At 49.8% G+C, this 72,089-nt stretch overlaps 1 pseudogene; it reads right to left on the reverse strand.

Moving 5' to 3' along the window:
• Positions 1-20,783: 20,783 nt before the first annotated feature.
• On the reverse strand, positions 20,784-40,609 carry LOC113621448 (cytochrome c-like; annotated as a pseudogene).
• Positions 40,610-72,089: the final 31,480 nt, after the last annotated feature.

The raw sequence follows: 72,089 nt of genomic DNA on the forward strand, positions 1-72,089 counted from the left end.
AGTTAAAAACAGAATAGGTATATCCTAAATATTGTATGGATCATACTAAAAAAATATTCATTGTTTAACTGACATTCAAATGTAATGAAGAGTCCGTCTTACAGTTTTATTTGCTAAATCCAGCAACCCAACCATTGAGCCACCTCAGAGGAAGCAGGCCGCAAAACTCTTTGGTCTCCAGAATAGATTTCAAACTCCTTAGCCTGGCATTACACGTCTGGCCTTGGGCAAAGTCTGTAGACTCATCCCCCGCCCCTACTTTTCCATCCCCCGCCCCCACTTTTCCATCCCCCGCCCCCACCATCACCATCCACCTCGAGCTCCTTCTTGCTTCCTTCCACACTTCTGTGCCTTTGCCTACACTATTTCCCCTGCCCAGGCCGCTTCCACACACAACTGCCCACGCTCAGCTTTGCCTCTTGGCCAGTGCTGCAGAGTCACCTCCTACAAGGTATCCGGCTGCAAACACGCACGTGCAGGCAGGTAAACGGAATCTAGGAAACAACAGATCAGACCTCCTGATGTAGGTTCATTGCGGACTGTGGCTGACGATGCAGCGCGTCAGCTCTGCCGGTGGAGCATGAACACAGCCTTAGGCAGTACAGGAGAGGATGAGTGGGGCCGTGTTCCAATAAAACTTTATTTGCAAAAACAGACTGTGGGTCAGATGTGGCCTAGATCCCTGGCCTAGACCGTTGGGCACCCTCAGGGCCAGCTGAAGGAAACTGTGTTCTTTCCCCTGCCATCCATAAAATCTCTTTCTGCCACTGACTTATAGAGGGATCGAGAAACAGGCTGCCTTTCCTTCCCCAGGTCTCAGGGGGCCCACGTCTAAGATGAGGTCGTTGGACCCTCAGGATCTTCCCCAAATCGGAGTTGATGACCCGGTCCTGCCAGAGAACACCTATCTCCGAAGTGGTAGATGCCTTTCTCCCTGTCTCCTTTCCTGGAACTCCCCACTGCCTGGCCAACAGGTTGCAAGATAAGACACCCATTTCTTATTCTGTCCACTTCCACGCTTAAGGACTATGGTTTCTGCCTTCCAGGGACTCCAGAACCTCTGGCAACCCTCCACCTCTGCCGCCTCCTCAGTCACTTAGCTGAGTGGAATACCCCAGAACAGGAGCACTGATTCAACCTCCCACCAACTCCCCTCCTGCAAATAAATAGGTGCTAACTCACTGCAAGTTGCCAATGGCCCTCATCACAGGGAGCTTGCACATAACTGGAAATATCTTTAACACCCTATTGATGGTTCCCCATCCAACCCCCCCATTGCTCTGTGACAAAGTTGAAACAGTGAAAGGCATCGATTTTCCAGGTCTGAGCTGTGAGCCCAAGATCAAAGCGGGGAAGAGGTGGGAGGGACACGGTACAAGAGGGCGTGTTTTACAATGAAATTATGGTTATCATTGACCTGGGGGCAATCATTTCTTCTGTGCCACCACGGCAGACAGCTCTCTGAGTAACAGCGGGTTTGTGTTTCATAGGATACTTTAGTCAAAAGATCAATGATACTCTCAGAACGGCTCTGTCAGTCCACAGGGGCGGATGAGCCTGGTGAGAAGCCTGCAAAGATCCAGCTAAAATTAGGCAACTGCTGACAGACACTGGATTTGCAATCATAGTGAATCGATTTCCAAAGTGACGCTGAATCCAAGTGAATTTCATCAGCCTCCGTGTTGTGTCTTTGTGGAAGGGAGCCTTTCATAATGAAGTGGGTCCCTCTCTGGGGAAATGGAGTTGTTAAAGGCAGGCTTGGGTTTGGCAGAGTGAGGGGGTAGGAGAAGGTGGTCAGCAGGTTGGGAGCTGTACATGCTCTTTTAACCCAAAGCTTGGTTGTCAGGCTCTGGGGCTCGTAAGGAAGGGCAAAGGGGTGCAAGTGGCAAGAGAGAGCTCAGCTTCTGACCAGCTGAGTGAACTCAGGCATCAACTTTTCCGGCCTCCATTTTCCTCATCTGTAAAATGGTACCTTATTCATTGGTACTATCCAATGGTACCTCATCAAGGGGTTGCTCTGAGAATTCAGTGATTGAATTGGTGCAGAGCGATTGGCAGGGCGCCTGGCACAAAGGAACAGCTCACTATCCAGAGGCTGTCATTGATGCCTCTTACTAAGTAAGCATCGCAGCCCCACACACGGCACCTTGTATTTTCTTCACCCACCTGGATGTGACCCCTCCAGACCCTCCCGGGTTCTTAGGCTCTTGGTGGCCTGTGGCACTGTCTGCACCCCACCATTCATCCCAGTCTCTCCACTGCTCTGCCAATTTTCTGATCGTTTTGAGGAGCACCACGGTTCAGGGAGAAGAGGATTGGGCTTTGAGCCAGACAAACCTGGATTCCAGTCCCAGCCCAGTCACTTCCAAGCTCTGTGATCACCCTCAGCTCATTTACCTGCTGAATCTCAGACTCTTGGGATAATTATGTCCACAGACCCCTGGGATTGAATGGGAGGAAAATCAGCACAGTCACCCTGCCGAAGCTGTAAGCCCCCTGGGGTGGTGTGCAGGGTGGGAGGTGGTATGAAGGGGGAGGTGGGGGCAGAGTCACCACCCTTCACAACCCCCTGGTGCCTGGGGTAGTCATACCTTCTGCCAAATATTTTCGCATCTCCCCCTTCCAGGTGTGCGATGGTATTGAACTTCCTGTCCCCTGTGGCCCAGTGGGACCATGTGACTTGTTCTGGTCAATGAGTTGTGTGAATGAAGTAATGCATGTCATTCCCCTGCTGAGCATTTAATGGCTAGTGTAAACCCACCAGGACTCTCTCCATCTCTGGCTTGATGGCTACTTTGTCACCTGGGGTCCGTGAATGGCCCTGATGAGCAGAGCAACCTCACCCAACTCACAACGGGCAGGTAGGACTAGCAAGAAATAAACATGTGGGGTTTTATATGTGGAATCCAAAAAAATAAAACAACAAAATGTGTGTAACAAATGTACCTAACAAAACAGAAACAGATTCACAGATATAGAGAATAACTAGTGGTTACCAGTGGGGAGAGGGAAGCGGGGAGGGGAAAGATAGAGGTACGGGATTAAGAGACACTCTACTATATGTAAATTAAATAAGCAACAGGGATATATTGAACAGCACAGGGAAATATAACAATTATTTTGTAATAACTTTAAATGGAGTATAATCTATAAAAATACTGAATCACTATGTTGTAACCTGAAACTAATACAATATTGTAAATCAACTATACTTCAATTTCAAAATAAATTAATAAAGAAACAAATAAATAAAATATCAGTAACATATATATATATATATATTTTTTTAAGCCACTGGGGACTGTTTGTTACTAACTAAAGCCTCACCTATGCTGACTGATACAGTACTCCCACAGGCAAGGCCTCAAACTAGGTGTCCTCCATGATTGGCTATTGAATTACATGCACAAGCTGCCCCTCTGATGCTGCTCCAGTAGGGCCAGGGATGGGGGCAGCATTGGTCTAACCATTGAGAAGAAGGGACAGTGATGATCAAGTCCCTCCCCCCCACCCCACCCCCACTGTGGAGACTGTCAGAGTCCTGGTAAAGGTGGCCCTAAGTGACACAAAGCATCTGGGTTGGCAAGTCAAAACCAGAGCCCTTTAACCACAGAGGCCGTAATTCAGGGCAGAACAGCCACCCAGGCTGCAGCCAGCACAGGAGCTCAGCCCATCCATCCTCAAAACAGCCTGAAGGTGACATAGAGCTTTGGGTTCCTGGTTTCTGGCTACCAGAACCGAGGACAAGTTTGTTCTTGTTCCTCTGTTTTCCCCTTACAGAAGTCAGACTCAGAGAACTCCCCCTGCTCAGGAGTTCAGAACAAGGGCTCTGGAGTCAGTTGTTGACGCCAGGCGCTGCCTAGCTGTGTGACCTTGGACAAGTCCCTTTGCGTCTCTGAGTTACATTGCTCTCAGGTGGAAAACAGAGATAACTAAACTGGCCTCTTGGGGTTGGGGGGAGTTAGGAGGACTAGAGGAGATCTTTGTAGAGGGCTTAGTATAGGGCCAGCACAGGGAAGCATTCAGTACCTGGGAGTCACAGCTGAATAGATGCCATCCTCTGTGCTCAGAGAGGCCAGAAACAAGGAAGGATGTGACAGTCCAGCTTCTTAAATAGTTATTTTATTTATTTTTTTTACATGTTGGAATGGTTTAGTAGAAAAGTTCAGAGAATAATGAGTACCACAAAAGAGGCAGCCGGTGATACAGCACTGCTGTTAAAGCACAGACCTGGGACATGGGAATGACGTCAAACCTTGGTCATGGGAATGCTGTGAGGGTGACATGAGGGGTGACATGCACAGTGCGAGAAGAGGGGCTGGCTCACAGCAAGAGCTCACGGACATCAGTTTTGTAGAACTGCAGTTATTAAATCTTACCTATTTTTATCGATGACCTGGAGGGTGACTAGAGGCATAATGAGGACTGAGGATGGGAAGGGTTGCAGCACCCTGTCTTTAAACCTGAGAAGAGAGGCATCCGTGGGCGGAGCCAAGGCCACTTGCAGGTGTCTCTGGCTGTCCCGGAGAGACACACAAATACATCCTGTCCCATGGGGCTCAGGAGAAAAGCTAAAACAAAAGAGGGTAAGCTGGGACAAAGTAAGAGAGTGGCGTGGACATATATACACTACCAAATGTAAAATAGATAGCTAATGGGAAGCAGCCGCCTAGCACAGGGAGATCAGCTCGGTGCTTTGTGACGGCCTGGAGGGGTGGGATAGGGAGGGTGGGAGGGAGGGAGACGCAAGAGGGAAGAGATATGGGAACATATGTATATGTATAACTGATTCACTGTGTTATAAAGCAGAAACTAACACACAATTGTAAAGCAATTATACTCCAATAAAGATGTTAAAAATTTTTAATTTAATTTAATTTAATTTTAAAAATAAATAAATAATATAAAACAAAAGAGTGGGGCTGAAGGGGGCCAGGTTCAGCCTACCACATGGAAGAACTTTCTGAAATCCACAAGTTCTCTGACTGCTGAGCCCAAGCTTCCTGGCTTGGCATCCAAGGCCCCGCAGGATCAGGCCTCCTCTCCAGCATCCTCTCCCAGCCAGCCCTTTGCCTCCAGCCCCAGGGACCCACCTGCAGGTCCCTCCCCTCCCCTGCCTTTGCCCCTGCTGTTCACCCAACTGGAACCCCCTCTCTCTTCATGCCTGCCTGGTGAACAGCGCTCAGGGCTCTCCAGGACCCAGCTCAGAGAGCCCCTCCTCTCCAAGTCCACCTCCCCAGGCACTGGAGGGGCTCCATAAATGCTCCGTGTTATTATTTTTAATCTGTTAGCTCCAGGCTCTGCCACTTCCTGGCTGTGCATTCTCACGTAAGTGACTCAGCCCCCCTGAAATGCTACTGCACGGGGATGCTGCGGAGAGAGTCAAGTCCACATGTGAAGCTCTTGGGCCAGGGCTTGGAGACACTGGGGTCCACTGAAAGGAAACCTCTCTGCAGCCTCCCAGGGCCTGAGGGGCCTGCAGGGCACGAGGCATTTATTTGCAAGAGAGATGGTTGGTTATTCCAGAAAGGAAGTGGGGGAAGGAAAAAGAAATTACATCCCTCCCGCCCAACTTTGTAAGCATTATTGATTGGAGGCAGAAGGCACCAGCGTCGCAGGTGCATTGATTGACTGGGCTGGGCTGGGCTCTTCAGGGTGATGTGAGCTGCGTACACAGTCAGTTCTGTCCCTGCCCTCCTGACACATTGATTATGGATTAAAGGTGCTGCGCCCCGCCCCCTTTTCCAGGAGGGATGCAGGGGCAGAGGCCAGGGGATCCACAGAGGAGGGAGCAGCAGTAAAGAAAAGGAACTCCCTGCCCCCGTAGCTTCCATTCTGTCCATTACAGTGACGTTTTCATATTTCATGAGTGAATTTCCTCTCTCTAGATCTGTTCTTTCAGGCCAAGAAATGGATCCACTTCTTTGGGACACAGCCTTGTGCCTGGGTAGGTCCATATCTGTTTCATAAATAAAGCCTTTGAGCTCCCCTTTGCCTGGACCCTCACACTCCTGGAACATTCAGACTCTAAGTATCAGAGTTGATGAAGGAGATGCTGAGACCCAGAGAGAGGGAACAACTCTCCCAAAGCTGCACAACAAGCTCTCAGTGCATCCGGGACTGATTCTCAGCTCAGGGCCTCTTCCAGCTCCTGTTCACATCCACTGGGCGTGTCTGAGGCTGCAGAACGGTCGCTTTACGAGAGTGTAAAGAATTTATTTTCCCCGAAATATAAATGACTGAAGAAGATACCCAAATGCTTATAAATGTGCTGAAACCACCTTATCAGCACATAAACTGCAGAAGCGTACAGGGGAAGAAGGCCCCGCCCGCCAGGCAACAACAGGCCCGTTCAGTGTGCCCTGGATGGCAACAGCTCTATAGGCACCCACTAAAACCCAGCGGGAAATTCTGTGCACAAGGGCAGCCGGACCCCCAGAAGGTGAGTTTCAGATGCCTTCACTATTCCAACTTCACAGCAGCAAGAGCAGAAGACAAAATCTACGTTGTCATATAAAAGTACCAACCAACCTAGCATCTTTCACAGAAAATCACAAACTACTTTTACTTGTCTAAGGGGGAAAACTGGCTACTTCTCATGGAGAATTTGATGGGTTCTGACAAAGAAAAGAAAACGTGGTATAGAACAAGAAGGAGAAAAGGCACATCATTTATTGCAGTCCTACTGTGTGTGACACAGAAACGGGCACTTTTAACTCATTTTCTAAATTAACCCACGAACCCTGTGGAACGGGTATTATTATTCCCAAAGCCCAGCTCTGCACCTGCTCCACAAATATCTGCTGACGTCAAACACCCACTGTTGGACCTGTTCAATTCACCTGATGGCAGAACAGAGCCACTCTACCCAGTGGCACCCATCCGCCAAGCATGACAGTGTCTGTTTCAGCAGCTGCCTGCTTTCTCAGCTCTGTATCCCAGCATCTGGGGGCAGGCACTGAGGTTTCTCTCTCTCTCTCTCTCTCTCTCTCTCTCTCACTCAGTCTGGACATCTCTTCTCTGCCTCTCACCCTGGCCCTCCTTCACCTCTATGCCCTCCTTTCTTTCCCCCTTCCCTCCTTCCCTTCCTTGCCGACGTTTATTTTCAGAACCTCAAAATCCTTCCCAAGCCTCTGACATTTACTCTTTAGAATTAGAAAAGTTTCCAGTTCTCTTTCCCAGAGCAAAACTGGTGGATAAGGTTTCCCCCGGGATCTTGCCTGCCCTTCTGGAGGTGAAGCTCTGGAGGCAGAGCTGGCTTATGTCAGCCCAGCACCGATTGTGTCAACCAGCAGTTATTAGGCACCCACTGTGCAGCAAGCCCTTCTTGTGAACATTCAATCCATTCAATCCATTTAAGAAGCCTGTGGGGCTGGCTTCACCATCTGCACGTGCAGGATGAATGAACCGAGGCTTAGAGCAGTTAGATAACAAGTCTAAGGGGCAGGGAGAGGAGGGAGGAGGAAGAAGAAGGGGGGGAGGAGGAAGAAGAAGGGGGGGGGGGGGAGTAACAGATCACCAGAATGAGCAGGTGGTGAGGGCTTTACACACACTAACTCATCTATCCTCATAACAACGGCATGAGATACATATTATCATGATCTCCAGTTTATAAATGAAGAAACTGAGGTGTTAAGAAATTAAGTAACTCGTTCAGGGCCATGGCCACGCCAAGATTTTGACCAGGGAAGCCTGGCTTCAGAGTTGGGCTCTTAACCACTGCACTGCACAGCCTCCCTGCAGGACTGTTAATGGACTCAGTCAAGGTCAGCCTCACCTGCAAAGTTGAGCGGCTTCCTTTGGTAGGAGAGGAAGAATCCTGGAATGTCGCTAAGCAGGGAGGGGGCTGGCATGGTCAGGGCTGTGCCTGAGACACAGCGCATGGCAACTGGGTGACGGTAGGTCTGGGGCAGGGCAGGGGGGAGGACTGGGTGGTGTCCAGGCAGGGCCGGTGAAGACCTGATGCAGGCAGGGCAGTGAGGAATGGGGCGGGGCGGGGGAGGGCTCTGAGATGCCCATTCATTTGCCTTTGGCCATTTGCCTTTGTGCCTGCGAGCCTGGGGCGGGGCCTTGTTGATGGTATACAGCCTGGCTCTGAAAGTGTGCCTGCCTGGGTAGGCGTCCTTTCACAGTGCTCCTTGCCTCGCAAAGGAAGCAGCCAGTGCCAGACTCTGCAAACCCTCCCCGTTGTTGGGCCACAGGAACAGGCCTGGCTACACGGAGGGCGGCTCAGCCAGCTCTGCTCAGGATGGATGAAGGCACCTCAGCTGCAGCCCTGCCACAATGTTCCCCTTCCAAAGGGAAGACCAGGGATTCCCTGGGGATCCAGCGGGAGTCAGGGACACAGCCTGTCTCCATTGGGCTGTGTTCTGGGCATTTGGCAGAAAAGCTGGTTGACTCCAGGTAAGATGGATGGAACCATGCCTCACAGGGTAACTGACTTTGTCAGAGAAGGAAACAGGCAAGGAGACAAACCATCCATCACCTGCTTTTCCATTTGAGGGATGGAGGGAAGCAGAGAGCAGAGCCGGGCTCTGGAGAGGGCAGAGGTTACTCTTCTCTGCGGCCAGTGTGGAGGGTGGCAGTGCACTGGCCTTCCTCCTCATTGCCATCCACTGGGGAACACCAGGGAGCCTCTGATTTGCTAAGACCAATAAGGACCATCAGACCAGGGATATCCCTTTCCTCGGCTCCCAAATGGCTCACTTAGCTGTGCTGCTGGACCCAGCTGTCTTTCTTTTCAGGCCTTGCCGCAACTCTAAACCCATCATCAAAGGAATGAAAAATAAACCACCCGGCACTCGAGATCTCCATTCCCCGGTCCCAGGAATCCCGGCCAGTCCTCTGGGCTGCAGCCGAATAGAAGCACTTTGTTTGTTGATTTTTCCATTCATTCATGACCATTAATTGAGTATCTGCTATGTCCTGGGCTCCGGCTGTTGGTGTTAGGGGTGCAGAAGTGAACAAGACAGGCACAACTGCCCCTGCCTGTGGAGGATACAGATGTTATACAAGTAAAAACTGTCCCCCACTATAAACTTCCCGCCTCTGAGCATTTGCACTTGCTGTGCCCTTTGACTAGTTCATCCAGCTATTGATCCATCACCTACGTCTGTAATTCTGGACACAGGACTGCAATTGCAAAAACGGAGGCCAGGGCCAGAACAGAGACACTGTCCAAGTCCTGGATCCCCATATCTCAGCGATGACGCCACCATCCCCAGGCCTGAAACCTACACACCATCCTTTATCCCTCCCTTTCCCTCACCCTCCCTCGAAATCCATCACCAAGGCCTGTTGACTCTAAATCCTGAATTCCCCTAAAAGCCACTCCCATGTCCTCTGCCTCAGTTCTGCCCCTGCACTTTCTCCCAGTGCACTGGGCCAGCCTCCCTCCCGGTCTTGCCGCCTTCCATCTTTCCTTCTCCAATCCAGCCCACGCTGGGAGCCAGAGGGCCCTTTCAAATGCACGAGTGTGACCATGTGGTCACATGGTCCTTCTGCTCAAAAGCATTCAATAGCCACCCTGCAGGGACTCAGCATGCTTCCCAAAGTCCCCCACATGACACCAAGCCTACCCAGGACCCAGCTCCCATTCACCTCTCTGCCTTGGGGTCTCCTCTCTCCCCATCACAGGATATACCCTAACCACACAAACTACTGGAGGTCCCCAGGGCTCAGTTTCTCTCCCCTGGGCCTCTGCACGTGCTGTCTCCTCTGCCTGGTGCACTTTGCCCCTTCCCACTGGTCTCTTACTTTTTCAAGCCCGTGCACAGGCATCACCTCCTCTGGGTTAAATATGCCGCATGTTCTCAGAGCTCTGACACTGCCAGCCAGCAGGCGGCTTTCCTCCCTGCGGTGATTTAGGGCCCAGGCTCCTTCCACCTCATGGCTCCGCCTTCCTCCAAGGCCTCAAATTGCTCTGCTTCCAACTTGCAGAGGGGAAAGAGAGAGTGGAGAAGACACACCTGCTTCTTAATCACCTCAGCCAGAAGTGACAATCACATCACTTCTTCCAACCCACTGGTGAGAGCTGATCCTATGGCTCCACCTACACACAGGGGGTGCTGGGAAAGGTAGTCCCAGGCAGCCCCTTCCCAGCAATGTCTCTACACAGCCCCTCACATGCATCGCCACCTTGTCATCATCTCTGTATTAGTTTACTAGGGCTGCTGTAACAAGATACAACAAACTGGGTGGCTTAGAACAACAGAAATTTACTTCTCACAGTTCTGGAAGCCAGAACTCTGTATCAAGGTGTCAGCAGGGCCGTGCTGCCTCGGAAGGCTCTGGAGGAGGACCTGGTCCTGAGGCCTCCGCAGCCTCAGGCGTTCCTTGGCTCACGGCCATCTTCTCCCTGTGCCTCCTGACATGGTCTCCTGTGTCTGTCCCTGTGTCCAAATTTCTCCTTTTTATAAGGACACCAGTCATACTGGACAAGGACCCACCCTAACGATCTCATTTTAACTTGATTACCTCAGGCAAGATCCAGTTTCCAAGTAAGGTTACATTCTGAGGAATCGGGGGTAGGACTTGCATGTATCTTTTTGGAGAAACACAATTCAACTTACAGCAATCATCAGCTCCCTTCATCTGCAACACCTGGACCATTTTTACCACCATCATCATCTACATCTGGGGGCCTGCAGGAGGGTGGAGTAGGTTGTTAAGAGGCTTTGAGGCAGACAGAAGTGGATTCAAGCCCTTCTTTCCAAGGGAGCAACAATCAGGAGGAGACCAGCCCACTGAGGGGCGGGGAGGAGAAGCAGGAAGGTGCTGGGAGTGGACCGCTCCAAACGGCATCCCAGCTGGTCTTTAACGCTGCAGATTCTGAAATGTGATGCACAAAAAGAAAACAGACTCAACTGAAATGGAAATGCCTTATGATGGGTAAGAGGGGGAGAAAATGGAAACTGTACTTCCTTTCAGGAAATGTTTTATGTCACTCCTGAAAGGAGATCTCCTAATAAAAGCAGCCCTGATGCTAATTGAGACAATGGAGATGAGAGAGCATGGAGCCCCCGTGGAAAGATGCCAACAGTAACTGTGGTCACAGTAAAGCTTGTCTGCTCTGGACACAGCCCAGAGAAGAGGGTCTGGCGCTGACGATGGGGAGCCTGGAAGGAGCTGGGAGCCCCACTGGCACTGACTTGCTGAGTGACCCTGGGGAGGTCACATAAGGACTCCTCCCTCCCCACCCACCTCCAGCAGCCACAATGGCCTCCAACCTCCTCCCGGGGTCAGAAGGTCAAAGGCCATGGGCAGGCCAAGTACTGTGCAGAGGAAGAGGCTCTGGGTTTAGCTACGCCGCGGGAGCCCGGGAGGCATTCAGATACTCCATCTGCACAGGCATGAGTTACAGGTTCACCACTTTCCTGCAGGAGCCAGGCCAGAGGGGGGCTCCAGGGCCCAGTGCTCACCCCTGACCTTGCCACCTGGCAGGCAGCTTTCCTTCCTCCTGGGCAGAGGTTCAGGGCCCAGGGATGAGGGCAGCCCCCTCCTGCCTCTCAGGAGCTGACCATCCCTGTGCAGGACAGACGGTGGCAAGTCTGTGGGGTCGTTCAGAGGTGGATTGGGAGAAGGTGAGGACAGGAGACTCACAGCCCTGCAGGAATCACCCTGGGCTATTTCTTCATGTAGGGCAGCCCATCTAAGCCTCATAGCAAACCACAGTGGCCCCATTTTGCAGATGAGGAAACTGAGGTCGGAGGGATATGCCCAAGTCACGCAGCAGGAGAGTGGTAGAGCTGGGGCTTGAAGCCAGGCCTCCTGGCTCCAGAGCTGGTGGCTTGCTCAGCCTCGCACTGAAGCTCTTTACAAGTGGGCATCGCCCCTCTAGCCCCTGTGCCCCGTCATTCATCTCTACGTCCCTGTTGTGCTGATTCCCATACCCCAGACTAAGGAACCCCTTCATCAGCCTCCTCTGGGAAGCTCATTAAAGATGCAGGTTCCTGGACCCCATCCACAGCTGCTGCAGCATCTCTGATGCTAGGGGGCCTGAATCTGCAGTTTCTTAAAAACTTCCCTGGGGAGCTATGTCCAAGGAGTACTGCCCCAAGCCCTAAGTGCCACTCTCTCTGTGCCTTTGGGCCTGGGGGGCAGACACCGTGCTAAATGCTTTACATCTAGTGATTCAGCCAAACCTCACTGCAACCTATGAGGTCTCCACCATTATGTCCCCATTCTATGTCCCTAGAGAGTTTACCTCAGTGCCTGGCATATAGTTGTCACTCAAAACACACCTGTTGACGAACTCGCTTCATATATGTGAACTCATTTAAGGCCCAACAGAAGTATGAAGTGGATTTAGTTCCCATTTTACAGAAAGGGAGACTGAGGCTCAGAGAGGTTAAGTGATTGGAAGAGACAGGGTCAGGATTCAACAGGGCCAGAGCTGGCTGGTTTGCAGAGCACTGTCCAGGGCAAACTGGGCTCTCCCCCTCCCCCCGCGCACTGAGTGGCAGCAAGGGCTGTGTCAACGAAGGGAGAATTGATCCTATGGCCCAGTGGCTTTGCTGAGGCCTGAGGCCAGGAGCCACAGGGTGCCAGCTGGGCGAGGAGTCCAGTTGAACCCAGAGCGGCTATTTTCATGTCTCGTGTGTGCTCAGAAGCTGTAACTGTGCTGTCTGCCTCCATCACTGGTTTATCCCCCAGAACGCCCCCAACCCAAGCTAGAAGCACTGGAGGCAGGGTGGCCTGAGTCCCTGCCACAGGGTCTCCCTCCAGGCCTGACCTGGCTGTGCCTGACCTCTGGGGAGGGGCGCTGTCCGCTGCCCTGTGCTGAGCAGCTCACCTGATCAGAAGGTCCCTTCTCCTGAGCTGAACTCTGCCGCCTGGTGGTTCCTCTTGAAGATTCCAGTTCCACATCCAGGAACGACACAGAACAAGCGGAATCAGCCACACGACAGCCTTCACACAGCATCAACCACGGCAACAGCGCCGGCAACAAGAGCTATTTACTGAGTGCTCACCACCTACCAGGCGCCACACAAAGGGATTCACTCGGACCATCTCATGGAATCTCATGACAACCCGTGAGGTGGGGGCAGTTACTGTCCAGCTGTGCACATGGGGACTGAGGCTCATTGAGGCAGAAGATCCTGCAACATGAGTGCTCGAGAAATAGTTCACTCGCCCCCTTTCCCCTCCCTTGGATCCTGCTGAAACCTTGCTGGTGTCCCTTTCTGAACTCTCCTAAAATCCTAGAATAGCCCTCGGGCTGTCAATTCAACCAGATTTGTAACCTCATCCACCCATGGATTCTCTTCACGTGAGATAATGTATGTCATTATGATGCAAGCCACTTTGATTGGGGTTTTATTGATTTGGAGTCTGAGCAATATTCTAGACACAAGTTTCACGATAATGCAAAGGGCTGACATGACTGTTAGAAGAGATTATCAATGAAGCAGACACGAGCCAGGAGACAGAGACACCGGGGTAATTCTGACCTCTTGCGCCAATGCCCCCTGCTGTCTGCATTCCCTTTCACAGCTCTCCAAGCACATTTTGCTCTGGACAGCCCCACTCACCCTTTACAGGTGATGCTCAGAGAGGTGAGGTCACCTAAGGCGACTCAGCTAGTGAGGGGCAGAGCCTGGGAGTGGACCCACTTTGGTGACAAATAGGGAGCATTTCCCTGCACCATGGTCCTCAACTGGGCCAATATTGCTGGTCCAATTAGATAGGTTCAATCTAATTGTGTGGATTACAGAATGACAATGCCAATTGAATGCACTCAGCAGACAAGCCCCTGCTTCTCCCTTAAATAAGAGAAAGTGAGAGGTGGAAACTGAGGCAAATGCTTTTGGACAAGAGTGCGGCGGCTCCTACTTTAAGAGTCAGTAGGAAAATTGGAAGGGGGAGATGGTGATGCCCTCATTACCCCAACTGTTAATATTACATCATTCATGGTCACTGACCACAGGCCATGGTACAGGTGAGGTGGACTAAACTTCTACCCAAGCCCCTAGCCAGCTGTAAGCCCACCCCTTCCCTCTATTCGAGAGAGCATGGGAACACAAGGGAACAGGCAAGGGAGACAGAGTTAATGCTGCTCCCAAGATCACCCACTCAGGCCTTCCTGGAATGGGTTGAGCGGTTTCCCCAAATAGGAAGTGCTTTGGCTCTCTGTGTCCTGAAAGGATTGATCTTTCCCTGTTTATGCTGAGTCTCAAAGGGCCAAGTTTAATCCAGAGAAGCCTTTACACTTGGTTATTAGACAAGAGTGGGGTCAACAAGGGCTAATGGGGACTATTTCCATCCAGGCACATGGTCACTGCAGCCGCCAAGAAAAGGGCGTTCGCAGGCAAGGTCTGTCCGGGACTCAACGCCAGCGGCAGGAACCAGGGGCGTCACCGCAGCCAGTGTTCTGCTCTGGATTCTTTCTTTCCCCCACAGACTGCAGTGAATCTGGCTCTGACATAAGCGAATCCAGATGTGTGGGAACGCAGTTGGTTGAAGACAGCAAAAGGATCGCAGTGGCCTCAGCTCTCTCCGGAAGTGGAGGATGTTTTAGGAGACTGCCTGACTAGGACTCACACTTCCCTGTTCAAATGCCTCCAAAGCCTTCCTGCAGCCCTGACTGGAGAGACAGCCTGGGCCCGTGTTGCCCCAGCCCCACCTTACCCCGCTCCCCTCACTTTATCTGCTAACCTGCCCACCCCAGAGCCTTTGCACACGCTGTTCTTTTTGCCTAGAATGATTTTTTCTTCCCACTTACCTGAGAAACTCGCATTCATCACTTGCTCAAGACAGCCTTCCCTGACCCTTTACTAGAGCTGTAACTGTACATAGATGATTTACTTTTTATACTGTCTGCTCCCACTGTAGTCTAAGCTCCAGGAGGGCAGGAACCATATCTGATTCTTCTCTCTCTTGTATCCCCAACCCCTAGCACAGATCCTGTCACAGAGCAAGTAGCCAGTAAATACTGAGTGAGTGAGTGAGTGAGTGCGTGAATAAACAAGGAGTTTCAGCAGTGGTTACCATAGCTGTATAAGGCTCTGTCAATGGAAACGTTACCTAATTATCCAAATGTTCAGGGGGGTCTCCCTAGTTTGAGGGATCCCAGAGCTAAGCGATGATCCAGAAGGCGCCTTGAGAGATCCAAATTAAGGCAGCAAAAGAACCACGCGTCAGTGTCAAGTTTGAGAAACACGGAGTGGAAAGCAGGTCTTGGGGGAGGGAAAGAAGGTGGAGAGGACAGAATGGACCCAGCTCCTTCCTCTCCCACTACCAGCTCCACCCCAACTCCCAGAAACACCCCCCATCGACGTGCCTGAGTGGGACGGGTCTGCCAGTGCCCCCCAGCAGATTCTCCCATCTTCCTTTAGTAACTGAACCTCAGATTTCGGCTTTGTCTGTGTCTGCTCAGACCACATCTCCCAAGGCTAAGAACACCTTTGCCTCAGCCCGTTACTGCCGCCTTGACTCGGGCACAGTCAGCCCACAGAGCAAGGGAAAGGGAAGGAAAATTTATAGCACCACTGATGGGGACGATGGTTACGAATGGGCGGATGTCCAGCCACACACCCATCGCACCCGCCGATGGAAGCCTCGGGCAGGCGGGCTCAGGGGCCGAGTGTCGTCCTCACTGCAGGGCTCGCTCTGGCCCCCACCACCAGGCCTAGTGGAGTCATCAAATAAATTCAACATTAAGAAAAGGGGGGCAGGGGTGGGGGACTCAGCAGACACTTTCCTGAAATTCAATGGTAATAAAAGAGAAAAATGGACCCGCTCGCTCTAGACAACCAGTGTCAGAAAAGTAATTATCCCACTTTCTGGTCCTCTGCGAGGATGCCGGTGGCAGAGGCACCTGCCCAGGTAATTCATCAGCCTCAGGTTTATGGACTCCCCGGGAGCCTAATGTACAAAGACTCCTCTCCAGCTCACTTGAAACCATGCTGTTTACATTTTGTCAAGATTATTGCTCTTCTCTGCCATCCCTGAGTGGGGAGGCAGGCACCATAATGGGTGGCACAAGTGAATATCGATTTGCCAGCACCAACCCTGAAGAAAAATCACTACAAATGAGCCAGTTGTTGCCAACTGCCCAAGCCCTCCGCCGTGGAGGGCCGTGGTTTCCCCGTGAGTCACTAAGCTGCCGCTGTCACACCAGGCAGACAGAGAGCCCAGCTGCGTGATCATAGGGGAGTAAGGTGTTGTATAGAAAGTACCTCAGTTTCCTCATCTGTGGAATGGGAATCACAGCACGTGCTGATGAGGGCTCTCATCTTCTTTATTGCTTAAAAGGGTTTTTAAGGGCTTCCCTGGTGGCACAGTGGTTGGGAGTCCGCCTGCCGATGCAGGGGACACGGGTTCGTGCCCTGGTCTGGGAAGATCCCACATGCCGCAGAGCGGCTGGGCCCGTGAGCCATGGCCGCTGAGCCCGCGTGTCCGGAGACTGTGCTCCGCAACGGGAGAGCCCACAACAGTGAGAGGCCCGCGTACTGCAAAAAAAAAAAAAAAAAAAAAAAAGTTTTTAAGATGAGCATATATTCCTTTTGTATGGAGAAAACTAAGCACAACGAAACATAGATAAAATGAGGGTGTAGTACACACCCCACTGATGTGCAGTGAGAGCTGAATTAGATGATACTCACGGCGCCCACAGCACAGGGCTGGGCAGGTGCTGAGCGCACAATGCCTGGGGCTGCCAGGCCGCTCTGATGACTGTGGCGGATGCTGGATATGCCTGTCGCAAATCAAAGCTCTTGGCAGGGTGCTGCCTGTGACACTGGACAGGGAGGGTGACTTCTCTGATTCATCCATCAAATAAGAAAGACACTGGCTTCCAGCCTAGAGGCAGGGACATGGACTGCAGACCTTCTCATGCCATTTCCAGTCCCTGAAACCCCTGTTTGAGTCAACGAGGGGTTGGTGACCTTTGATGTCAACCCTTCAGGAGAACAAGACATGACCGCCGGGGTCTCTTCACTTTTCCATGGTCCAAAGCCTTCACTCACCTGATCACTCATTCATGCATTCAGGTGCCCAGAAGCACTTATCTAACACTTTATAAGCCATACCCTGGTCCTCCGGGAGCTCTAAGCCTGGTGGGTGAGGAATACAGGAGCAGGAGGGTCTGATGCGGTTGGAAGGGCTGGCTGCAGGGATGTGTGGGATCTAGGGGAGTTCCGAGCAGGGCTTGTGTGAATCTGCCTGGGGAGGTCGGGCAAGCTTCACAGAGTGACATTGAACTGAGGGGGGAGGGGGGGGAGTTTGTTGGGATGTCATGGTGGGAAGGGCACACCAGACAGAGGGAACAGCATGTGCAGAGGTTCAGAGGCTGGGAAGCATTTGGCCTGTTCAAGGAGGAGCACACGGTCTGGAATGGCTGGAGGATGGGCTGTAACTTTAAGGGGTGGAGCAGAGGTGAGAGATGAGGTTAGAGAGGCTGGTGCCTGGCAGACAGTTATGTCACCTCTCAGAGCCTCAGTTTCCTCATCTGTAAAATAAAGGCAATAACAGTTCCATCCTCATAGAGTTAAATGAGAAGCATAGCATTGTGTGAAGCACACAGTAGGCACTCACTAGTTGGTCCCCATCACTGGTCTGACAGGTATTGAGCTCCCCCTCAGCCCCTCTCAGGTCCTCCCTCTGGCTGCCCTGTCTCCCCATCCTGGGACCCACTCCTGCTTGTGCTCCAGGCCTGATGTCGCCCCAAGGTTCTGAGTAGCTCTAGCCCAGCTCCAGGCTAGCCCACAAGCTCAGCGCCTGGCGCAGGGTGGGCATTTGTGCACGTGGGTGAGCAGTCCCGTCAGGACAGCGTCCTCCTCCCACTGCCCAGAGCTGCCCATGCCTCAGCCACTGCCCTTTTCTGTGGCCAACCCCACCCCCTGCCCTCCCACACCACACCCCTCTCCCCGCCCAGGGCACCATCCCAGCCTGCAGCCCTGCTCATGGTTCCTGGGACCCACATATGGGATCTGCTGCATCCCAAAGGCCCCTGTGAAGGGCACACCCTCGAGATCCCCTCCCTGTGGCTCCCACCTTTCTAAACTCTCTTGTCTGACAGGACAGCCTTGTCATCTATCTGGGGCCTCCAAGGTTAACTGTACTCTGAGCTGCAATCAGCTGGTGTCTGGGCTTGGGGAAACCTGGGTCTTCTGAAGGCAGGCTGGGGGCACAGAACATGCCAAAGTGAAGCCCTCCTGATTTCCTGATTCTGCCTGGTCTTAGAATGAGGTCATTTCCAGGAAAAAGAAACTGAGAGAAAGAATTAACAGCCAGACTGGTAAAAATAAAACATGAACATATGGCCATTCACAATAACATCATAAATAAGAAAATACTTAGGAATACATTTAACAAATGAAGGGCAAGATTGTGCACTGAACACTATGAAACAGGGCTGAGATCAATTAAAGAACGTCTAAATAAATGGAGAGATATTTCATGTTCATGGGCTACAAGACTCCATATTGTCAAGTTGGCAATTCTCCCCAAATGGATCTACATATTAAATGCAATCCTTATAAAAATCTCAGCAAGCTTTTTTATAGAAATTGACAAACTGAGTCTAAAATTTATATGGAAATTCTAAGGACAGAGAATAGACCAAACTATTTGGAAAAAGAACGAAGTTGGAGGACTGATACTACCTGATCTTGAAACATATTATAAAGCCATAGTAATCAAGATAGTGTGGCATTGGTGCAAGATAGGCATATAGATCAAAGAAAAGAAACTGAGTCCTAAAGTAAGTCATTAAATTTTTTTTTTTTCGGTACGCGGACCTCTCACTGTTGTGGCCTACTCCCGTTGAGGAGCACAGGCTCCGGACGCGCAGGCTCAGCGGCCATGGCTCACGGGCCCAGCCGCTCCACGGCATGAGGGATCTTCCCGGACCGGGGCACGAACCCGTGTCCCCCGCATCAGCAGGCGGACTCTCAACCACTGCGCCACCAGGGAAGCCCTAGTAAGCCATTAAATTTATGGTGAATTGTTTTTTAACTAAGATCCAAAGACAATTCAATGTCTTGTTGAATTGTCAAGGCATGTTTGACCATTTGTTCAAAACTGTCAACTAATGATGCTGGGGCAGTTGGCTACCCACGTGAACTTAAACCCTCACCTCATTCCATACACAAAAATTAACCCCAAATGGATTAAAGACTTAAATATAAGAGATAAAACTCCCAGAAGAAAACAAAGGAATACATCTTCATGATGTGTGTTAGGCGAAGAATTTTTCGCCTTTTGGAAGAGACCAAAAAGAAGATCCACAAAAGAAAAAAAAATCAGCAAATTTACTTTATCAAAATTTTAAAAATTTGTTTCAAAGGACACCATTAAGAAAATGAAAAGACAAACCCACAGACTGGGAGGAAATATTTGTTAATCGCATACTGATTAAGGTATTGTACCCAAAATATATCAAGAACACTTATAATTCAATAATAAGAAGACAAACAACTCAATTTAAAAATAGGCTAAAGACTTGTGTAGACATTTCACCAAAGAAAATATATGGATGGCTAATTAGCTCAAAAAAACATACTTAACATATTCAACTAATGAGATTAGTCATTAGGTAAATGCAAACTAAAACCAGCAGTGAGATACCAATTCACACCCACTTGAATAACTATATTTTTTAAAAGGACACCATCAAGTGTCGTTAAAGAAGTAGAGAAATAGAAACTCTCTTATACTGCAGGTAGGAATGTAAAATAGTATAATTACCATAATACCCAGCAATTCCATTCCCAGGAATCTCCCTAAAAGAAATAAAAAACCTATGTTCACAAAAAGATTCATATGCAGACATTCACAGCAGCATTATTCATGACAACCAAAATGCAGAACAGCCCAAACGTCCATCAGATTTGAGTGGATACATAAATGTGGTATCCATCCAGTGGATACCACTCAGCAATAAAAAGGAAGAACTACTGACACGTACTGCACATGAATGACCTCAAATATGTTATGCAAAGAAGCCAGATGCAAAAGACTACATACAGTAAGATTCCCTTTATATGAAGAGTCCACAAAAGGCAAACTTACAGAGACAGAAATCAGACCTCGAATGCCTGGGACATTATGTGTGTTTGGAGGGGAGGGGAAGGTGGGGATTAACTGCAAGCAAACACGAGGGAACTTTGGGGGTGATAGAAATGTTCAAAAGCTGTATTTCGGTGATGGTTACACAACTCTTGTTTGTGTGTGTGTGTGTGTATGTGTTCGACATTCTTTGATATTATACATAAACTACACTAAAATGCCTTTCATTAAATAAAAGGCAACATTTTAGATACAGGGAATTTTAATTAAATAGGCATAGTTAAGACCAAAAAGATAAAGTAGACATTGCCAGCTTATCTTCAACCCTTGCCTTCACAGGCTGGTAAACACAACTTGAAACACACAGGTGAGTCTTGCTCTGTTTTATGAAACAACAAAGGAATCTCCTCAGTACTTAAATATGTTAATATAACCTGTTGTATAGATCTACCTATAAAACCAAACTCCTATAGGTTTTGAGATGGCATTCACCATCTCTGTGAAAAGTTGAACATTACTAATCAAATTCCATCATATCTTTAGAAGGGGAAAACAGTGACAGCCCTTGCTGAACCAGAATTACTATCAAAACTCAAAAATCTGATCATCGTTTAGCCACAAGCCAATCCTATTTAAATCAGGACTGTCCAACAGAAATATTCTAGCAGCCATTCATCATCTGAATTCTGGTATATGAGATCAGTTTAGATACGGTATGCATAAAAAGGTCATAGACATTGCTGTGCCGTAATAAATAGGGCAGTAGCCATCTATTACTCATTAGTAGCTTTTCTGAGAGAAGTTACTAAGTCTACGCTTTCTGCCTTCTTAATGCCAGTGAAGATTACTTTTGTTCCAGGGATGTACTACTTAGGATTCTCCAAATACTCCCCAGTGATGCCTTTGTTCTTTTTTTTTTTTTTTTGATAATTTCTTCTTTATTTGTTGGCTGTAACTCTTCTACAAGGAAGAAACCTCTGTTCAGCTGTTTGTTTACTCTGAATTACAATTTTCACAGGAAAGGCAGGAGACACACACGATTCTGCTTACTTTAGCAATGTTTAAATCAGAACCTCAACAGATTTCTCTTTTTTTTTTTTTTTTTTTTTTTTTTGCGGTACGCGGGCCTCTCAACCGTAGTGGCCTCTCCCGTCGCGGAGCACAGGCTCCGGACGCGCAGGCTCAGCGGCCATGGCTCACGGGCCCAGCCGCTCCGCGGCATGTGGGATCTTCCTGGACCGGGGCACGAACCCACGTCCCCTGCATCGGCAGGCGGACTCTCAACCACTGCGCCACCAGGGAAGCCCCATGCCTTTGTTCTTGATGACATCTGCGTAAGAGAATCCAGGGTCCTGAACTGTTTTTCGCCCAAATAGAGCATGGAGGTTTGGTCCAGTCTTGTGCTTGCCTCCCTTTTCCACGGTAGGGCACTGGACACACTGCTGAAAAATCGTCTTGCCCCTCTCCACATCACCCACTTTGAAATTGTTCCTTTGTCATATGTGATACGAAAGTTCCAATACAAGTTGGATGTCCACTTTCTCCACAACTCTTGAAGTTTACTAAAAATCACTGAATCATATTCTTAAAATGGGTGAATTTTATTATAACTTATATGTCAATAAAACTATTTAAAAAAAACAACTACATGGGAACGCCCCACAGAGCTGGCTAAATGAGGAAGACAATAGGTGATGAACACAGTTCTCTGCCAGCTCCCATTTCCTTCTGAGAAAAGAAGAGGGAGCTGGAGAGTGGTCTTAGTGTTTTGGACCAGTCTTAGCAGGAACAACTCCCACAACTCTTAGAATAAAGGCCCAACTCCATCCTGGCCAGGCCTTGCCCTCTCCAGCATCAGTTCCCAACACTCTTCCATGCCTTATGTCCTCCCCAAATACACTGGCCTTCTTTCAAGACTTAATATTGATGTAGTCCTTCCCACCTAAGGGCCCCTGCATGTGCTGTCACCCCTACCAGAAACACATTTCACTTTCTGCCTAGGTACCTTCTACTCAATCTTGAGACCTCAGCTCCATTGTCTCTTCCTTGGGGAAGCCTTCCTTGATTTCCTGAGCTTGGTCAAATTCCTCTATGAATTGGTATCATAGACCCTTTCTCCCTATATAATTTACCACAGTAGCAACTTTTTATTTATTTGTGATATCATGACTCATGTTAGACCAGTCACCATGAAGATAGGAAACATGTCTAATTTGCTCACCATTGTATCCCAGGGCCCAGCACAGTGCCTGCCACATAGTAGATGCTCAGTTAATTGTTAATGACTTGCTGAAAGTTAAAATTCTAAACTTCTTAAGATCAGGGGTTTGTAGTATTCAAAACTTCTGTCATTTTGAGATATAACAACTCAATACATTATGCAATTATTATGTTCCTGAAACATTTCATGTGCCAGAGAGCAAAAAAATCTACAAAAAAGTAGTAAAACCTGACCTTGAAGTTTATGGTTTCATCATTTAAGGAGCTTTTTTCTCTTCTCTAGCCAGGCTGAACAAGAAAACAGGAGAGAATGTACAAATTACCAATATCAGAAACGAAAAAATGGTCATCAGTACTGATCCCATGGACATCAAAAAGATACTAAGGGAAAATAAGGGAACAACTTTATGCACACAAATTTGATAACTTAGCTGAAATGGACCAGCTCCTTGAAAGACACAAACTACCAACACTCACAGAAAGGCAAATAGATAACCTGCATAGCCCTTCAGCTATTAAAGAAATCAAATCAATAATTCTTTTAAAGTCTTCCAAAAAAAGCAAACAACAGGCCCAGATGGTTTTGCTGGTGCATTCTACCAAACATTTAAGGAAGAAATATTACCAATTCTCTACAATCTTTTCCAAAAAATAGAAACAGAGGGAACACATCTTAATTCATCCTATGAAGTCAATAGTATCACAATACCTTAAAAAAAAAAGACATTATAACAAAAGAAAAGTACAGATCAATATCTCTTATGAACAGACACAAAAATTATCAAGAAAGTATTAGCGAATCAAATCTGACAACGTATAACAAGGATGAATATGTCAACCAAGTGGATTTTATTCCAGGTTTATGGGCTAGAAGACTCTGTATTGTCAAGAACTGTTAACATTTGAAAATGCAAGGATAGTTCAACAATTTGAAAATCAGTCAGTGTAATCCACCATAGCAAAAGGCTAAAGAAGAAAAATCATATCAATTGATGCAGTAAAAGCATTTAACAAAATCTAATGCCTATTCATCATGATTCAAAAAAAAACAGAAACCTCTCAGCAAACTAGGAATAGAGGAAAACTTCTTCAACACAATAAAGAACATCTACAAAAAACCTACAGCCAACATCATATCAATACTTAATGGTGAGATTAAGATCAAGAATAAAGTAAGGATATCTTCTTTCTTATCACTCCTATTCAACATCATACTGGAAATCCTAGCTAGTGCAATGAGACATGAAAAAAAAAATTAAAAGCGTATATATCACTGTCTTCATTCATAGTTGGCATGGTTTTTGACAGAAAAATCACCAAAATTCTGCAAAAAAAAAAACCTAAAATAAGTATAGCAAGGCCACAGGATACAAGGTTAATATACAAAAGTCTATTGCTTTTCTACATACCAGCAATGAACAAATGGAATTTGAATTTTTTAAATACCACTTACAATAGCACCAAAAAACCAAAGAACTTAGGTATATATATAACAAAACATGTTCAGGATCTATATACTAAAAAACACAGATAAAAGAAATTTTTGAAGGTCTAAGTAGAAGGGACAGTCCATATTCATGAACTGAGTTTCAATATTGTTAAGACATCAATTCTTCCCAACTTGACATATAGACTCAATGCAATACCAGTCAAAATCCCAGTAAGTTATTTTGTAGATATCAACAAGCTGATTTATGTGGAAACATAATACTGAAAAAGAACAAAGTTGGAAGACTCACATTATCCAATTTCAAGATTAACTATAAAGCTACAGTTTTCAAGACAATGAAAGTTAGACACTTAGATCAGTGGAACAGAATAGAGAGCCCCAAAATAGACCCACATAAAAATAGTCAACTGGTTTTTCACAAAAGGGCGTGGCAAGTCAATGGAAAAATAATAGTGTTTGCAACAAATGGTGCTGGAATAATTGTATAACTATTTGCAAAGACAAATGAACCCAGGCACAGACCTTAACATCCTTCACAAAAATTAACACAAAATTGATCATAGACCTAAATGTAAAATGCAAACTATAAAATTTCTAGAAGAAAAACATAGGAGAAAATCTAGGTGACTTTGGCAGCTACTCCCCCTGCCATCCCCCAGCTACCCTTCTGTGTATAGTTATGTCCCTTCTGGCTGCCCCACCAGCCTGAGAGATGTTGAGGATAAACACAGCCAGACATTAGTTACAGCGGTGAAAACAGAATTTATTCAATAACTACTGACACTAAGGGAAAGAGCTGAGCTCTACCCCAATCTGTGCAGAGGTGATTGGGTGCTTTAAAGGGAGAATGATCAGGAAGAGAGGCAATGGCAGGGTCTTGAGCAGAGTCAGGAAAGTGAAAAATTACAAAGAGTGAGAAGGAAGGTTGGTCCACGTAAAACCCATCTGGGTTTGCTAAGTGGCACTCATTGAGTTAGGCTCCTGCCCTCCCATGAAGGTTGGGAGACAGCAGCCATATCTTCAGGTGTTGGCTGGAACAAACAAAACTTCTTTGGGCATCCTTGAGCTTTGTCAGGCAGGCTCTTTAAGAGGGGCTAAGGACATCCTACGGATGTGGCCTTGAGCTGTTAGAAACTGTTAGTGTTTTGTTCAGTTCTTTAGAGCTAAGGTTAGGCTTAGTCAAAAGGAGGGTTCAGAGGAACCAGGTTAGAGTCCAATCAAGGAAAGAATTTTTGTCAGAAACCAGGGGCATTTATTCATTCTGGGCTGTCAGTTCAATCTGCTTATGGTGCTTAGGGTTTTGTTACATTTCCTGTGGCATCAGCTACGCAGGTAAGTTCTTCTTAAAAGCCTTCTCTGTAAGAGAGTTGACAGTGTCAGGTTCCCTTGGAACATGGATCTTATTCATCTCTGTCCCCCCACAGTGCCAAGCACAGCACCCAGCTCTTAGTAAGAACATGGGAAAATACTGGTTGAATTGGACAGAACTTGAAACGGAAATTGAGAAGGTTTTTCAGGGGTGCATTGGAGCATAAAAGGAACGGGTTTATAACTGAAAATCGTTTTCTGTAGCTCTCTGGAGAGTGTAGCATTTCAAGGAAGGCTCTGGAAATCTTTTCTGTAAAGCGTGGAATTGCTTTCTATCGAAAATAGTTCTTGCTTGTAAGGGTGTTTCACACACACGCATGAGCTTGTGTGCACATATTATAGAGATAATATATGATTTTTTGGTAGAAAGAAAGAAAGGGAGAAGAAGGAGGTAGGTAGGAAGAAAGAAAGGGAGGAAGGGAGGCAGGAGGCCAGGAAGGTAGGGAGGGACGAATGAATAGACACCTGGATGTATAAGCCTAAAGTTCAGGGAGAGGTCCAGGTTGAGATGTACATTTGGAGCCATCAGCATATGAATGGCATGTAAAGGCCACAAGTCTGGTGAAGTCCCCAGGGGGGTGAGGGAGGCTAAGGAGAAGAGAACGAACGGCAGAACTCTAGAATAACTCAAGGGTTACAGGTTGAGAAGCCAAGAAAGAACGAGCAAAGGAGATGGAGGAGGAGTAACCAGGGAAGCAGAGAAAACCAAGAGAGGGTGGGATCCCAGAGCGGAGAGGAGGGAAGGTTTGAGAGCCATGAGCAACTATTCCAAATACTGATAGGTCCAATGTCATTGAAAGTTGACCATTGGATTTATCGGTGCATAGGTAATTGATGACCTTGACAAGGGCAGTTATGGTGGAGTATGAAGGGATGAAATCCAATTCGAGTGCAGTGAAAAGAAACTGGGAGGAGGGGAATTAAAGATAGTAATAATCGTGACTTTTGTTTTATTGTCAAGGGAAACAAAAGTAACAGAAGAGGTTGGATATTGACTTGTTTTTATTTGGGGGGGATTAGAGAATTAATGGTGTGTTTGTACACTAATTGGAATGATCCAGAAGAGATGGGAACATTACTGATGTAGGCAAAAAGGGAAGGGATCTCAGGCACAAATGGCTTGGATAAGGGACATAGAGTTCATGTAATGAGAGGGCCTCAATGCATGAGGAATTTTCCTGAGAGTCTCTCACACAGGCATATATCCTTCCAGATACTCACTTATCTGTATACAAACCAAGATTTTTAGAATCTTTATAATGCTATTTGTCTTTTTCATCAGTCTACTTTCTTTATTCAAAAACACATCATGGGGCTTCCCTGGTGGCGCAGTGGTTGAGAGTCCGCCTGCCGATGCAGGGGACACGGGTCCGTGCCCCGGTCCGGGAAGATCCCACATGCCGCGGAGCGGCTGGGCCCGTGAGCCATGGCCACTGAGCCTGCGCTTCCGGAGCCTGTGCTCTGCAGCGGGAGAGGCCACAGCAGTGAGAGGCCTGCGTACCGCAAAAAAACAAAACAAAACAAAACAAAAACACATCATGGACATTCTCCCAAGTCAGATCATAGAGGCCAAATTCAATCATTTTAATGGCTGCTCCGTACTCAATGTGCCATAATTTAAGGAACCAATCTCCTACCGATAGACGTTTAGATTTCTCCAGCTTTGCTATTACAAATAACATTGTAGTGAAGATCCTTACATAGCTTTGTACTCTAGCGTACTTCAGAATGATCAACTCCTAGAAGTTAAATTGCTGCGACAAAGGACATGTGCATTTTGAATTTTGATAGACACTGCCCAGCTGTCTTCCGCTAAGGTTACCCCAGTGAATATCCCACCAGCAGGATGTGAGAGAGGGAGTGTTAACACCAGGGGATTGGTCTGAGTTTGGACTTTCCATAGCAGATTTGCTTAAGGTAGTTCAGCCTGAAAGTATGTCTGTGTCAGAACCATAAGTGATAAACAATTGGCCTCTATCTTCAGCCTGCAGGAATGTGCTGACCCCATCTGGTCTGGGGAGCTGGAGAAGCGAAGAATTGGGATGGCGAGAGAGGAGAGAGCAGACAACGCGGGGCAGGAGGGCAGATCTGGGGAGCTGCAGGGAGCTGGGCGCTAGCCTGTTTCCTCAGGCCACTCCTGTGGGGTCCCGGGCAAGTGGCTCAGCCTCTCACTGCCTGGTCACAACAAACATGATTGTGTGGATCCAGGGAGGTAGCAAACATGAAAACGAGATTGTAAATATTGGGGCAGAGACGGCAGGCTGCCCACCAATAGTCACCCTCCTCTTCTTTCCTCCTGACACGACCCCTATTTTGTCCAGGACAACAATTTCCCCTACTTAAAAACATTACATTTCCCATCCTTCTGCAGGCTGTCACATGACAGAGCTCCAGCCAATGAGACGGGGCAGAGGTGGCTGTGGGGCATTCTGGGAAATTCCCTGGAAGGGCAGGGGCCTCTGGCTTCTCCCAGAGGACCGCCAGCTGCCCAGCCTGAAAGGAGGCCCAGGCGGAGCAGCCACGCTGTAACCCCAAGGGCGTCCGCACACCCTGAGGACACTGAGGGGAGATACAGGGGGAAGCTGGCCAGATGGTATCTTGGAGCTGCTGGGCTTTCACCACCTCCCACCCCAATGATTCACTGAGTGAATCCCGCCTCACTGAGTGAGAAAAATAACCCCTGACTTGTCTAGAGCTCCACTGATCAGGTTCCAGTTACTCTCAGGAAGGCCAGTCCCAACTGTACAAGTGACAGTGTGCAGGGTGACAGGGTACCAGACTGGACTCCAGGCACACTGGCCCACCCCCCCTTCACCACTGACCAGCTGTGTGAGGGAGCCCAGAGGGCTGGGCCCCTCTGAGCCCCATTATTTCATCTATAACCAGGGAAACAGTTACAGGGACTCCAGCCTTGCAGGGATCAAGGAGGGTAAGTGACACAAACTCTTTAAAGGCTTCTGTCCTGAGACACAGGGGGCGGCCCTGACCTCTGACTGCTGGGCAGCTGACCTTGGACAACCCCCAACTGCTTTCTGACCCTCATTTGTTTCATGTTTAACACACCTTGCAAAGTGTGATACTGTTTAAGGGAGAGAGGTTGTCCGTGTGTAAATATGTGGCTGGTTGGTAGTCCCCATCAGAGGCCACAAGAAGGGCAGCTCAGGGCTCATGCAACCAGCAAGGCCAGTGGGGTGGTGGGAAAGCATCAGACTGGGAGCCGGGAGCCCTTCTACCTGGATCGCTCTGCCTGCACTGGACTGCCCCTCCTCTTCTGGGCCTCAGTTTGCCTCCTATAAAATGCAGGGTTTGGGCTAGATGACCATGAAGAGTCTCACCATTTTTCATACTCTTGGAGTTAATTTTTCTGCTTTCACGGACCTGCAGGGAGGCATGGTCAGGTGGCAGAGGTTGGGGTCAGCTACCGATCAGGAGTGTGAAACGTGAAGAGCCCCAGGATCCTCTGAGAGAGTCTCCAGCAGGGCGCAGCTGGGTGTATCTACTGAGACACCTGCCCATGCTGGGGGGGTGGGGGCAGGGAGGTGATGAGGGACCCGTTTTTCCATTCACCCAAGGCAGGATGGACTCTAGCCCATGTAGGCTGCCCTGCCTGGTTTGCGTGAGAGCCAGGCTTGCCTTGCACAGCGTTCACTGTAATTCAGCAGCACCTCTGAGCAGATGGACACCGGCTGGACCGACCTGTCTGGGAAGACCTGAGTCTTCTACTAATGAACCATGTGACCCTGAGGGAGTCACTTAACGTTTCTGGGTCTGTTGCCTCATCTCTAAACATAAGGATGTCAGACCAGGTGCTTTTGAAGATCCTTCCAACACTAAAATATAGGATTCTGGATTTAGGATAATAGTACTCACACTCTAATTAGACTATTGGGAAGATGAATTAAGATCAGCCATGCTTCAAGGATATTAGGCTTTTCTCCCACTATTCCTCTTGATTTTATACATTAGCTATTCTTGCCCTCTACCCTAACCCAGTGGAGCATATCTGTAGGCTGTTGCCATCCAGTATCCTGTCACCCTTTTACTAGTAAAGCTGTAATTTCCCCCAGAATTTCCCCCTCCCCTACTCTCAGCCCATCCCAGGCTTAGGCTGGATCAACCCCACCTCCAGATTGCAGGATCTTTCTTGATTGGATTAAGCCAATCACCACATTCCTTCCCACTGACCCAGATCAGTTCAGGGATAGGTGTGTGACCCTTGGAGCCAATGGGAATCGGCCCAGGGCTTTTGATTAGTTGTTGAGGAAGCTCTCTCTTCTCTGCTGGACTCCAGTCTGGATGGAAAACCATCTGGCCTCCAAGAAGTGAGATCTGAGCATGGCCTTGCATGGGGGAGAGATGCTAAAAGATGGAGAACATCCTGGCGGCATCATTTGAGCCCCTGCAACAAGGTGGAACTAAAGGTCCATCCCTGAGCTTGTCAGTGGCATGAAACCAATAAATCCCTTCTGAGCTCAAGCCAGGTTTACGCACTGAGGTTCCTGTCACAGGAGATGAAAGAGCCTAATGGCTGCCTCCCCTCCCGCATCTAAGTCTCCAAGCTGAGACCAGCACAAAACTTTGCCGTGTCAGCCTCTCCCCCAGGGGTGTGAGTCAGGTTCATCTCCCGCTGCCCCTTCTCCCCGTTCTCTTCCCTCCCAAGGAGGAAGCTGCAGAAACCACCCCGTAATGGCATCTCCAAGGGCGAGGGCACATTATCCCCAGACTTTAATGAACCGAGCAGCCTTGTCACTGCCAGACCTGCGTCACGCAGCGACCGTGAGGCCTGCTGACTCACCCTGTGGGTTCCTGGTGCTGACTGGCCTTCTGGCAGGAGGCGGGTTTGAGCTGGGAAGCCACGGGTCGTATTTAAGGTGGGGGTTGGACGGGAGCATTCACACAGAACTCTTTAGAGTCAAGGCTCTGGGAGGGCTCTTAGAAGCGCCTTGTTCTGCAGATGTGCAGAGAGGTCATGGGACTTGCCTCGGGTCACACAGGGATCTGGAGACTGAGTTGGGCCCAGAACCCAGATCTCGCTGTTCTGAGTCCAGTTGCTCCTTTCACTCTGCCATGGCTTCTTCCCAGGATGAGATCTGTTTCCTCTCCGGGTCCTAAGCAGCCCCTCTCATAGAATCCTTGCTATCTCCCGGAGTCTACACTACACTGAACACCCCCAGTTATTCCATCAGCGGTCCCGGCGCCGGTGGGTGCAGAGGGGATATGGATGGGTACCGCAGGGTCTGCTGCACTCATTCCCAGGGCCTGAGCTGAGCTCTGGGCTCAGGCACTGCCCCTCTTCTCAGATCTTATGCATGCCCTTCTTCACCCTGAGTCAGGATCTCCCCTCACCACCGGCTCCCGGGCCCCACAGCGGGTGGAGCTCCGCCTGCCTGCAGGACACACCCTTGCTCTGTTTTGTTGCTGGAAGGCCTGGGCTGACCTTGCTGGCCATCTCTAACCTGCCCCAGTTTCTCTAAATGCTGTCTGGCCTCCTATCAGCCATGGCCGGGGCTGCCTCCGAAGTGCTCCTGTCTCTTTGAGCAGGAAAGTCTATTGCCCGCATCCCTGAGTCTCCATGTCTGGTCGGCCTCCATGTAGACCCACTCTCCCACTGCCCAGCGGTGCCCAGAGCCTCCGCAGACCATCAGCGGTGGGACGGGGAGGGCTGGAGGCCAGGGCTCCCCATCACCTCTCACCCAGCTCAGCAAGTCATCTGGCACCCAATTCAAGTCAACAGCCACTTATCTGAGCAGCTACTGTGTGCAGGCAGCGTGCTCAGAGCTTCCCACGGCCCCTCCTATGACCCCCGCAAGTGCCCTGTGGAGGAGGGTTCATCAGCTCCACCTGCCAAGTGGGGAAACTGAGGACCTGCCCCAAGGTCACCTGCCTAGCCCTAAGACACCCTGAAGGGGATGCACACACATTCCCTCCCTCCCACTGCCCCTGCAGGGATGTGGTTTTCTGTAACCTCCAGGTACAACCCGCTCTGCAGTCTCCCTTCTTAAATCCTTGGCCACTGTTTACCTGGAATCATCCCATGGATCTCGCTGGGTAAATGTCAGAGACTGTCTCCTGGAACCAGAGGCCAGGACCAAGCGGCCAGCAGACCCCACAGCCCTGCTCCGGCGAGGGCCTTCTTCAACCACAGTCACCAGGGTGCTGCATCTGCCCCACTTTGGACTTTGCGACAATCACAAGAGGGCTTGTTGTCAGAACTGATTTGTGAGGGTTGAAAGGCTTCGGATGAAGATCTCTGCTGTGGGACCGCTGGACTCAGGCAAAAATCCAAGGCCATCATCAGCTGTTTGGGTGAAACATGATGACTGTCGTGAAATTTTAATTAAACTCTTACTGGCATGAATAATTGAGCATGACGGTCAGGTGCACTGACTTCCTCAGGCCCGCTCTGGAAGGAGACCAGGGGCAACCTCGGTGTCAGGTGCAGGGCTCTGGGGGAGTCTGCAGATGCCCCAGGTGCTGAGGGGGCAGCGAGCGACAGGACTTTCACCCTCACCGGCCCCAGGAGCTGCCCCCATTATCGCTCACCTCAGGGGAGTCATTTTTCCCTGTTTCCTGCTCTGCTTGGCCCAGCAGGAAGCGGCAGGTGAGAGGAGCAGATGGGAGGAAGAGACGGAAAAGCAAGAGGTGTTGAGGGTTGCGGTCTGGATTGCAGCTGAACCTCAGGTATAAATCGCGATTACCCAGCTTACTAGCTGTGCTATCTTTAGCAACTCACTGTACCTCTCTGAGCTTCAATTTCCTTATCTGAAAAATAAGGACCATAACTCCCATCATTTTAGAAATACTGATTATTTTCTCCTGACCCACTCCTCCCTGCTCAGCCCACAGCCCCAAAGTTCTTCTCCCGCTCCCACACCACCAGCAACCCTCAGCTGATTAACAGTATTGAGGTGGACGCCTGGTCCACACTGGCCAAGTTAGCAGATCTCCCCTCTCGGGAATCTCAATTTGGAACATGGAGATGGAGTCATTAAACTGTGGCAGCCGGCTGGAAGAGGGGTAGCTCAGGGCAGGTAGGGGCCACCATTTTGGTGTGGCCACAGTGGGTCAGAGTGGGCAGAGGAGGCCCCACCCCCGGCCGTACCACGTAAACACACATACTCATGAATGAGTACAAGTGAAAACTGGGGAAATCTGAGTAAGGCGGGTGGGTTGTATCAATGTCAATCTCCTGATTGTGATATAGTCCTGCAGTTTTAGAGGATGTTACCATTGGGGGAAACTGGACAAAGGGTACACAAGATCTCTCTCATTCCTTTCTTTTTTAAAAATTCAGCTAAATATCAATTCCCCCACAGGAGGATGAATGCTTGCCCAGCTGGGGGCTGTGGTAGGATCCATCTGGCCAGTGTCACCTGATTGTGTGGGCAGGGCTCCCGTTAGATCCAGTGAGGAAGGAGCTTACCTGGGTTGCCTTCTGTGGCCAGGTTGGGGCTAATAGAGAAACTGGGCCTGGGTCTCCTTCTTCTGTGGGTGGGTGGGATCTAAGACATCCTGCCGCCGTGTTGTTCCTCCAGTCCTGGGGCCCTTAACCCATCTGCCTTCCTCAGTCCACTTTACAGAGTGCTCCTTTGGTCCTCTTGTCATTTCCAGCAACGATAGTTATGCTTAGTGGGGAGGAACAGGGAAAGACCTCTGTATTATTTCTTATAACTTCACAGGGCTCTTCAATTACCTCCCCCCACAAAAAGGTTAACTTTAAAAATAAATTATCTGCCAGAAAAAAATAAATAAATAAGACGAATACCACCAAGCTCATTGCATCATTGTGAAAATTAAGTAAATTAACATATGCAAAGAACTTAGACCATGCCTGCCATGCAGGGGTGCAAGACAGATATTCATTCTTTTCCAAGAGTTTAGGAATGTTATGTTTCTAAAGTTTTTTTGAAGTTCAAAATATAATTTTCCCTAAAACTCTGTTATAGACTGGGGTTGGACCAAAAGTCCTAACAGCTTCTACCACTACTAACCATGATAACAAGGCTTCTTTGGGGAAATGTAATGCAAACGCCAGACACGAACAACACATCCTCCCTTCCCTGGGCCATTCCCAAGAAATGGGGGAAAAAATTGTACGGGTACCCTAAGCAGAGAGAGCAAAGCAGAGTGAGACCAGGCTCTGTAGACGTAAGAAGTCACAGTCAGGGTCGCCGGAGACCAGGAGCCTGAATGTGCCTCCGATCCACGTCCCTTTAGAACACCAGTGACACCGCCCACGGTCGGTTGGGGGCTTACTGTGCGCCAGGCTGCGTGTGCACCACCTCATTAATTCTCACCACCACTCTCCAAGGGAGGGACTGTGTTAACCTGTTTTACAGCTGAGGAAACTGACACTGAGAAGTTAAGGAACGGAACTTCCCAAGGTCACAGCTTGGATCTAAATCCCAGACCTGTGGCGACTCCACCCCTGGCCCCTGACCACTGCCCTCACTGCCCCTCTACTCCTGGGTGTCCATTTGTATGGCTTTTAGGGCTCATGTCCTCAACCCCCCTGTGAGGGAAGAGCTGTTTAAATCACTGTCCCCCATCTACAGATGAGGAAACTGAGGCCCAGAGAGGGAAGGCAACTTGCCCAAGGTCACACAGCAGGGAGTTGGGGGATCCCCATGTACCTAACTCCTCCTCTAGGGCTACCTTGCCTACCCCCCACCGCTCTTCCCACAACAATCCTCAGAGGAAAGCACAGACTGAGGCCCCCTTCTCCCTGGGACGGGGGTGTCGTGGGCTCACAGAAAAGCCTCCATTTGCGGTATCTCCTGTCCTGGTGGCCAAACCCCTCTTTCTAAGTCTGCACCACATCCACCTTATCCTCCCCACCCCCGAGCCCATGACACAATAAAGATGTTTAAAAAAATAAAACAAAAACCAAAAAAAAAATTTAATGACATCAGCTTCCAGCCACTGGGAAACTGTGCCTGACCCTTTTAGTGTTCTACATGTGTTACTTCAGTTTAGTCTCGTAATACTTTAGTGAAGTATAATATAATTGACATAAACTGCATGCATTTAAAACATACAATTTGGTAAGGTTTTTTTTTTTTTTTTTTTTCCCGGTACGCGTGCCTCTCACTGTTGTGGCCTCTCCCGTTGCGGAGCACAGGCTCGGGACGCGCAGGCTCAGCGGCCATGGCTCACGGGCCCAGCCGCTCCGCGGCATGTGGGATCTTCCCGGACCAGGACGCGAACCCGTGTCCCCTGCATTGGCAGGCGGACTCTCAACCACTGCGCCACCAGGGAAGCCCAGTAAGTTTTTTTATATACATCCTTGAAACCATCACTGCAATCAAGATAATCAAAGTACCCATCACCCCCCAAAATCTCCATGTGCTCCCTTATAATCCCTCTCTCCTGTCCGTCTCTGCTCTCCCCCGCCCCCATCCCTGGACAGCCATGGATCCGCTTTCTGTCACTATCAATGAGTTGGCATTTTCTAGAATTTTATGTAAATAGAATCATACAGCAATGTGATCCTTTATAGCTGGCATCAGTGTAATTATTTTGAGATCCACTCATGTTGCATGTATCGATAGTTATTTTATTGCTAAGTAGTATCACATTATATAAATATGCTGAATTTGTCCATCCATTGACCTGTCAATGGACATTTGGGTTGTTTCTAGTTTGAGGCTATTATATTTAAAGTTGCTATGACTTTCACGTTCCCCTTTGGTGAATAACTGGGAGTGGAAGAGCTAGATCATATGGTAGGTGTTTAACTTTGTAAGAAACTATCGAACTCTTCTCCAAATTGGCTGTATGATTTTATATTCCCACCAGCAATGTACGAGCATTCCAGTTCTTCCATACCCTGGGCAAAACTTGATATGGTCCATCTTTTAAATTTTAGCCATTGTGATACCCCAGGTCTATAGAGGCATTTCACTGTGGTTCTAATTCGTGCTTTCCTAATCACTAGTGGTGTTTGGCATCTTTTCATGTGTTATTTATTTGCCATTCACAGATCTTCTTTGATTACGTGTTCAACTCCTTTGTCTACCATTTATTGGTTGTTTGTTTTGAGGGTTCTTTACACGCTCTGGATATAAATCTTTTATCAGATATATGCTTTGCAAATATTTTCTCCCAGTCCATGGCTTGTATTTTAATTCTCTGACTATCTTTCAAAGAGTAAATGTTTTTTTTAACTTTCATTAACTTCAATTTATCAGTGTTTTCTTTTACAGATCATGCTCTTGGTGTCATCTAAGAAAGTTTGCCTAACCCAAGGTCACAAAGATTTTTTCCTCTGTTTTCTTCTAGAAGTTATATCATTTTAGGATTTATATATAGATCTGTAATCAATTTTAAATTAAGTTTTTGTGTGATGTAAAGTATGAACTGAAGCTCACTTTTTTGCATAGGGACATCCAATAGTGCCAGGACCGTTTGATGAAAAAACAATTTCTCTACTGAATTTCCTTTTCACCTTTGGCAAAATTCAGTTGTGCATATATCTATGGGTCTCTTTCTGGACTCTCTATCTAGCTTTATTGATCTTTCTGACAAATATGTCAATATGACACTGTTTTGAGTCCTTGAGCCTTATAAGTCTTGAAGTTAAGTAGCGTTAATCCTCCAAATATATCCTTTTTCACAGTGTTTTGACTATTCTAGGTCTTTTGCATTTCCCTATGAATTTTAAAAACAGCTTGTACATTTCTAAAAAAAACAAATGCCTGTTGGGCTTTCAATTGGATTGAGGTGACCAAGAGAACTGACGCATCAATATTAGGTCCCCTGACCTTGAACGGTATACGTCTCTTCGTATATTTGGATCCTGTTTAATTTCTCACACCAATGCTTTTTTTTAGGCCAGAGTGTATAGGTCTCATACATCTTTTTTCAGAGTTATCCCTGAGCATTTAAAAATTTTTGATGCTGTTGTAAATGGTATTTTTTATTTCAATCTCTAATTGTTCATTACTAGTAAATATACAGTTGATTTTTCTATATTGATCTTGCATCCTGCAACCTTGCTAAGCTCATTTATTAGTTCTAATAACTTAGATTCCTTTGGGTTTTCTATGTAGCTGATCACGTTGTCTGCAACTAAAGTTTTACTTATTCCCTTCCTGTGTGGATGCATTTCATTTCTTTTTCACACCTCATTGTACTGGCTAGACCCTTAAGTACAGTGTTGAACAGAGCAGATTTTGAAAAAGGACATCCTTCTCTTGTTCCTGATCTTAGGGGTAGAATATTCACTCTTTCACCATTAAGTATGTTAGCTGTTGGCTTTCACAGGTTCTCTATGACAGTTTGCAAAAGTTCCTTTTTATTCCTGGTTTGCTGAGAATTTTCATAAGGAATATAAATGGCAAATAATGAAATGTTAAAACATGTGTAAAAACTGATTGGAAAGTGGCCACCATACTTCTTCTCTGTCTGCATCTGTCTCCTGACCTTTGAAATATGACTTTGCTTCTCTTCCCATCAAGAGATGAGGTCTTTTTCCCCAGCTCTTGAATCTGGGATGGCCCTGTGACTTGCTTTGGCCCATAGAATGTGGTAGAAGTGACATGCCAGTTCCCAGCTGTTCTAGAATATGCCCAGGGTTGTTGTCTTTTTGTGTTTTTTTAAACTTTTTATTTTATACTGGAATATAGTGGGTTAACTATATGTGTGTTAGTTTCAGGTGTACAGCAAAGTGATTCCATTATACATATACACGTACCTATTCTTTTTCAAATCCTTTTCCCATTTTAAGTTGTTACATAATATTGAGCAGAGTTCCCTGTGCTACACAGTAGGTCCTTGTTGGTTATCCTTTTTTGAGTACAATTAGAGGATAGATGTGTGGACACAGAGGGTGGGATGAATTAGGAAATTAGGTTTGACATAAATACACTACCATGGGTAAAATAGATAGCTAGTTGGAACCTGTTGTATAGCACAGGGAGTACAACTCGCTGCTCTGTGATGACACAGATGGGTGGGATGGGGGGTGGGAGGAGGGAGGTCCAAGAGGGAGGGGACATATGTATACATATAGCTGATTCACTTCATTGGACAGCAGAAACTAACACAACATTGTAAAGGGCTGTTGTTTTTTTTAAAATCAGGTATGGTAAGACACGCAGACACAGAAATGATTGTCATTAAGGAAGAAGTTTATCCTCACAGATCCCTAGAAGAGCAGAGCACACTGCACAGGGCCATCTGGGGAAGCACTAGGGTGGGTTAGGAGGCAGAAGGAGAGTAAGGGAGAACATGGCCCAGAGTCTTTATTAGGGTTTTTGTGAGAAGGAATGGGTGGGGCAAGGTAGGTATGCTGAGTAACCTTCGGATTGGACAGTTGGAATAATTTTTGCAGACTATGGACTATTGGAGTCACCCCGAGGTGCCTGGTAACTGGCTCTGGGGTCATTTAGGGCAGGGGAAATATTGGCATGGTATGTGAGAGTTTGATAAAGAAGAAGAGTGGGGTATGGGCTCTGGCTTGTATCTCTAGGTGAGTAACTTTTTTTCCTTTTTTTTTTTCATGTCTGTCTTTGACCATAGTTTTCTTTTTTTCCTTTTCCCTTAGGGTGCTTACTAGCTGGACTCTGAGTGGTCCCCAGTGGCCTCTGCTGTGAGCGGTGGCCTCCCTTTCTAGGGCATCCCACTCAAGCTCAGGGGGGCTGGGGTTTACATCTGAGAGAGCACCAGTGCTATCAGCTTTCTTTTTCAAGTTTTTTTCTTTTGAGTGTGGAATTCCCTGGTACTGACACGCAGTACTTCAGAGAGCCCTTGCACATTGATTAGATGTTTTACTTTTTTTTGTTAATTGAACCATATCCTCGGGGAGTGAGGGGTCTGAAGGGAACCAGGACTGGGATGTTCCTTTCCTTTCCCCTCTTTTTTTTTGTTTTTTGTTTGTTTGTTTTGCGGTACGCGGGCCTCTCACTGTCGTGGCCTCTCCCATTGCGGAGCACAGGCTCCGGACGCACAGGCTCAGCGGCCATGGCTCACGGGCCCAGGAGCTCCGCGGCATGTGGGATCCTCCCGGACCGGGGCATGAACCCGTGTCCCCTGCATCGGCAGGCGGACTCTCAACCACTGCGCCTCCAGGGAAGCCCTCCTTTCCCCTCTTTTATTAAACATTGAGCCTCTGGTGTCCAGGGAGGGGCCCTTTTATATCCCACTGGGTGGGGAAACAAATCGCAACAGCAGGAAGCAGATGACAGCAGAGAAGCTTGCAGCCTGAACCACAAGGATTGCAGGGCATCACGCTCCCCGGAGGAGGAGGAGAAACTCGCACTGACCTCGCAAATGGGACCCTCGACACGTGGCAAAGGTTCAGGTGGCGCACTTCCCGACTGCTCTACAGAACAGGCGCAAATGTGACTCCGCGAAGCTCCCAGGGGAAAGGGGAGGTGGTGACCGTCACCTTGAGTATATAACGTCCCAGGTACTAGGCACGTTCATCGAAATGACTCAGATGGCCCCAAGGCTTGTAGGTCCTGCCCAATCAGCTGGTCAGACTTGTCCCACAGCACCAGAAGTGTGGTCACTCCTTGTCCCCTGCAGAGGGGTCTCTTGGGGAAACGGAAGTAGCTAATCACCTCCACACCCCCGGATGCTCTGTCCTGAACACCTGAAACTCTAGACCACCAACAGCTCCGGGAGGACTCAGCTTTTTGAGCTCCACAATCTGCGGTTGGGAAATCATGGCGCCACCTGACAGAAACAGCACAATGCTGTCACCATCAAGCAGCACGCGCCCCGACACCTGGCTGTGCCTCTCAGGGCAGTGGCCGCTGTCGGTGGGGTCCGGTTAGTAAGCAGAGGGCAGTCTGAAGACATAGCATCTCCACCTAGTGTCAAACCACCCCGCTTTGCTGTACCAGTTGTGTCAAAATGTACCCAGTGTTGAGCATCTTTTCATGTGCCTGTTGGCTAGTAAAAGAATACAAATGAATCTCTATACAAAACAGAAACAGACTCACAGGCATAGAAAGCAAACTTATGGTTACCAAAGGGGAAAGGGAGGGGGAAGGGATAAATTAGGAGTGTGGGATTAACAAACACAAACTACTATACATAAAATAGATAAGCAACAAGGATCGACTGTATAGCACAGGGAACTACATTCAATATATTATAATAACTTATAATGAAAAATAATCTAAAAATATATATATATATATAACTGAATCTCTTTGCTGTGCACCTGAAACTAACACAATATTGTAAATCAACTATACTTCAATTTTTAAAAATATACTCAGGGTTTTTTTTAACCAGGTATGGTAAGACGTGAAAACTTGTTATAGAGGAGGAAGTTTAAACGCATAGATCCCTAGAAAAATGAGGCACAGCACAGCATGCAGGGCCACATGGGGAAGCACAAAGGTGGGTCAGGAAGCAGAAGGGGAAGAAGGGAAGGCATGGCCCAGAGCTTTTTTCAGGGCTTTTGTGGGAAGAAATGGGCAAGGCAAGGTAGGAATGCTGAGTAAGCTTAGGATCAGATAATCTGAGTAATTTGGGCAGCTCTGGGCTATAGGGGTGGTCCCTGGTTGCCAGCACCTAGCTTGGGGTGATTTAGAGCAGCAAGAATATTGACTTGGTGTGTGAGAGTTAGATAGGGGTGGTCAGGGCTGGAGGCTCTGGATTGGTTGGTTTGTACATCAAAGGCATTCTCACAGGAGAGTCGCTTGCTATCTCTAGGAACTAACTAGCCCTTCCTGGAGAGAACCAGCCTCTAACACAGAGCATCAAGAATATGGAAAACAAGAATATGTGGTCAATCCGCCAACCCATGTCTCAAAACAACTTTGTGCACTTTCACTCCCTCTTTTGTACCTTTATCTTCACCATGAAGATAGGAACAGGCCCACTGTCAGATGAGGCTACATGAAAGAGAAATGAGCCATCCCAGCTGAGGCCATGCTAAACCAGGGACTGCCCCCGCCCTGAGCCAGTCCACAGCTGACTGCAGGTGCATGAGTGAACCCAACCAAGATCAAGCAGACCCACTCCATCAGCAGAAGCACCCAGCTTATGTACACACTCCTGAGCTAAATAAATGCTTATATCTTAAGCCAGTAAGTTTCCGGGTGGTTTGTTATGCAGTATTAGCTAACTGATACACCACATCTCTCTCACTGCAGAGCTGCGGGACTCAATAGCTTTGCAGTGTTTCCTCTAGTGCCTTGGTTCTTCTCAATCGTCTCTTCACCATTATCTTTGTTCCTAAGATTCCACAGGTATTTCACCCTGCCTAAAGAAACTGAGCTGCTAGAACTCACATCCCCCTTTCAGTGCATCCTTTATTCAACCACCCAGCGGATACTTAAAATGTGCCTACTGTATGTGCCAGGCACCAAAGAATAGAAAATGACGAAGATAGTGATAGAACCTGCCACCAAAGGACTTACAGGAGATATGAAAATTAAATAAATAATTGCAGAAATAATTACAGTGGAGTTAAACATAGCATTTCACCCAGAATTTGTTCCATTCAGCATAGCCCAATGTAGCCCAATGTGCAATTAAGTTGCAGCCACAACACTCAGCCAGAACTGTCAGAGCTTACCTTGTGAGAGAGCAGGTGCCCATAGTGATCGGAACTCACACCCCTCCATGAACAGCGGGACTCCCTCTGCGAGGGGGTATACCAGCTCCAGACCAGAGGAGTCCCGCACAGCTGTAATGAAGGAATTACAGGGTCCTGGAGAAGGAGTCTGGAGGGCTTTGAAGACAGACCATCAGGAGGGAGAGGCCGGGTGGGTTGGGAGAGGAAGCCTCCACCAGGGTCAGCCAGGCTGGATCTCGGTCTCAGATCTCCCACCCACTCACTGGTGACCTTGGGAAAGCCCCTTAACTCCTCTGAGCCTAAGTTTCCCTAGGATCCTGTGAGGGTTGCATGAGTATAATGCATGTGAATATGCCCAGCACAGCGCTTGGCTCAGAAAAGATGGGCTGGAATGAAATTTCGTCCACTGTGATGAGGAGACCTGGGACCAGGACCCAGTGTTCTGATGTCTGAACTCTGAGCCTTCTGCCTTCCCTCCTGTTCTAGAAGCTAAACCCAGTGTCCCTCCCTTTGGACCCAACAATGAGTCACTTTACACTTGGTGCCTCCCTTGGCCATGTGTCCCTCACAGCATTCAAAGATGCCGGGATTCATCAGGGCACCGCTCCCCGGGATGACCGCAGCTCCACACCAGCTCCTTTCCCATCTCCCTCCCTCCCTCCCTCGAGATTCCACATCCTTGGGACAATAGCTGAGTGCATTTGCAGAGAGTTTCTAATGGCTGGTTGGGTCCCTCGAGGACTACTGTGCATTCCCTATAATGACATTCATTAGTCTCTCTGACATCAATACCGTTCTCAGGTTAATATGTTTAACTTAATGAGGCATTATTTTCAGTTAGAAAACTCCTGAAGAAGCATGTTTTCTCCTGGTGAACGAAGCTGATGAATAGATTAATACCAGGCTTGAAAAGCTGACCAAGAATTTGAGTCTAACCAGCTCCTTTTTCTTCTTCAGGTATGAACTGAGCTTGAGTTAATTTGCATTAAACTTGTCATTTCTTAGAGTAAGAAACAGGAGGAAGATCCCCACTTTGGCTCTGTGATTTGTCTTCCATGTGCCTGCTGTTTCCCTCCTCCCATCCCCAGCCCCAGCTCTAAGACCAAGGACCAGCAAATGATGCGGGGGGAGGGGGACATAGCATCTGAAATTGAGCAGCAGGAGTGGGCAGAGTGTGAAAGGGGAGCCCCCACGTGGCTACAGAGGCCACCAGCACAGTGGGCACAGCGGGATTCCGGCTGGCCCGTCTCCGTCATCGCCCACTTTGTGGGGTTCACTGTGCCCAGAACCTCAAAAGACATTTGCTGAATGAGTTCAGTAGATGATCAACAAACAGCTCTTATGTATTCAAGGAATCACATGATACCAAGAGAGAGAAAGTACTCAATGTCCCAGATACATCTGGTGGGTGAGTCAGTGTTTATGACTCCTGGCCTAAGGGCCAAGTATGACCCAAAGGCCAACCTCCTTTGATTAATCGACCAGTGGATATTCCCACATCACTTTTCCCAAGGGCACTTAGAGACACTGCCAGCCATAAGATGCCAGCTTCTCCCAGAAACGGGCTTCCAAGTCATACCAATTCAGTGTGCTGTGTTTGCACAAAAGTCAGGTGGCAGGAAGGGACTCAGCACCCTTGCTGTACCCATCCTCCCGACTCACTCCGGACAAGTCCAGCCCTGTTTCCATTGCGTTCAGAGTCAGGGGTGGGAGTGTTTGCTATGGAATGAATGAGGGTTTTACAGGCAGACGGAGTTTATTCCAAACTCACTTCTGTCCCCTCCCCAGCCTGAGAGAGCTTGGGCAAGTCCCTCCCACTCTGAGGCTAGGTTTACTTAGTTGTAAAGTGGCAATAATGCTGCATTCTTTATTGTGTCACCAAAACAAATTAAATGAAACCACACGTGTAACACAGGGAGTGCCCGGTGAATGCAAAATTAAATTGGAAGGAGATGACTTCATCAGGCCCTTCCCAGGATTTTACCTTCCGGCCTCCTCAAATCTACGTTCCCTCCTGCAGTTCTCCAGCCCAACTGATCCAAGTTGTGAGTCTGACCATGGGATCTCCTGCCTTCCTGGCCCATCTTTTCCACATCCCTGGTCTCCCACTCTGTTGGCTGTAGCTGCTCCTACAGGGTGTTGACAGCCAGCCCATCTAAGGTCTTAGATAATAACCTGCCCACAGCTTGTGCATGTGCCCTTTAGTATATCCAAGAGTGCCCCTCCCCCATCATACGGTATCATGGCTGATGGAGAGAGCTTAGCTTTGGCGTTCTTTTTTCTGGACCACCCAAACCTAGGACAGAGTTTCAGTGCCTCATCAGTGAGAAAACAAAGCTAACATACCATTCACCACTGCTGTTTTCTCTCCAAAGGCCCCTGTCATATACGGTTTCCAAGGCTTGGTTGGGGAGGGCACCAAGAGCCTGGCACATGGGGAAGCCATGAGATAGTAGAAATAATGATTCTAGGGTGGATGGAATGAGGTTCTGAAGCCAATTGTGCCCTCCTCCCCTTGGCTGTGGGGGCCTGGTTGTAGGCCCTCATGCTCCTTTAGAACCTTGGATAGTGGCCATGCTGGCCTAGGTTCTAACCCCAGCTTCCATATGTCTTTCATGACTCAAGGAACAGTAAATTAATATGGTGAGAAGGAATCTCGGAGAGAGAGTTTAACCATCTCTCTCTTCATTTTACAGGTGAAGAAATGCCAGGAGTGTTGGAGTAGTGATGTAAATTGATAAAATTGTCACTGGACTAAAAGGCCAGTATATCCCCTTGGGCAAAATAAATTCCCTCCATGAGCCACAATCCTCTGCTTCTAGGATGCCTGGTTTGAGGTACAATGCAGGTGCTATCTCTGAGTTCCACAGCCCTAATTCTGTCCCCATGTGGGGAAAACCACCCAACAGGCTTGTGAGTCTGCTGATTGCCCACCATATTTTTGTACTCCAAGTATCTTATCCCTTCTGTTCTCCTATACAGAAGATCCTTGATGAGTGGCTAATAAATGTGGCCATATTCTTCAACACCAAACTAGTTAGATCTTTTAGAAGCTTCTTCAGCAGACACCTCATGAGACGTTGAAATGTTTTTCAACAGGTCAAGAAAGCAACTCCCAGATTCAGAGAATGTTCTAGCTGGAAGTGTTTTGGCAATTGTTCCATCCAAACTTCCGTATTTTATAGATGAGAAAACTGAGGTCCAGGGAGAGAAAAAGTCCTACCGAGGGTCCCTCCGTGAGTTAGTGGCAGAGCTGGAACCGGAACCAAGATCAGCTCCTGGCCCCAGACAACATCCCTGTCTACTTCCCTCTGCAAGTGCTGCAGAAATCCACCCAAAATATTTCAGTCATGTCCCTGGGCTGAAGACCCTAAACATCAGCCCTGCTATGATGGTAGCTAACAATAGCAATGACGTCACTGTGTGTTGGCTGCTTTGCACTCATTATTCCATTGGTCCTTCACGAGAGCTCTATGAAGTAATCCCCAATGTTAGTGGCATTTGAAAGATGAGGAAATTGGGGATAAAGATACTTGGCTGGTTGGTGTGAAATAGGAGATACGTGCTCTTAACCACATGGCTCTTTACTTCTCAAAGGCCCTCTAAGCCAACTGGATCTTCAGCTTACTCTACCTACTCCGAGACCTCACCCTACCTCTCTCCCCCCAGATCTCTGCTTCTCCAGTTGGTGGACTCCCAGGCACAGCACCTTTTGGAATATAAGCCAACCTTCCTAGAGTGTCAATACTACTCAAAGATTTAGTGGAAGATTTTTTTTAATTCAAGAAAATACAAATAAATGATGGAATACAGGGAAAATTAACATGACTTTTTTCAAGATCAGTGTGCAGTCCTCAAAATGTTCCTTTCCGTGGTGGCTCATTTCTGTCAATGCCCTCAGATGCCCAGAGAGCATTCACTACCCCCTGCCCTAAGAGGGTTTTGTAAGAAAAGTTTCAGGAGCATTGCCCTTAATAGTAACTGGCATCCTGAAGATCATCTAAGCCCTCAGTAACCTTAATCCCTAAAGGTCAACTGGATCATAAAAGGTGTCACCCATGAGGGTACCTGGGGAGAATGCTCCAGGCCACAGGAACCACAATTGTGAGACAGGAGGTGGGAGTGTGCCTGGCATACTCGAGGGTCATCAAGGAGGGTTGGCCCCCATGTGACCGGGGCAGAGTGGGGAGGGAGGGTTAGGGGAGGGGAGGGGAGAGAGGTCACAGGCATCTTGGGTGCCCGTGAAGGACTCTTTAATCCAAAGAAGATGGGAACCATGGAGGGTGTAAGCAGAAAGGACCTGGTTGCACTGGTACTTTCAAAGACTCTATTCTTCTGCTCCATGGAGACAAGACCATAGAGGCAAAAATGGAACCAGGGAGAACGTTGAACAGCTCCCGCAGTAATCCAGGCAGATGTAGCTGTGATAAAGGTGGGAGCTTAAATAAACGTATTTTCCAGGTTTACAGTAAGGATCATGAATAACGAACAATAACTAAACAAACAGGCACCCAACACGGTGCATGGCACATTGTAGGTCCTCCGGAGATGGTAGCTATTATCATCAGTAAATGGAAAGGGCTGATAAATCTGAAATCAAGTCTTGTCGCTGCCTGTCTTCATCCGAGCCTGGTAGCTCCGTCTGGTCTCTTGGAGGGAACTAAAGTAACAAACCCTCAGACTGCAAAGAGAAATTGCTGATGATGCAGTGCAGCAGGGAGTCCCTGGCCTAGGTCTTCCCATCCCCGGGGAAAGGCTTAGATAAGTGATAAAACACTCACATTTCACACATTCAACATGTGCTCAAGCAACGTCATCTGGGGTGTTTTTAAGGTGAAGGTAACCTTTTAAAATAATTTGCTGTCTCCTGACTTAAAAATTAAAGTAAAAGTTTGAAAGCAACTGGAGTTCCCCCAAATCAAAGCCCTTCACTTGTCATAAACTTTTTAATGGCATTTTTAATTACATCAATAGCATGCTATGTTCACATAGGCAATAGCTCAAGCGTGCTCGCTTTGGAGTGAAGCTGACAGCCAGTTCAGATCAGAAAACGTGGTTTTGGGTGAGTCGAAAAAAAAAAAATAGGGCCCCAAGACAAATTAGCTTCCAGCTTTTCAAAGGCAGCGTTCGTGCTTGTTGGCTTTTGTTCTTTCTGAGAATATCAGTCAGAAAATTCCCAGACGAGGTTGAACATCTCCCTGGAACATAGAGTAGGAGCCACACTGAGCAAAGACATTGATCCTGAGTGGAGCTGGGAGCTGGACCACAGCTGGCTGGGTGAACTCGAGCCCATTGCTCTACTTCTCCGGGCCTCAGTTTCCCCAATGTGTAAAGCAAGGGGTTGGGCCAGTTGGTCTCTCACAATCTTTTTGAGTCTAAACTTAAAATAAGTCAAAGAAAAACTGAGACAAAGGGAAGTAAGTGAGCAGGGAGTGGAAAGAAGGAGGGAAGTGGAATCCTGAAGGGTGATACACCACCCTCCGAGAGAACGTGAGAACGTGATGACCAACCCAGGGTGGATCAGGCGGCAGGGTCTGTTAACCCCTTCATCCCCACCGTCTCACTCAATCTTCCTCATAGTCCCAGGAGGCCGGTCTTTTTATCCCCATTTCATGATTGTGGCACCTGAGACACAAACAGGTGAAGGGACTTTCCCAAGGTCACACTGCTGGAGAATCAGAGAAGGAAACAGAAGGAAAAGTGGGTTTGGCCAACTGCAGTCCCTAGAGAGGGTCACAGAGGTGAGACTCAACAGATCTTCCAGCTCCAACTCCAGGGCCCTTGCCGTCAGTCTCTGGATTCCTCACAGCCCACTGGACACCTCCTCCTGGATGCACTGATGGTACCTCCGCGTGTTCTAATCACCAAAATTGGTGCTATCACCTTCCAGTCGCACAGCTAGACGTGAAGGCATTGGAATTTGAGCCCAGATCCAACTCATTTTAAAGTTCAGGTACTTTCTAGCCTATGACATCACCACCCCCACCCCACCCCCAGTAAATCATATGCCAAGTTCTATGATTCTCTCCCTGTGAAGTTTCCTCTGTCAACTTCTTCCTCTCAAATCTGACTACCCATCTTTGAGTCACAACAAGAGAAACCCAGGCAATATCTCAGACACTACTCTGTGAACTGCACAAGGGCAGGACTTACACCTGGTTTATCAAAGACCCCCAGTGCTCAGCAGAAGGCCTCAGCCATGGGCCAGTTACCCCAGGAGGTAGGTCAGGATGCCTGGGTACCTCATCCCCCAACAAAGTCCCTAGGGTGGGAAAGGCAGCCAGGCTGGGCCAGGTCCAGATGACCTGGCCTCAAGCCACTCACCCAGAGTGGCTTGAGAACGTGTGCCCAGGACCAGGGCTGGAAGGAACCAACAACAGAATGAGGGAAGAGGAAGACCTTCACCGCAGCCCCAAGGAGGGGCAAGACTGGGAAGGAGAACTGATCACCTGGGCCAGGTGTGGTGAGGTGAGGTGAGGTGAGGTCATGGGGAAAGCGAGTGATTCAGGGGCATGTCTGTGGGGGAAGGATGGGCCTCACACACTGCTGGTGGGAATACAAATGGCAATAACCACTTTGGAACACTGTGTGATGGTATCTTTTATGGCTGAACATACGTATAGTCATATGTACATATACTCTGTGTATATATATATATATATCTCAGTATATGTGTAGATTGTTATACATATGTTCATGAAATAGTCCATGAAATCCAGAAATTCCACTCCGAGGTGTCCATCTAGCAGAAATTCATCCATATGTTCCCCAAAAGACACACACAAGAATTCCACAGCAGCACTGTTCATAGTAGTCCCAAAGTGGACAGTACTCAATTTCACCTGGAGTTAGATGGGTAAATAAATAGCTGCATATTCAAACAATATACATATATCATATATCAACACGAGCGAACAATGTACAACTCAACGCAGAAACTTGGATAAACCACACAAACATAATGTTGAACAAAGTGGGAACAAGGCCCGTCAGAGCACAAAATAGTTCAAATCCGCTTGTACGAAGCTCTGGACCAGGCACAGGCAATATGCAGTGTGACGTCACAGTACTGAGTACCAGTCTAGGCTTGGTGGGATAGAGACAGGCTGGGCTACTGGTAACATTCTCTTGCTTATCCTGATGCTTGTCCTACAAGTATATTTAGTTTCAGAAAATTCTTCTAGCCACACACTTACGATTTGTGTACTTTGCTCTATGTATATTTTACATTACATTATCCTACAATAGAAAGTCGGCTTTAAAAAAAGAGAAGCCCCAAGGCCCATTCTACTGAAATGCCTAGAAAATGCCAGAGAGGTGGCATGGCTGCAGTCACACCAGACAGAGGCACCCCTCACATTGCATATGAACAAACCGTTCACAGTCAAATGATGAATGAATGAAGGGATGGACAACTACACGAACCATTGAATAAATGAGTGAACCGGGGAATAACAAATAAATGAAAGAATGAAGTGATGAATGAAAGAGCACATCCTCGAGTGGTAGAATGAATGACCCAATAAAGTAAAGTGTGAAGGAATGAAGAAGTCGCTGGTTGACTGAGTGAGGAACTGGGTGCATAAATAAACAAGGGAAGAAAGAGTGAATGAAAGTACAGTCAATGGAAGGAGGAATGAATAGCAAGGAATAAATGAACCCAGGATAAGTGTGTGAATAAATGAATGAAAGAAGCAATAAATGTATGAAAAATAAAACTAGTACTAGAGGTGAATGAGTGCATATAAAAAACAATAAGCAAATGCATAATTGTACAAAGGTGTAAATGGAACAATGGTTTGACGTGTTCTGGCTGGATATGAAGGGGAAGTATCAATAACCTTGCGGAAGCATCTCCACTCAATTGAGATGTAATAAGAATATAATTGCAAATATCACTGGTGCCACTGAGTACGCCGCTCGCTCCCCAGGATTAACTCTGGTTTCAGTGGGAAGAGCTAAATAGCATTCACTACATTGTTTTCCCAGTTATGTTCCAGATAATTACCTATTATGTAGCAAACCCCCAGCATGATTTTAATAATCACTATTTAAATAACGTATTTTCATTGTCTCCTTGCAAGTTAAACTCTGGTTAGTATAATTACTGTCAGCGTGGGAAAGTTTGCTGTGTGGCCTGGGAATGAGGAAGGGGGTTGCGTCATCACCATGATTGTCCCATAAGCCCCCGAAGCCAGGTGATGCTGGGAACGGAGCTCAGGTTTGGGGAAACCTGGATCCAGGACATGAGGCAAGTCCCTCCTTCATCTGGGCCATCTCTGTCAGCTCCCCTGAGAAGTGAAGATGGTCTCCAAATGCCCAAACTCCCCAGGTTATCGGGGAGCTCTCACTCTAGACCCAGGTCAGGGTCAGAGTTAGTCACCCCCCAACTGTTTCCCCACAGCTCAGGCGCATCCTCATCAAGGGGTAATAGGGTCTCCATTTCTCTCCACCTGACTGAGGGCGGGACCCATCTGATCCTCAGCACGCGCTCAGCTCCCAGTGCAGGGCCTGCACACAGTAGGTGCTCAGCGAACGCTCGAGAGGAACACATGAATCTTGCTGCGCAGTGTGGGTTTGAGAAGCCACTTCAGTCCCTTTCAGAACCACAAGGTTTTATGAGCAGGCGGCCACTCACCGCGTCCTCACGGTGGCCCCATCACTGATGCTCTCCCAGGTGTCACTCCTTCCCTGGACCCGTCTTGGCCACTCCCCCACTCCCTGTGCACTGCCTCTAGTACGTATGGAAACCGGTGTGATTGTACACGGAGTATCAACGGGCTCTGATGTGGGGCCGGGGCTCTGCTCTGATCAAAGTGCATGAGGGTTAACGTGTCTCCGTGTCCCCACACTGACCCTGACCCGGCCCAGGTATTGATGAGAGGTCAGCATTGGGGATGGAGGATGGGGGACGGACAACTGTGGAGTCCCTCATGAGTGCCTGGAGGAGCTGACTCCCTAACAATGACCTGGATACCACCCCTGCCGTCTGTCGTGTGGATTGAATGCTGTGTCTCCAGTCTGTATCCGTGATTCTAGAACTTCTGCCTCCTTCCAGAGTGAGGGAGAGTTGGAGAAGGACTGTCCAAGAGGGGGACCAGGTTCCTCTTCTTAAGTTTGCTACATTTTCAAATTGTCCTTGATCATGACAGATTGCTCCTAAGAGAGAAGAGAAATAGACAGAGGTGGCCCCTTTGAAATGAAGTCAAGTTTCCTTCTACACAATCGGACGTGGGCATTTAAAATTCCCTTTCACATGGTTAGCGTAGATTCTTCAGTAACTGAGTGACTGGAGAGTTTGGCTCTTTCAGTGGTACAGGGATCTTGGATTCTCAGCTCAGAGGAGTCTGCCCCTTCACAGGCCAGGAAACAATGTTAGCCCTGACCTCTAGGTCACAGGGTCCCTTTCTGCTTTCCCTCTTAAGTGGGTAAGGGAAATCAGGATGAAATTCCCAGGGGGATACAGAGATGATTAAGGGGGAAGAGCCAACTTGTCCCACTGGGGGAAGGAATGAAGATGGCGCCATGATATTTTTAATTATCTGAATTAATTAATAATAAGTATTATCACTCACGTGGATTGAGAGATTTCCATGTACCAAGCACTGTTCTATGTGTTAACTTATTTAATCCTCATGACAAGCTCATGAGGCTCAGTACCACTGTCATTCCCATTTTACACATGAGAAAACTGAGGCACAGAGGAGTTGAGCGGATCACAGGAAAGGCAGGTAGGTGGGGTGAGGGCCACAGACTTGGGAGTCAGGCAGGTCAGAGTTCACATCTCTCCCCGTTTTGCCACCTGTGTGGCCTTGAATAAGTGACTCCAAGTCTCTGAGCCTCAGTTTCCTCCTCTGTGAAATGGGGAGATAGGGTATGGCACCTGCAGAACCTAGAGTGTGGAAGGGGCTGCAGAGATGAGACGCCCCTCTCCTCTCTTGAAGCTGGAGTCAGCACCAAGCCCCCACCCGCTGGATTTGGGCATATTCAGGCCTGGGCATGATCAGAGGAGGATGCTGGTCCCTCAGCAAGAGATGGATTGTCTGAGCCAGGACTGCCGCCAGGTCTGTGGGTCAGAGAAGATCTAGGGACACATAATCCCAGTGCCGTTTCTGGGCGGAGCCCCATCCCAGCAAAGGGCAGTGGACACTCAACATCTCTTCTGCAAAGCTTTCCAGCGGAAGAACTGAGTTCCCACAGCCAAGCCCAGAGTTCTGGGTAAATGGAGTGGAACAGCTGGATTGTGGGGTAGATGCAGTCAAGTTTTTAAGAAACCACCAGCCTGTTCTCCATTGTCATTGTAACATTTCGTATTCCCACTAGCAATGCATAAGGGCTCCGTTCTTCCACATCCTCACCAATACTTGTTATTTTCAGTCTTTTTAACTTCAGCCACTCTAGCAGGTGTGTAATGCCCTCTCGTTGTGGCTTTAATTTGCATTTCCTTGATGACGCAATGTTGAGCATCTTTTCTTGTGCTTATTGGCCATTCACAGATCTTCTTTGATTACTTTTTAATGAAAAACACATTTGCATCCAAACAGAACTTATATTGTCAGCAGTTAATTATCACTTGTCAAGCAAGTGTGTGCCCAGATTGTGGATTTAATTTTCATACAGGTTTGCAAAAGCCTCGTTCCTCATGTTTGACGAGGCCTCTGTGAGCGGGAGACATTCATTGCTGGACATGGTGCTTTTTTTAAAGCAGTTTTAAAAATAAATAGGTCTTCTTGGTGTCCAAGTTAGGGCTCTTTGCAAAAACCAGTCTAGCTTAGGCAAGAGGAAATTGTGTGAGTACCAGGCTTGGGGTGGGGGGGAGCGTCTCATGGAAGACCCTGCCTCACTAGAGCCTGAAACCAGGGCTTGCAGCCCCCGCTGGGACCCTAGACAGAGGCCCACTGCCCACCCCACCCTGGGGGCTCATCTCAGCTTCTCTCTGGGCACCTGTTCATCCTTCTCTCTACAGCTGGTTTCCCTGCTCCTCTCCTCTCATTGCCAGAATCACCTCCCTCCTCCCTTGAAACCACACACCCTCAGGTCAAGGGCCAGCAGAGACGGACCTGACTGGTGTGTCTCATCCTGCCTTGGCGGCTGGCCCGCCGGTGCCCTGAGAACCCTCAGCCTCTCGGATCTGTAAGTGTCACCAGGTTGACCTGTATTGTGTGTGTTGCTTGTCATCACGCAAGTAGAGCTCTTTCCTCGGCTGGGCAAGGAGCCAGAGCAGGAGGTGTCTCTGCCTGGCAGTGGTGGGGCCGGGAGCCCGAGGAAGGGGGCTCAGGGTAGGGGGCTCATCAGAGCTGGGAGCAGAATCCATTCCTGACTCCTGAGAGGGTGAGGGTTGCCACCCACTCCACCCTCTTCATCCTCTCCCTCCTAAGGGGAGTTGGGTGGAGCGTGGGGGATGGGAATGACACTCACAGCCCCCCCTCCCCTCTGCCTTGGGGGCTCACCTTCCCCTGCCTCTGACCTTGGCCAAATGAACACCTCTGTGTGTCACATGAATGGGTGAGAGTGTGTGCGTGGGGGATGTGTGTATGTGTATCCGGGGGGGAATACGTGCCTGTGTCCACGTGTATCTGCGTCTGTCTCTGCCTGTGTGTATCTGTGTCTCCGTGTATGTCCATGTGTGTGCTGAGCATATCTGCACACCCGTCTACACATACAGAGGTTCTGGATGGAGCCCACGGGGGTCTGACTCCAGGCCCCCGGGACTCCCAGTCCAGTGCTATCTCCACTTCCCACGCTGCCCGCCCATTACTGAGGAGAGCGTAATGCACCCCAACCCCACCTCCACACAGACCACCTTTCTCTCCATCCCCAGCTGTAATTGACATAAATGCCGTTCTAATTTCTAATAATTTTGTGCAATTTGTAAAATGGTTTCTTTGGTTCCTGCAAAAAGGGTTACACAGTCGGCTCTGCTGTGCTTCTCCCTGGAAGATTTTGATGAAAATGATGTGGCAAAAAGTGTTGTCTTATAGTTAAGCAAAAGGAAGGAAAAAATAATAGAGCATCCTGAGGGGGAGGGAGTGCGGAGAGAAGACAGGTGGTCAGGGAGCATGCAGTGATCACAGGAAGAAGATGGGGAGCCTGTTATTTCAACAAATCATTTCTTAACTAAGGATAGTTCCATTCATGTACTAGTAGGCCAGCCTCGCCATCTCCTGTGATGGGAGTTTTTTTCCTTCCTTTTCTCCATCCAGCCCCATGGCCCTCAGCCCTCACCACTCCCTCCCAGGAACGTGGGGCTGACACCAGTGGAAAACTCAGGGATGGTTTAGCATAAAAACAGATGTGTTCGGAAGAATCTTCCATACAGGCTGGGGGCAGAGATGCAGGTGTGGGCCATGCAGGTGGGAGAGACTGAGGTCAGATATCTGACCCTGGGCCGCCCACTTCCCTGCTCCGCCCTCCTGCCCCTGGACACTGGCAGCTCCCACAATGTTTCTCTCAGGAAAGAGGGTAGATGGCCTTTCTTGCTTTTATTTTTATTTTCAGAGTAGCGTTTTCACATAGATAACTATCACAACTTTCATTCCAATTTGATGGACATCTGGGAATCTGGTAAGAACTCTTTCCTCCGCTGCTGCGAAGCCCCCGGCTCCCTCCACGTGTCCCTGAGATGCCAGGAGTGAGCAGTGAGGCACGTGAGAGAGGAGAGGCCTGAGCAGGACCAGGAGGCTCGCCCTGCCCCGCCCCTGCCCTCTGCCTTCTCCCGCCCTGGATGAGGGTCCTACTGGTAACAGGTAACCCGGACAACCTCTGCATTGTCCCAGGCCCCTCACAGACCTGGTTGCCGAAGAGTGAGTAGAACAGAGCATCACAGCCTCGTTCTGCCCAAGAGGCGAGCTGCCCAGCCCGCGTCACGGCCAGTGCACGCACGAGCAGTGACGTCCCTGACCCCAGGGCAGAGACGCCCCTCGCTAGGCCAGCGGAGCTTCTGTGAGAGACGTTCCTGGTGGCTCCAATGGCCTTGCCCAGTAAGGAAAGCAGGTGACCTGACTACCCACCGCCACCCGCCAACCTGTCCAGGTGCCAGGCCTCGTCTGCGGAGGGCTGTGGCTCTGGTTCTGTCCTCATGGTTCAGGCAGCTGCGAGCAGAGCAGGCAGACCCTGTCCGCATCCGGTAGCACCTGCGGGGTTTGTCCCACACTGGCCCACGTCCCCTGTCCTGTCATTCCCTCTGGCCTCCCTGGTGAGGATGTTCCAGGCAGAGGGAACAACACGTGCCAAGGCTCAGACGTTTGGGTGGCAGGAGAAAGACCAGTGTGCCTGGACCACCTTGAATGGGGGGATCAGAGGCGGACAGAGTCAGACTTCCCTGGGCCTTGGCGGCTGCATCAGGAATTCAGGACTTGAGCTTAAATGCCACAGTAAGTCACTGAAGTATATTAAAGTTGTATTTCTAAAGCTGCCTCTGGCTGCTTTGTGCTTAGAGGTGATGGGGATGAGACCTCAGGGCCCAGGGCCACTATCAGCGTGGACGGTGCCCCCGTGAGGCAGGAGCCCTGGGGTGTACAGCAGAGCAGGGACGGGCCTGCCCCGAGTCTTACAGGGTCACCCAGCTCCTGCGGGGAGAGTGACGGGAGCATGGCCAGGGCAGAGGCAGGGACGAGGCAGAAGCCCACTGCACCGGTCCAGGCATGATGGTGTAGGACCAGGGTGAGAGCCTGGACAGTGGGAGACGATCTCAGTTCTGGGGTTAAGTGACAATCAAGCAAATGGAAATTATTCACTCCCTATGTATTAGGCATTATCAGTTCTTAAAACTTCATACTACTTTATCTAACATCTCCTTCCTTATAGAAAGCTATTCCAACAAAACAGAAGCTTAGAGGAAGATTAAAGAATGAAAATATTAATCGCAGTGTTACTCATAATAGTAAAAAATGAAGCTATCTAAACTACATAAATAGGATGTTAAATAAATTATGACATATTAATCAAATGGACTAGTTCCAAGAACATATGAGATGGAAAACTGGTCAGAGGCGAGTGTCAGGCAAGAAGTACCCAAATCGGTGTGTGCAGAGTGGAGGGCACAGCTGGGGTTCTCCAAGACCCAGTTCTCCTGAGCCGCCCGCCCTCACAGTGGGGGAGTAGCACGCCCCCATCACCCTCATGTCAAGTCTTCATGCCCATGAGACTTGCTTTGGCCAAGGAAACATGAATGGAGGTGGGGAGCGTCCCTTCCAGGAGGGAGCGCCTAAGGGTCAGAGCTCAACATTCCAATCTTCCTTGTCACAGTTGAGAGACACACGTGGAGATGCTGACATCCTGAAACAGTGGCACCTCCATCAGTGAGGGTCCCTGGTGATGAGCAAAGCCCTCCCCGCTGACTGCAGTGGGCACATGACAGGAGCGAGGATGACCTCGGTTGTTTTGGAGGGTTGTTCATTATTGCATCATATCTGAGCTTATCCTGACAGTCACATAAAAATGAAAATGTGCACGGACAAACAGAAGAGTAAAGATATCAATAATGTACCGGCCACTATCTTTGGGAGATGCGGCATCAGGTGATTTACGTACCCTTATATTTACCATTTTACACTCCAAACGCTTCACCGGAAGTAGGCATCACTTACTTTAAGGGGAAAGGTCAGTGTTATTAACAAGAGTGCTGGGCCCTGGCGAGGCTGTCCCCATCTCAGGCTGCATCTCAGGCTCCGGGCGCACCGAGCGGCTGTCCGGCCCAATTAGCCCTTTATTACAGATGGTTCTGTTCTCTAATTGTCTGCCCTGCGTAACTTAGCAGGTCACCTACTGTCTTGTTCTCAAATGTTTAATTTAGTGTCTCTTGGCCTCGGTTTCTCATCTCTGAGTGCAGCAGTGGCAGAAAGGGGCATCTTTTTTTTTTTAATTAATTTTTATTAGAGTATAGTTGCTTTCCAACGTTGTGTTAGTTTCTGCTGTACAGCAAAGTGAATCAGCTATACGTATACATACATCCCCTCTTTTTTGGATTTCCTTCCCGTTTAGGTCACCACAGAGCACTGAGTAGAGTTCCCTGTGCTATACAGTAGGTTCTCATTAGTTACCTATTTTATACATAGTAGTGTATATATGTCAATCCCGATCTCCCAACTATCCCACCCCTCCCCTTCCCACCTTGGTGTCCATATGTTTGTTCTCTACGTCTGTGTCTCTATTTCTGCTTTGCAAATAAGTTCATCCGTATCATTTCTCTAGGTTCCGTGTATAAGCGACATTATACAATATTTGTTTTTCTCTTTCTGACTTATTTCACTCTGTATGACAATCTCTAGGTCCATCCACGTCTCTACAAATGACCCAGTTTCATTCCTTTTTATGGCTGAGTCATATTCCATTGTATATATGTACCACATCTTTATCCATTCCTCTGTCAAAGGACATTTAAGTTGCTTCCATGTCCTGGCTATTGTAAATAGTGCTGCAATGAACGTTGGGATGCATGACTCTTTTTGAATTATGGTTTTCTCTGGGTATATGCCCAGGAGTGGGATTGCTGTGTCATATGGTAATTCTATTTTAGTTTTTTAAGGAACCTCCATACTGTTTCCATAGTGGCTGCATCAATTTACATTCCCACCAACAGTGCAGGAGGGTTCCCTTTTCCACACAGAAAGGGAGATCTCTAGAGGCCCCTCAATGCCAACACTCCCTCGGGGCCTGGAATAATAAGGGCTGACTCTATGCCAGGCCTGGTGCTCAGCCCTTCATGTGCATTATTTCACTTAATCATTTCAACAGTCCTATCAGGGAGGCACTGTTGCTATGCCCCCATTTTAAAGCTGAAGATACTGAAGCACAGAGAGGTTTAGGGACTCATCCAAGGTCACACAGCTCAGAAGTGCTGGAGCTGGGCTTTGAACCCCAGCAGTCTGCTCCCCAGTCCCTGCTCTTCCTGCTGTACTGAGCGTCGACCTCTACTGTGCCCAGACCCTGTGCCGGGGCTGGGCTTGATGCCCATTGTCAAGATGGCAGCATCCACCTGCAAGCTGATTAATGATCATCATCATAATAATGATAACCATGCCAGTGAACATGCATTCGGGGCTCATCGTGTACCAGGCATTTAACACACAGTAGCGAGTGGAGTCTCCACAACATCCTTCCCACCAGAGACCGTCACAATCACTGTGTTACAGATGAGAATCCGAGGCACAGAGAGGCCCTGGGTTTGCCCAGAGTCCCACCTCCAACTGCTGCCTGGAAGTGCCATGTCAGCCCAGGAATCTGCCTCCCGCTGAGGCAGCCTCATCAGATCCTCACAATAACCACATGTGGGCAGTGTTATTGTGCCCATTTTACAGAGGGGAAAAGCGATGAGGCTCATAGAGGCTAAGCCACTTGTCCAAGTCACACAGCGAGTGAGCACTGGAGACTGAATCTGAAGCCAGGTCTGTAGGATCCAAGGCCAGTCTCTTCTCACTGCGTCAATGGTGAGAGGCCCAGGTGGAACCAGCACCCTCCAGGTGCAGGGGGAGCTGCCCACCTCGGGGGGCTTGGGGCCAAAGAGATCACCAGCCATGACACAACACAGGAGTAATACTAACAGTCTGTCACTGAGAGTGTCACATGTGTTAGCACATCTAAGTCTGGCCCCACCCATAAGGCAGATGCTTTTATTACCTTCAACTCACACATGAGGGGGCTGAGCTCAGAGAGGTTAAGTAATTTTCCTGAGGTCCCACAGCAAGCAAGTGGCTAGAAACCAGGGTTGGCCAGAGCTTGTGGTCTAACAAGTAGGCCACACTGCCTCCCTCTACCACAGGGGCCATTAACAGAGAATGACTCTCCACTATTGGTGTTCGGAATCATAATATAAAACCCTTCAAGAGAGGTCCCCAAGGGTCTATATTCAGATGCTGTCCTGAGAACAGGGAGGATGACCCAGGGCAGCCGGAGAGGGGCAGGGGCTTAAAGGAAAGAGCTTCAGAAGAGATCCAAATTCAGGCCTTTCTATCCCCCTTGCCATCTAAATAGCTATCATCTATTTACTCAGGGCTGGAAGGACGTCTGGAAGACCACCCAGACCAGGGGTCTCGTTCCAGGACCATTAGAGTCACCGGCTTTAAAACAAGCCTGATGCCCACACACCCTCACCCACCCATTGTACAGACAGGGAAACGAGGCTCTGGGAGCTGAAGAAGGAAGTGTGGTGTGAGGACTGAGCTCAGGCCTGTCCGGGTCCACCCTCTGCTTCTCTCATCTCCTGAGACATCCCCCGGCTCGGTGCTCTGCACACTATGGACTGTCGTCATTTATCTAAATCCCCCTCCATCCCTGAGAACAGGGACCCTTCCTTGCTTCTCTCTGCTCCCTTCGCCCTCAGCATGGGGCCCCCACCGGTGACCCAGAGACATACACATTTGCAGAACCCACAAGTGGGTGGAGGGCCACCCTCCCTGGGTGAGCTCGGTCCCCCGCCGGCCAAGCCCGTGTGCATTTTATCCCTCAAGGGCCAGAACAGCTCTGCCCTCACCTCCTTCAGTTCTCCGCTCAAGGTCACCTGCTCAGCGAGTTCTTCTGGGACCCCCACCAACCACTTCAGTTCTCTGCACGTGGCCCATTACCACCTGGCACTGTCGTGTCTCCCCCCCACAGGGACACCAGCTCAATCCCGGTGCCCAGAACAGAGCCCGGCACGTCGTGGGCACTCAGCAAACTGTTGGGTGAGAGAGTGATGGGTGAAGCCTCAATTTCCCTGTCTAGAAACGGGGACGTTCACTCTCGGCGGTCTTCAGGGTCTCTTCCACACCCATCCCCCACAAGGTCTGTCTCTCTGGGAGCTGAGAGGACCAGGAAGGCTGGAAACGGTGGGGATGGGCACAGGTCCGAGTGGCGGGCCGGCAGGGGAGACAGCCAAGGCATCCCACAGGGCTGGACTGCAGTTTCATTTCACACTTGGTGTCCAAGTTTGCATCACGGTGCTGGCCAGGATCTTCAAGTGCAGTTATTAAATGTGATGTACCATAGGTGTATAATTGTCAGAATGGTTTTGCATATTTTGATAAATCTATATATATGGGTTGTAATTATCCATCATTAGCATATGCTTATGTTCTCATAAGTGTACATTTTTTCCCCGAGGATGCAAGTTGCCAATTCACAACCAAGACACAGGGACCCCAGCTTGGTGGTCCTGTGTCCCCATCACGCAGGACATGGAACGTGTCCATGCATCATCCTGGGGAGGAGAGGCAGCAGGGAAGGTGGACAAATCTCCCCACACCACAGGCAGGTCTTGGGGTCCTGGAGCTCCGGAAGGACAGAGAGCAAGGTCAGGAGAGAGGTCAGCCCCAGCCACCAGCCTGGACCAGGTGACAGTCGGCAGGGGGAGGGGCTACCTGAGCACCTGCCTGTGGCTCCACCCAGGGCCCTGCAGGGGGTCAGAGCTGGAGCCCCATCTGCCCTCACTCACCTGGGGTCACCCCTGAGCCTCAGTTTCCTTGGCTGTAAAATGGGGATGAAAGCAGCTCCCTCCTCGAGGGGTGGCTGTGAGGATTAAGGGAGCGAGTGCAAGTGAAGGGCACCCAGCAGACGCAGGAAGTGCTCACTTGGGTGAAATGATGCTCCGGCTGTTGTCACCCCAGGACTGAGACAGAGGAGGCACCCAGGCCCATTTCACAGATGGGGATAATGGCTGCGATGGTTCCCAGCTGCTGACACCCCCTTGGGCCAGGCGCCTGCTCGCATGATCCCACGTTCCCTTCACAAGCGCCCTAAGCGGCAGGTGTTGTTCAGGCCCCCTCTCTACAGGGGGGAGGTTATGCCCCGGGCGGGTCAAGTACCTCCGGAATCACACAGCCCGCGTGGGGCAGGGGCTCAGAGCAGGGCTTTAGCCCCCAGAGCCCAGGCTGGGCCACCACCCAGACCCCACGCTGACCAGGACACTCAGTCACAAGCACTGATGAGCAGGTGGCAGACACTGGTGGCTGCCCGCCCAGCAGCCCACCCCTCCTTCCTCACTCACAGAGCCCTGGGTCTGTTCTGCAGCAACAGGCTCAGGCCTGGTGGGCCTCCGCAGCCCGGGGGGTGAAGCCAAGCCTGGCAGCCCACCCCCCTTCTCCAGACATTGTTTTAGGGGTGAGAGTGTGACCCAGATCTGGCCATTGAGATATAAGGGGAAATCTGGTAGAGGGACTTCTGGGAATTACTTTTTCTGCCTCACTCCACTCCCTCCCTTCGTCTCAACTTGAATGTTTTAGTGTGAGACATGATGTTTGGGGCTGCAGTAGCCATAATGCAACCATGAGGCAACAAGCAAGGCAAAAGGCCAGTATGGTCAAGGATGATAACCAGGAAAGAGGGAAAGACCTTGGCTTTTTGGCATCACTGAGTGTCTGACCAACCCCAGAACTACCTCCCTCCAGACATCTCTTTATGCCTGATCATTACATGTCTCAGTAACTTGAGCCACTGTTGTTGGATTTTCTGTTACTTGATACCCAACACATCCCAACCGATGGAACCACTTACCATGTGCCCAGTCCATGTCTCTCATAACCTTCAACACGCAGAGTCAGGGCTACTCGTCTACACCTCTGACTCCCATATCAGACCCTAGACCACGACGGCCAAGGATGGTAAAGAAGAGAGAGAGAAAGTGTCTGGGTTTGCTGATACCTCTGAGCTTCTGACCAGCCTGGGAGCCCCTCCAGACATCTGTTTATGCGAGATCATGTCACATCTCAATGGCATGAGCTACTGTTGTTGAATTTTTTTATTAGTTGCTGCTCAGAAAATCTGAACTGTTGGCAGCACCCCACTATGTGCCAAGCACCCAGCTATTTGTTTACGACTTCGTCTCCCTCACCAATTCTTGACCGATGAGAGGGCAGAAGTTGTGTCTTGCTGAACCCTGTACCTTCCCTGCCCTAAGGGCAAACAGGGCATGACGCACAGTCAACCCAACTCCACAAGTAATGTAACAGGGTAAATGATGAGCAAATGAATGGATGAATAAAGGAATGAGTGAATGGGTGAGCATAATGGATGTGCAAATGCTTTGCAAACTGTAAAGTGCTGAGCCCAAATGCAGGATTAAGATCTGGAAGGTGGACAGAGATGTGGGATGGAAGAGGGGCAGGGCGCAGAGCAGGGATTAGAGGAGAAGCAGCAGTCCCTTTGCTCCAGCAGGAATGAGGCACCGCTGTCTTCCCAGGCGTCCCCCTGCCTCTCCATCCTGCTGGCACAGACGCCAGGTCTAAAATCCCTACCCCACGTGCAGCCACTCCCCTGGGCTGCGGGAGCCTTTGACAGCCAGCGCCTGCTTCCCCAAGCCGGAGAGACAGGCTTTGTGCTCTGCAATTTTCTCCCTAAAAAATTGTTTCAAGAAACCAAATGGCTATCATTACACCAGGTGCAATTCTTTGCTGCATTATTTTGTAAGAGACGGAGGACAGGGCACTGGGAGAGGAGGTGGCGGGAGAAGTGAGGAAAACCATTTAGGGTGAACAGGCTGTAAAGTTTCAGCTCCTGGTTTTGCAGGGAAACTGGATTAAAGAATCAAATCAAATGAATTTTGCCATCAGAGTGAGAGATCTGTCTCCCCTAAAATGCTTTAATTTGACAGTTGGCTTCAAGGGGGTTGGCAGAATTCATTTTGTGAGCAGACAAGATCAAAGAAGGAAGCAAAACACAGCCCGCCATGAGAACTTTGTTAACCGCTTGACATCACTGTGTTTCACTCAGAGTTGGATTTTTGGCAAAACTGAGAAGTCATTTTCTTTCCACTGACGTCTGATTTTATGGTGTCTGGAAAAGGTCCTGTGGGCGGGGGCAGTCAGCAGACGGGGTGTGGGGGGCCTCCCTGCTCTGCCCTCCCGACCTCAGAGTTGCCCAGGGAAAGGTGGCAAAGGAGAGCCCTGAATAGTAATGGGCTCTGGGCCTCGACCTGTCTCTCCACGTCGGAGCTTCCCCAGGGCCTTGAGCCCATGCCCCCGCCCTCACCGTCTCTCTGCCAGAGGATGGATGTGGAGCTGGACATTGACCCCCTGACCCCATCCTGGCTGCTGAGATCAGCACCCGTCCCCACCCATGATAGATGCACATTCAACGTCACCCTGGCCGCTGGGGGTCCCAAGTGGGGCCTGAGCCCGGCCCCCACCTTCTCATCACAGCATCTCCAGGCCCATTAAATGGGCGATTTACAGGCCTGGCACATAGATTTGTATTAGCTGCACCAAGATCAATTTTAATGCCTCCTCTAAGATTATGCCCTTGAACGTCTCCTTCCCCTCGGAGAGATCTGAGTGCTCTCCCCTCACCAATTACCTGGCAGCCACCTCCTCCTATCAGCCTGCCCACCTCCCTGCCGACATACAGAGTGACTGTACATTCATTCATTCATTCATCAGTTACCATGGACGTACCAAGACGAATCAAACTCCCTTGCCCTCTGGAGGTTTATAATCTGTTTCTTACTCTACCATAGCCGGTCAGGGTGGAGGAACTGGGTTGGACCTCAAGAAGCACTTCTTGTGGGGAGGGGCGGTGCGGTACAGTGGTTACAGGCACAGACTCTGAGGGTGACAGACCTGGGACTGCATCCCAGTTCCACGGCTCACCAGCTGTGTGTCCTCAGGCAAGTAACTTAACCTCCCTGAGCAGCATGTTCCTCACCTGGAAAGTGAAGGTAACCGTAGCTGCCTTGCAGGCCCTCGGGGCTGACTGAGACATGGCAAGGGAGGAGCCTGGCACAAGGTGAGCGCTCGCTTCAGAGCAGCCTTTATCCTCTTGGAGGGAGTCACGCTTTGGGGAAAGGACCAGGCAAATTCCAACTCCACTCCTTCTGCCTCATTTGACCTCTCTGAGCCTCGGTTTCCTCATCAGTGAAATGAGGAAAACACAGCCTGACCCTTGGGAGGGGATTGGGGGAGGAGCTGGAGGCGGGGGAGGTGAATCGATCTGGACCCTGAAGGTCCAAACCCAACACTACCCTCCGCCACGGGAGCCGTCAGCTCCTCCTCCCGCCTTCTTCGTCTCCACCTTGGTGTTGGGGTCGTGTGAAGGGCGGGGTGGGGGAGACGCTCAGGGATGAAGTCCCAGTCATGCCCTGAGCCAGCGTTTGATGCCTCAGTTCCCTGCCAAGTGTTGCCCAGGCTCTGGGGACCCCTCCAGTGATGGGGAGCTCACCACCCCCTGGACTGGGCAGCACCAGAGGGGATGCGGCAAGGAGCCCTGAGCTGCTGCAGCCTCCAGGCACCAGCCCTGCAGGGCGCAGCCGGCCCAGGGCCACGTCCTGAGAGGTGCCCCCAGCGTTGCAGGAGCAGTTTTCTTCCTTTCTCTATGAAAGAGAGGAAATAAAAGAACCTATACTGTAAACACATTTGGCCCCTGATGTGGCCAAATGTGTTTACAGTACAGATTCCAGGGATGGTGCAGTGGTCTTGGCCACTCAGCAGTCATGTTCAGGCAGCACAGTGTGGTGGGAAGAGCCCTGCTCTGGGATCCCCATCCACCTTGCTGTGTGCTCTTGGGAAATCAAGCTCCCTCTCTGGGCCATTAGAAGGTGCGATCAGTGGGCAGCACATAATTGTATAGGGAGGGGTGGAAAAGACACTGGACAAAAAGGGAAGAGGAAACTTCTTATACCTAGAAGGTGAGGAAGGGAAAGACCAAAGAGGGGTGACCCCAGTGACCACAACCTTCCCCCAAACCTGGCTCCCAGGTCCTGACTGCACTGGAGCCTCCACCAGGAACCCTGGGGCATCTTGACCCCTCCCACTCCCTCCCTGCAGCCCACATCAAACCCACCTCCAGTTTCATCTCCCTAGACCGCTGCCATCATTCTCTCTCTCCAACTCCATGGCCTCTTCCCACCCCATCATCTCCCGTCATCTCCCATCTGGACCTTTTCTTAGCCTCTTTCCCGCCTCCTGTCCACCGTCCTCTCCTGACCAGAGACTGCAATGAGCGATTCACCACAGTAATCCACTCAGGCCTCCTGAGTTCTCGCAGTCCCTCCCCGTGCTCTCAGGAGGAGGACAGAGCTGCTCCTCGTGGCCTACCTGGTCCAGCAGGGCCCAGTCCAACTCCCCACCTCCAGCCTTACCTCCTTCCTCCTTTCCCATCACACCTCCACCCAGCCTGAAGCACCACCACTCAGGCCCTGAATTCACCACCACCACCACCACCACAGGGCCTTTGCACACACTGTTCCCACGGCCTGGAGCACACCTCCTCCCCATCTCCCCAGAGTTTCCCGTCCTTGCCCCTCAGATCTCAGTGCAAGTGTCCCCTCCTCAGGGAAGCCCTCCTTGACATTCCAGTCAAGGTCAAACCCTGGTGCATGCTCCCGAGCCCTGGGAACCTCGTCCTGGGCACACTGGTCACAGGGCAGGTTCCAGGTTATTTGGGAACCGTCTGTGCCCACACTGGGCTGTGAGCTCAGGGCCAGGGAGTGTCATTGTTTCGTTCACTGCCGTAGCCCCTAGAACAGGGCCTGGCACATCGTAAGTGCTCAGTAAATACTGGTGGGAGGAAGGCACGGAGGGAGAAGAATCGGTGGAGTTTGCTCTGTTCAGAGGTGCCTGGAAAACAGAACAGAGACACAGGACTATAGGAGGGAGGACCAGGGGCCCCCAAGCCACAGCCAGGGACTCAGGAGATGTCATCTCCAGCCAGGAGCCCCTGAGGCCAAGTTGGGGGACAGAGGATGAGAATCACTCTGGGAAGCCCCAGATGGAGGCCAGAGAGGCAGGAGGGCCAGGAGGGACACGGTCTCCCCAGAGGAACATGGTCTCCGCTCAAGGCTCCCATCTGCGGGAGGACCCGCCACTCTGACCACATCCCTCCCCTGCTCCCAAACCATCCCTGGCTCCCAGTGCTGCCTGCTCAACCCACCTTCCCCACCTCACCTCCCTCCATTTGTCCCCACAGGCCCTGGGCATCAGGCCCCCAGACCACACCCTGGTCCCTAATCTACCACATTCTTCAGTTCACGTGTCACCTCTTCCAGGAGGCCGTCTCTGATTCCCTTTGGTGCTTGTCCCTCCTTCATTCCCAGAAAACCCAGCAGATGTCCCTCCTACAGAGCTTGTCTCAGTCTCACCACTAGATCGTGACCTATTGGAGGTGGCAGGAGGTTTTATTCTTCTCTCCCTCATGCCTGGCACACAGCCCGGCACACAGTGGCTCTCAAACTGGGCTGGACAAATGAATGAATGAGTGAATGAATGAATGAATGGATGGATGAACATTACTAGCCTCCATTTATTCAGGACCTGCTGTGTCCCAGGCACCGTGCTGACATAGTACAAGCATCGTTTCATTTAATCCTCCCTACAACTCCTTTGTAGAGTGTACTGATATATGCCCATAGTACAGACGGGGAAACTGAGGATCGGGGGGTTGGGTCACTCACCAAGGTCACACAGCGAGTAAGCTAAGGCAGTAGAACCTCCCTGCTCAGCTCCATCCGACGCCTCTCGCTCTCCTCCTGAGCTGAGTACACAGCTCACGGTCGTGTCCGGGGCTTCCCTGCTGATCCCTTCACTCACTGAGGACCCACGATGGCTGCTTTGGCTGAAAGTCATGACCACAGACATCCAGCCTCGGTTCTAGAGCAACAAAGAAGGACCCACCAAGAGTGCGTCTGCAAGAGTGTGTCAGAGAGTCTCTGCATCCACAGGAAACCCTCCCAGTCCCACCCACAGCTCCTCAACTGTCCCCAGCGACAGTGGAAACCCCTCCCAAGCCCACACAGACTCTGGGAGTTCCCTCTCCTCAGTCCTGGGGTGACCTATGGACCTATGGATCACGGGGACACACACACAATCAAGATCTTGTGTGTGTCTGCATTGAGCAGGGGCCACAGAGCCATTCAAATCCCAGAGATTCTGCAGAGGGGAGGAAATATCTCAGAGAAGAAGCAAAGAGAGCAAAGAGGAAACAGAGATGTGTCAGGGAGATTAATCCAGCGCTCAGACATGAAAGAAACATGTTCAGTTATATTCTGTTGCATTTCATTGAAATGTACATGTTGTACTTAGCAGCCTGCAAGGCTCAGATTATCTAGAGAGAAAGCACAAGAAAGACAAGAGAATAAAAACACACACAGAAAATGATCCTGAAATTGGAGAACCACTAAGAGAAAAAAAAAAGCAGGACTTGAGACGAAAACTGCTGCTTGGCACCGAGGCCGCTCAGCAGGTCCCTGTGGCCGTGCAGTCCAGCACCAACCCAGATGCCCTGCTCACTGGCACCAGGGAACGTCCCAGGCAGGAGTCAGGAGGCTCCACTTGCCGTGTGAGAAGCCTGAAGCCTTCAGAGGCCGTCAGAGGGGCGGAAGGATGGAGAAAAGAGCAAGAAGAGATCACACTGGACCCAGCCCAGGACAAAAGGAAACCCCAGTGACCCCTGCTGGGAACTGTGCCCTCCTCCACAAGGCTGCTGATGAACCTGGGCCAAGGTGCCTCATGAATCAGACACCTCCTCCCTTCCAGCACCTTCTCTCCCTCAGAGAGAGGGTCTTGGAGAGAAGGGGCTTCCTGGAGCCTCCAGCTTCCTGGCCACTGATTCCATCCCATCATTTGGAAAATCATAGGACGTTGCACCAGGCTGAGAAGCTGGGAACAGACCCCCCGCTCAGTGCGTGCATGTGTGCATGTATGTGGTGTGTGTGTGTGTGCGTGTGTGTGTCCACTCACAGGCTGCCAGACCAGGCTCTCCCTGACCAACACCAAAGTCTCCAGCCCCATCTGGGCCCGCGGCTCTGCCAGCCCAAGAGTCCCTCAGGAAACTTCTAGGACCGGGGCCTAAAAAGCGTGTCTGAGCTGTCTCCTGCTGTGCAGTATTACTGAGGTACTGCTCTCTCTCTCTCTCTCTCTCTCTCACACACACACATACACACACACACACACACACACACACACACACACACGCAACACAGTCCATAGTCCAGGCCACAGGCCAGATTTCACCTTCTCTGCAGGAGTCCCTCCCCGGCCCAGCCCAGGTTCAAATTTCTGCAGCTCCTTACTGTGTAGCCTTGGCAAATTGCTCAACCTCTCTGACACCAGTGTCCGCTTTCGTGACATGGGAATAACAGTCTGCCTCAGAATGGAATGAGATGGTGCAGGCAGTGCCTAGCATGGAGGAAGCACTCAGTGAATGTGTGTTGTTGCTAAGATTCTGCACTGGTTCTTCATCTTTCAAAACTCAGCTCAGACATGCCCTCTGGCAGGGCAGCTACCTGCCGGCACAACTCTAGGGGGTGCCATTCACCACATTTGTGGTACATGTGTGAGTTGTACAGTGCACAGCCTGCACAACAGTACACTGTGGCCCTGGGTTCTGGGAAGATTTTCCTGACAGGTCCAACTTGGTCAGAGGCCCCTTCCTCCTCTGTTGTCCCCACCCCACCAGAGTGAGCTTCATGAGGAAACGGACCTGGTCCTGCCCATCCTTGTGTCCCTAGGATCAGCTCAGGACCTGATCTGAAGTAGGGCAAACACCAGCAGCCGTTCTTACAACTAGTAAATGGCTGAACAGGGGTTGACACCTAAGTTTAGGCTCCAAAGCTCTTAAGTGCAGTCCAGAGAGGTCAAGTAACTAAAGTACACCCTACTCTGTATTGACAATGCAAAGCCAGACACCATTAGGTGGACAATTAGACTTGCTCTAATTGTGACTTGCTCTGGCCAATGAGATGTGAGAGGCTACGGCGTCTGTCACTCCCAGGAGGGAGCTTTAATTGCCAGGGCCCAGTTTGCACAGTGATCTCAGAAAGCCCACGTGGAGGTAAAGCCGCGTCAGCCCAGAGCGGCTGCAGGGAGCCGAGCCGGCCACCTGCCCTGGGCTGGTCAGCACAGAGAGGGGGGCCTCCTCTCAAGCTGGGGATGCTGCGGCCACTGGTTACCACAGCATAGCCCGGGCCCCCCAGAGTGATGCCACCGCTGGAACCAGGTCACCTGAGAAGTCTGGCCCCCAGCCTCCAGGCCCCCATGGATGCTGGTCTCTGTGGGACAGGTCATTCCACACCACCCTAGTCACATGTCTGGAGGGTCCTGCCAGTATCTGGGAGGCCAGCTCCCCAGGGTCTGACTTACCCAGACCTGGGCCAGACACACACATCCCATAATGATGTGCACATCGCCCGAGAGCACCTGGGCTCCTTGCTCCTCTCTGTTAACTCGTCCCTTCAACAAAGAAGCCCCTGGACGCTGAGTCTGTGCCAGGCATGTGCTGGGCGCTGTGAATATCCAGGGAGCAGGACCGATGCAGCCCCTGCCCTCCTGGAGCTCACAGACTAGTGCAGGTGACAGTCGGTACCAGTGAACACCCAAGAAAAGAAATACAGAGTGCTGAGTGGGGCAAGGGGAACAATCAGGGGTGGGGAGAGGGCATGGGGGAGGGGAAGCAAGTCTGCAGCTGGGGTGGGCCAATCATAGTTAAGCTGAGACCCAAGCGTGAGAGGGACCAGCCAAGTGAAGGGAGGACAGGAAAAGGCATTCCAGGTGGAAGGAACTGCATGTGCAAAGGTCCTGTGGTAGGAAAGGCCTTGGGGAGAAACAGCAGAGCAGGGAGAGGGGAGGGAGATGAGGGGTGCACAGGGCCGGACCACATAGGCCTGCTGGCCGCAGGGAGGAGTCTGCACTTGATCCTGGGGTCAAGGAGAAGCCACTGAAGGGGCCAGGAGGGGAGGGTCATGACTAATTCACATTCAGAACATTATCTGGGCCCAGGGCTTAGCACAGGGCCTGGCACACATTAGTGCTCAATGAATGCTGGCTTACAATGGACACATGAGGGAAGAAAGGAGACACTCTCTAGGGCACTACTGACTCTCCCTGGTCAGTGTGCATGCTCCCTACACCCAGCGAGGGGGAGCAGCTGCTGCTTGTGGAGCAGCTGCCGCTGCCTGGAACCCAGGCTTACCACGTGTCAGCTCACATGTCAGCTCATGTGTCTTCAGTGAGGACCCCAGGGGGGGGGGGGGCGGTGCACAGACGTCCCCAGAGAGTTACTGATGTTGTTTTTACAACAAAATAGGTCCAAAATGAAAACACCCTAACCCTAATTTGAAGACACGTGAAACAGGATTCTCATTAGAAAGGGTGTCAAGAAATATTTCAATGTGGAAATCAATGGACTCTCGAGAAAAGAATTACCAGCTGAATGATGAAGAAGGGCAAGTCAATAGAACTGAGAAAATATGGAGGAGAAAAGCTACAACTCTTTCCCTGATTATAGGGTCGGAAACACTGAATTGATAAAACAATGGCATTGAATTATGAGGAAACGTGCAACTTCTTAACAGAGGGGGCAGAAACCAGCTAATGTGATAATGAACCACTGAGGGAGCATCAGAGCCTATGGCCAGGTCTGAGCATTTTCTAGGCACATGAGTGATTCCCAAAGCCCAACCTGAATCCCAAAGTGAGGCCTGGGGCTGGACCTCGACCTGGCCCCATCCTCTCTGAGCTGCGTCTCCCCAATACCTTCTCTGGACCACAGGTTGTTCTGTCCTGCCCACCTCTCCACCCTCAGTGTGCAGTCTACCTCTTCCAGGAAACCTCCCCTGATTACTCCAGACCCCAGTCACCCCAACTCTAACCTCAGCCCATCTTCCCCCCAAACATCAGGTGGTCACAGCAGAATGTGAGATTAACAGATTACAGAACACAAAGGCAGATGGTAGATTCAAGTTCTCTCTCCTGTAGAAGGTAACCACATCTGGCAGTCCAACAGCACTTTTCAGTTGGCAGAGCCCATCCACGCCCTTCGACTTAGTGGACCCTCAGAATCCCAAATTGGAAGGACTTCCCTGGTGGTGCAGTTGTTAAAAATCTGCCTGCCAATGCAGGGGACATGGGTTCATGCCCTGGTCCGGGAAGATCTCACATGCCGCGGAGCAACTAAGCCCGTGTACCACAACTACTGAGTCTCTGCTCTATAGCCCGCGAGCCACAACTACTGAGCCCACGTGCCACAACTACTGAAGCCCATGTGCCTAGAGCCCGTGCTCCGCAACAAAGTGTAGCCCCTGCTCACCACAACTAGAGAAAGCCCACGCGCAGCAGTGAAGACCCAACGCAGCCAAAATTTAAAAAAAGATAAATAGGGGGCTTCCCTGGTGGTGCAGTGGTTGAGAATCTGCCTGCCAATGCAGGGGACACGGGTTCAAGCCCTGGTCTGGGAAGATCCCACATGCTGCGGAGCAACTGGGCCCATGAGCCACAACTACTGAGCCTGCACGTCTGGAGCCTGTGCTCTGCAATAAGAGAGGCCGCGACAGTGAGAGGCCCACGCACCGCGATGAAGAGTGGCCCCCGCTCGCCGCAACTAGAGAAAGCCCTCGCACAGAAACGAAGACCCAACATAGCCAATAAATTAATTAATTAATTAATTTTTTTAAAAGATAAATTAATTAATTAAAAAATAAAAAAAGAATCCCAAATTGGAGCTAAGAGTGTGAGTCTGGGGCCAGAATCTCTGGGTTCAAATCCTGCCTCCACCACCTCCTAGCTCCCCTGTGCAAGTTCTTTCCCCTGTTTGACCTTCAGTTTCCTCACCTGTAAACTGGGGCTAACAATGCTATCTCCTTGTAGGATTGTTATAAGGTCTATACATGTAAAGCATGTAGGACAGTGCCTGGCCTGTAAAATCTGTCCGTCACGTCTGAGATCTTTATCATCCTCCCCATTTTACAGATGAGCAAACTGAGGCTCTGAGAGGCTAAGGCACTTGTCCAGGACCACAGAGACGACGGCTGTCAGAGCCAACTCTTTAACTCAGATCCATAGCGTCTGGACCCGCACCCCACCTACCATGTGTCAAGGGCTGTGCCCTTTACGCCTCATCTCGTCCCACAGTTGTCCTCGGAGGGAAGTCTCCTCATCTCGCATTTCACAGGTGAGGGAACAGAGGTCCGGGATGCGCATGGAACTGGCCCAAGGTCCCACAGCCAGTAAGGGAAGAATTCCCCAGAATTCAGATCCAGGGTTCCCTGTTCCCAAACCTGCAGGGAAGGCGGTTTCCTCCTCCCTTCCTTGTTCCCAGGCTGCAGGGCAACCGACAGGCCCCAGCTGAGGGGAGAGGGCTGCAGGGACAGGGGACCAGCTGGGGCCTGTAGGGAGGGCAGGCTGGGCAGCCACCCCTGGAGCTCCAGAGATCGCCCAAGTTCCGAACTTTGTCTGCCGGAAACTCTGCAGACTTCAATCCTTTGCAAAGCCAGAGGGCCTAAGGCAGAGACAGTTCTCCGAGAGCCCTGAAGGGGAGGCAGCAGGTGAAGCTCATTTCTTGGGGTTTATGCTTCCTGTTCCTCTTCTGCAGAGTTGCTCTAAGGGGCCAGCGATAAACCCTGTGAAGATGGATTTGTCATAAACTCATTATCTTTCCCTCCCCGGGGTCGGAGGTCACGTCAATAACTTCCTGCCCACTCTCCGGTGCAGATCTGTGGCGAGGCTACAAGCCTGTTTTAGGAGCTATAAATCCATCCCCCTCCACCCCTGGAAATCAATAGGAAACCTGTTTGCTAAATCAACCCTAAGTGTAAACGCACTCGAACTACAGGCCTATTCCGGGCTAGGCTGGGGCTCCGGAAGGACATGCCCAGAAGAGGCGCCACCCTGGAGTCAGACCCAGGTTCTGTCCAGGGTCGGGGGGCACAGTGGGGACCGACCAAGCCAGGCCCCGTCAGGGACACAGAGAGCAGACGGCAGTGGGGAAACCTCAGCTGGGTGGGGCTCTGTGCTTAGCTCGCCCCCTCCTCCCACTCAGAGGCCCATTCCCTCCACAAATCTCTCTGTCAAAGGGAAGAAGATCTACTCAGAGAGGGCAGGGGTCTCACTGGCTTCCCCCGAGAGTCAGGCTAAGGATGGGGAATTTGGCCTGGTCCCTCAGGCCCACCTCAGTCCCTGAGACGAGGCTTTCTCGCTGCCTTGAACATGGAGTCCCAAACCCAGGCTTTTCCTTAGAGTACGCTGGCTCTGAATTAAACCAAGAGATTCATCCCCATAAGCTGCTCTGGCTGTTTTCAGAGAAGAGAATACCTTCACACGCAGGCAGAGAACTGACCGTCCTCTCTTCACAGAAACGGGGGCACTATTCCTGTGAGTACTGCTAGGGTTCGAGTCTCCTCTTGGGTTCTAGAACAGAAGGGAACAGGCCACGCGTGTTTGCTGAGTGAATTGACTGATTGATTTGGGTGGGTCAGATCCAGATAGATGGAATTTGGGGATAACCTTTGACCAGATTTCTGCAACAGCAGTATTCTCCGTCACCCATGGGGACAATTTTAAAGCAAGATTGCAAATTCTTTGATGTCTCCTCTCACAACCCTTTGATCAACAATGAATGGTGGAAGCCATATGACGTCCAGGGCTAGATCCCAAAAGCTCCCATGTGAGAAGCCCAACCACCCACGAGGCTGCCATGATGTGAGGAAGCCCAAGCCACAGGGGAAGGCTTTGGTCAACATTCTTAGCTGAGCCCAGCCTTCAAAGCCATCCGGACTCAACCATCAGACACGTGAGTGAACGATTCTCTGGTTGCTCTCAACACCCAGCT

Source organism: Aethalodelphis obliquidens, unplaced genomic scaffold (assembly GCF_003676395.1).
Source record: "Aethalodelphis obliquidens isolate GAN/ISIS:26980383/991018 unplaced genomic scaffold, ASM367639v1 scaffold9, whole genome shotgun sequence".
In the NCBI taxonomy this organism is placed as follows: Eukaryota; Metazoa; Chordata; class Mammalia; order Artiodactyla; family Delphinidae; genus Aethalodelphis; species Aethalodelphis obliquidens.